Source organism: Berghia stephanieae, chromosome 7 (genome assembly GCF_034508935.2).
Source record: "Berghia stephanieae isolate SIO BIC M18660-M18661 chromosome 7, UCSD_Bste_1.3, whole genome shotgun sequence".
In the NCBI taxonomy this organism is placed as follows: domain Eukaryota; kingdom Metazoa; phylum Mollusca; class Gastropoda; order Nudibranchia; family Aeolidiidae; genus Berghia; species Berghia stephanieae.
In genome coordinates this window covers 52,367,399-52,439,487 of record NC_088366.1, presented here as the reverse complement: position 1 = coordinate 52,439,487, position 72,089 = coordinate 52,367,399, and the positions used below count along the sequence as shown (strand labels likewise).

At 36.9% G+C, this 72,089-nt stretch overlaps 4 protein-coding genes across 4 annotated transcripts in view; 2 read left to right on the top strand and 2 right to left on the bottom strand.

Annotated features, from left to right (window-relative positions):
• Nucleotides 1-11,992, top strand: part of LOC144977466 (uncharacterized) — a 28,536-nt gene extending 16,544 nt beyond the window's left edge. The window contains exons 13-16 of the mRNA XM_078922714.1: nucleotides 789-895; nucleotides 3,844-3,931; nucleotides 5,556-5,617; nucleotides 6,001-11,992. Coding sequence (XP_078778840.1) covers nucleotides 789-895; nucleotides 3,844-3,931; nucleotides 5,556-5,617; nucleotides 6,001-6,130 — 387 coding nt within the window. The 3' untranslated portion in view covers nucleotides 6,131-11,992. The remainder of the gene's footprint in view (nucleotides 1-788; nucleotides 896-3,843; nucleotides 3,932-5,555; nucleotides 5,618-6,000) is intronic.
• Nucleotides 11,993-18,647: 6,655 nt separating this feature from the next.
• LOC144977465 (peptidyl-prolyl cis-trans isomerase 6-like) lies at nucleotides 18,648-24,971 on the bottom strand. Its single transcript, XM_078922713.1, has 4 exons — nucleotides 24,665-24,971; nucleotides 22,787-22,979; nucleotides 22,117-22,236; nucleotides 18,648-21,028 (listed from the first exon to the last, which is right to left on the bottom strand). The coding sequence occupies exons 1-4, from the start codon at nucleotides 24,737-24,739 to the stop codon at nucleotides 20,808-20,810; spliced, it is 609 nt and encodes a 202-aa protein (XP_078778839.1). The 5' UTR covers nucleotides 24,740-24,971; the 3' UTR covers nucleotides 18,648-20,807.
• Nucleotides 24,972-29,107: 4,136 nt separating this feature from the next.
• Nucleotides 29,108-59,494, top strand: LOC144977464 (DNA replication licensing factor mcm4-A-like). Its single transcript, XM_078922712.1, has 17 exons — nucleotides 29,108-29,250; nucleotides 32,564-32,696; nucleotides 36,684-36,731; nucleotides 37,261-37,440; nucleotides 38,011-38,165; nucleotides 38,326-38,532; nucleotides 39,286-39,520; nucleotides 40,713-40,955; nucleotides 42,255-42,486; nucleotides 43,590-43,681; nucleotides 44,218-44,320; nucleotides 44,553-44,729; nucleotides 48,338-48,431; nucleotides 48,969-49,123; nucleotides 56,295-56,412; nucleotides 57,354-57,595; nucleotides 58,259-59,494. The coding sequence occupies exons 2-17, from the start codon at nucleotides 32,600-32,602 to the stop codon at nucleotides 58,566-58,568; spliced, it is 2,688 nt and encodes an 895-aa protein (XP_078778838.1). The 5' UTR covers nucleotides 29,108-29,250; nucleotides 32,564-32,599; the 3' UTR covers nucleotides 58,569-59,494.
• A 12,555-nt stretch (nucleotides 59,495-72,049) lies between these two features.
• Nucleotides 72,050-72,089, bottom strand: part of LOC144977463 (uncharacterized) — a 195,758-nt gene continuing 195,718 nt past the window's right edge. Inside the window, exon 25 of the mRNA XM_078922710.1 lies at nucleotides 72,050-72,089. This exon is cut by the window's right edge and continues 470 nt beyond it. The gene's annotated coding sequence lies outside the window, so the exon portion shown is untranslated.

Here is a 72,089-nt window from a genome sequence, read left to right as displayed (position 1 = left end):
CAAGATCATGCAGAGAGACCTACAATCTCTCCCAAAGGATAGAGACCAATGGAGGGAAATCGTCAATAGACTTAGAAAAGCCGCGGATGGCAATAAGTCATGTCAATAAACAAGATGTAGTCTTTCAAAGCCATTAGGCTCATGGAGCCGAAGTTTATCCGTGTTTCTGTAGCATAAAGCAATTGCTTTGTATCCTTTTTGGATAGGACACTGGTCTACTACAAAGTACTTTTCACCAGATCTAACAGACCCAGCTAACCAAATCACTGCTGGATAGACAGAAGGGTGGGGGGGGTGGTCAGAAAAAAATCTTGACCTCACCCAGGATCAATCTTGATCCCTTTACTTGTGAAGCAAGTGCTATACCAACTGAGCTATTGGACCCCCATAATGAAACGTCTTTGAATAATTCTAAACTGCTCAATGATTTTTATCCACACAGGGAGGGGGGATGGGAGGGGAGGGGAGAGATAGTCATTACTATTTTTTTCAGTTAATTTCCATTGTGATCTAAAGTTTTATGTTGAGAAGTACACAAGTCAAAGTGATACTAGGCTGCTAGAAGCTGTGGACTGTGAAAAGTAATAAACAAAGAATGAAAACAACAGCTTCAAAAAAGAACAAAATACCAAGCACAGAACGTTTCGGGCTAAAAACGCTTCTTCAGCCAACAATAAAGACATAAATACGTTGCTAAATTCCAGATAGACGACAGTGATCTCCAAACCTTTTTTTTTTTGTTTTTAAAGACCAGATGATATTTTGTTTTCCATCCATTGATCTCTCAGGACACTTTAGGATCTTGGCAGAAATGTGTCAAAGTCACCAAAGAGTCTCTAGTTAACTCCAGTGTGGTTGTGGATAACACAAATCTTAGTCCAGAGGAACGGCAAAGGTAAATAAAAATAAAAAAGATACATTAACTGACTCAACCCTAAAGATTTTTATATACTTTTCAAAATTGGAAAAAATGTATTAAAAATAAGCATGTACATAGATAGTTTTATTCAACTATCATTTACATGTAAAATCTTAAAACATTTGCTTTGATACTATGCCTATAATTTGTCTCAGAAAAATGTGATAAATAGGCATGAGGTAAAAGTAACCCGGGTAAACTACAGACATAGTCGGTATCAGGGTTGAGTGAGTTAATAAATATTTTTTTAATATTCACCCTTTTGTGCGGCATTGTGAGATGTATCGATGAGGCATTCCGGGAAGGAATCTAGATAATCCATCAAATAGGAATCACCATTGTTGTCCAAAGTGAGCAAATTGGGGGTTAATAATCTTGCCCATCCATTAAAAATGGAAGTGTCTGAAGAGGGGCTCGAACCTGGGACCCTCTGGTACACAATGCAATGTCTTAACCACTTGACTACCTCCCCCCACCAACTTCATTCATCCTAAGGAGAAATTTATCTCTTTGAGAGATGATATTTTTTCCCTGCAAATCGTCTCTCTGTTGTGTGCTTTTATGACGATCAGTATTTATACATGTAGTTTGTAAACATTTGAGTGTATCCTTCATGCTGAAATCCTTTGCTTGTGCCTGGATGGGACTATGAGGTAATGTCAACAATAGGCACATTGGTGGATTGGTTGTGAAATCTTCTGTTCCTTATATCATTGTTGTTATTATTTTTTGTCATTATTATTATTTAGACCTGTAAATTCTCAGTCAATTAACTGCAATCAGTCAATTTGTCAAATTCAAATATTTAAAAAAGGAAAGAAAGAAAGAAAGAAATAAAAAAAGAAAGAATTCACAAATCGTAGTCGAATGACCGTAAAATAATTAGGAGTGTTCCACAGCGCTACGCATAGCTCATGGGGACCGTTTATATTAACGATGTATATATTGCCAAGACAAAGCGATGCTTTTTATAAAAGGCGTGTCTGAACACTTCCCTGGGTATTTTCACACATCCTTCGTTAAATTATTTTTTCACTTTCCAATCCGTCGTGATCCCAACTGTAGCCAATTTTAACTGAGCCACCAAGCGATAAATTTCACTGTTTCATCTAAGCCAAAATTGACCACATTTACCCTTCGAGTCTCAAAACTATGATAAAGTAAATTGCGAAAGCCGAAAGTCCGTTATGTAGACATCTTCAAATCGAAAGTTAGGATAGATTGCTACAAGCACATTTCGATTGCCTCACGTTGTAAACAAACTGGTTGACCGTTTCTTCACTGATTGAGTACCTGATCATAAGGAACAATGGTAAGTAGCCTAATTAATTCCCGTGCAAATCAGGACGTTTTCTGGCATTGTTTTGCTCAAGCCCAAGCGAGCATGCTGTTTTGTGGTGATTTACCTTCATTTCGATTCTTTGAATTTTTCCGCTACGCCTGCCGAAGTTTCTTCTTGATAATTCACTTCTACTTAATAATTCAGTGTATTGGCCTGAAGTCATATTTATTTAAGTTTTTTTTCTCTGTCATTTACTGATTGAAAATCAAGTTTGCTCATTGCTACATTATTCTAATGTTCTCACAATGGCTGAGCTGTTCGTGGATCGCAATTCAGACTTGTCGAGCATCGATAAAGATGTGAGTCCCGTGAGGAATAAATTCAATTGGTCATGGCTAGAAGTTAAAGATGATAATGGTGATTATTTTTCTATGTCAAAAAAATTCCAGAGGCAGGAATATGACTTTGATGAAGTCATCTTTACCTATATGAATGACATGCTTATTTAGCATTCCTTCTACTTCTACATCAAATTATGACAGTCATACTTCCAGACTTCCAGTAAGAAATAACACCCACTATTTTGATATATTGTATTTATCACTCTCCTCTCCAATGATGCCCTTATTTTTAAAAAAAATAATTGAATCTTCAGTTTGTCGAAGAGTTTCAGTCAATTTTTATAGAGCTCATTTACAGGTCTAATTATTATTATTATTATTATTATTAATATTATTATTATTATTGTTATTGTTAATATTATTATCATTATTATTATTATTATTATTATTATTATTATTATTATTATTATTATTATTATTATTTGCTTTGATTTATTATTGATTTTACTTACTTTGATTTGTTGATTGGAAATATTATATTCATATACGAGTTATTTTGGCAGTTGCTAAAATTAAACGTGTGATTTATTTTGTGCTTTTTACTTCAGATCTACAAACTTGTCCCTTTTCATTTCTTCCTTTTCTGAGTGGTGTTCCCGACCTCCCATAGCGGGCACGGAGGCACTTACTGTGTCTTCTATCCCCTTAAATCTGTTTTCCAACATGCTTTCTGTCTTTTGTTTTGGAATGAGATTGCTTGTTGTTTTTTTTCCTGGCCCTGGCTGGGGGTGAAAGTCAAATGCATAGTTGTTGTTTTGGGAGATGATATTTTTTTTTTCCCTTGTAAATCATCTCTCTGTTATGTCATATTATATTTGTTATTTTGAATGTATATTGTAAGTATTTGAGTGCATTCCTATTTGTGCTTGTGTCGGGATGAGACTTATAGGTGAAACCAAACTAAGTACATTGGTGGTATGCTCTTGGAATCTACATCTGAGCCCTATTTGTTCCCAGTTCCCCTATGTCTTACTTTTTCTGAGGAGCTCTAATTGTAATTCTAGAATTTTTTACTATCCCCTTTTCTTCCCATTTTTACTGGCACTGATATAACCTAAATGTGTTGCAAGCGCCGTAAAACCCTTAAAAACAAACAAACAATTCCTTCCTTAGTAGTGCTGAAATGACCTTAACAGTGTTGCAAGTGTCGTAAAACTCCTAAAACCAAAAACATACAAAATCTCGAATAAACGAAATTGTTAATTGTTTTTAAAAGAACTTTCTTTTTCTTTTTTTTCAAGGTATGTGGATTGCGCCAAGGAGGCACAAGTGCCGTGCCGTTGTTTTCTCATGTCAACCACTTTTGAACATTGCAGACACAATGAGAAAGTAAGAGTCGTGTTGTTTCCATTACAATGATATTAACTCACTCAACCTGGAGATTTTTGCTACTTTTCAAAATTGGAAAAAAAATGTAATAAAAAGGAGCATGTACATATATGCTTTTATTCAACTATCATTAACATGTAAAAACTAAAAACATTAGTTTTGATACTACGCCTATAATTTGTCTCAGAAAAATGTTATAAATAGGCACAGGGTAAAAGTAACGCCGGGTAAACTACGGATATAGTCGGTGTTAGTGTTGAGTGACTTAATTTTTGTCATATAACATACGTCAATGCGATGTTAAGCTATACGGCTGTGTTGTCTAGTCGTATAACACTTGTCTTTGAATCAAAGGTCTAGGGTTTGAGTCCTGCTTTGAGCAGTGCACAGTTGTGGATTCCTTGGAAAAGGCTCTTTACTCACATTCTCTCACCATACTCTGTCGTAAAATGAGTACCTAGGAGTTAATAACGTTGTCCCTGTCCGAAATATTGTAATATCGCCTGACAGGCGTCATGTGTCTTCTTATATTATGTTTAGTTTTGTTGTTGGCTATGGACTGCTTGTAAAATGCTTTGAGCACGTTTCATGGATATTACACTATATAGATGCTCAAGTTATTTGTTTTTTGTTTTAAGCTGCAGACTGTAAAGGATTATGAACGTTAGTGCCGTCTGTCTGGAATTTAACTGATCTATTAACGTTTTTATTAGTTTTGTTATGAGCTGAAGAAGGGTTTTGAGCCTGAAACATTCCGTATTCAGTATTTTGTTCTTTTTACAAAGCTGTTCTGTTCATTTATGTTCATTCCTTCATATTAGATACACACAGTGTTCAGGACAAGCAGGTTATATTCATTCAGTTTTCCAGAGCTCATATGTATCTCAGAATCTCAAAACAGTACTATGTTGAGGTGAAGCTGATGTTACAATCTTAATTTTAAGTTTTAACTTAGGAAATTTTGAGTAAAGAAATAATTACAATTATGAATCTTATAGTGACCGTTCCTTTACCCACACTGAACCTCTTGTGTATAACGATATGCCCAGAAGGATAATAATAATAATAATAATAAATGGCATTTATTTAGCACTTTACCCCGTTGACACAGTCTCTAAGCGCTTTACAGTGATATAAAACAAAACATATAACAGTAAGACAAGTTTGATTGAAAAGTGATACGAATTCAATTTAACAACAACAAAATATGAAAATAGTATTGCAACATTATAAGGCATAAGAGAAGCAAACACCATTGATAGATTCAAATCATTGATAAATCACTACCTTTTTACTGTTACATTTTTATGATATTAATTTATTATGACATACTTTGCTGCTATTGATATCATTGTGGTATACGTTTTATATGTAAATTTTGTATATTTATTTGTAACGAGCATTGAGCATCACACAGTGATGAAAATGCGCGATATAAATGCCATGTTTTATTACTATTATTATTATTATTATTATTATTATTATTATTATTATTATTATTACTATTATTATTATTATTATTACTATTAATATAAATGCTTGCATCGCTAGTTTTTGTTTCTTGTGCTTGTCTTGTCTTTTATAACATAAACATAAATCTTGTTGTTTTCTTATATTTTACCAGTTCCGTGAAATGACAGACAGTTCTCACGCCAAGATCAACGAGATGATATTCAATCAAGCAAGGTATTAACCAGCTTTTTTATACAGTGGAACCCTGTCAGTTGTAAAAAAAATTTCTTTTTTAATTTTGAGCTTTTATATAGCGCAATATCCACTAAATGTGATCAAAGCGCTTTACAAAGGGTCCCTGGCCAACAGCAAGATTTAACATTTAGGACTGGACATGACGCCGCGTGTTAGGTGATATTACAATTTTTTAACATTAATATATTTATGTTTATTGTTGTTGGATGAAGAAGGATTTTGAGCCTGAAACGTTCCGTGTTTGGTATTTTGTTCTTTTTTTAAGCTGTCATATTCATTTTTGTTTATTACCAAGTACATGTTTGTATTTTTTATATGCAAGGTTTTCATATTGTTCTGTTTCTCTATACTATTACATCCAGGTCAAAGTTCAAAGAACCGTCCATGTCTGAAGGTTTTAGTGAGATAGTCAAGGTCAACTTTGTTCCCAAATTCTCATCATCGTCGTCGTCAATGGCTGCAGACTACAAGAAGTTTTTACTGGAAAAATAGAAATATCTCATTGCTCCATTAATCATTAATTATTTTCCTCTTCACTCACATTATCTACAAAAGTTTCTTGTTTTTAAACAGAAGTTTGTGGACAGTTGCTATAATTCTAATTTAAGTGAAGCTTGGGCACAGTCTGATAACCAAACACAATTATGAGCACGGGCTTGATTTAACATTGTTATCATGGACAATATTTTGTGTTGGTTTGAGAGTAATTTCCATTACGACAATGAGCCTATAACAATTTAGGTTATCAGACCTGCAATTAAGTATACGTCGAGTGAAGCCTATATAGATCTGAATCTGAATGTTACTCAAAGTCAACTCAATTCTGAGTATTTGCATTCGAGGGCGGAGAGAGTTGTTGAATGTGGCAGTGGCAGTCATTGTCGGAGTTTAGGCTGAGGAATATTGATAATCTTTGCTTGAAGGTGTCCAAATCTGTTGTGTTCACACATGATTCGGGAAGAGTGTTCCAGTCTTTGATAGTGCGGGGTGCAAATGAAATATTTGAAGATGTTTGAGTGTGCAGATTGGTGTTTTAGTGTTTTTGAGTGGGTTTTCCTTTGAATATGTGCATGCACACATGCATATTGATTTAACTCTGAAGCGAGTTCTTGTTTATTGAGCATGAGATATTAATGTGATAAACCTTTGATGTAAATTCCTCTCATCTTCAATTTTTCAAGACATATGTGTTATAAGCACTTTTAACTCACTCAATCCCTAGAGATTTTTGCTACTTTTCAAAATTGGAAAAAATGTGTTAAAAATGAGCATGTACATAGATAGTTTTATTCAACTATTATTAACATGTAAAATCTAAAGACATTAGCCTTGATACTACGCCTATAATTTGTCTCAGAAAAATGTAATAAATAGGCATGAGGTAAAAGTAACCCCAGTGAACTATGGATATAGTCGGTGTTAGGGTTGAGTGAGTTAAACTCTATTAAATGACACAAGAATAAAATGAGATATATTCCCCCTGTTTGAACTAACCGCTCAGCCCACCTTTGTCTTGTTTTTTGTTATGTGCTCGTGGTTTGCAAATTTTCACATCATTATTGTCACAAAATGGTTGTGTGAGTGTTGTAAGCATTGTTGTAAAAAACCCCATTATTGTCACAAAATGGTTGTGTGAGTGTTACAAGCATCGGCGTAAAACCCCCCATTATTGTCACATAATGTGTTGTGTGAATGTTGCAAGCATCGGCGTAAAAAAAACCCATTATTATCACAAAATGGTTATGTGAGTGTTGCAAGCATCGTTGTAAAACCCCCCATTATTGTCACAAAATGGTTATGTGAGTGTTGCAAGCATCGTTGTAAAACCCCTGACAACAAACATTCATGACAGTTTCCTCAGTCTCTAGCATCATGGAGAGAATTTTACAACAAAACCAAACATTACATCACTGGTTATCAAATACAAATCAACTCTTCCAATTTCATTCTGATTTTTTATATTATTTCTCCACACAAGAAAAAATATCATCATCATCATCATAATCCCAGATTTTCATAAGAATATTCCCAAACTGTGTAACTGAAACTTGGTAGGTCGTGAAATATTTCTATGTTGTATGTTCCAAAATCACATTATATGCACAGATCTTAGCTCTCTTGTATAAATTTGATTTTGATTTAATTATGACAATGTGATAATGAAAATGTTGCTGCTTGAAGCTCAAAGAAATAAATAGCAGGAGGAAATTGAATGGAAGATTCAATTTACTAAACGAAGGCAGAAAATGTGGGTGTTTCGGGTTGCCCCTTTATCAACAAAACACGATGAATGAAACACTGAAGATGAATCATTCGTCTTTAGTATTTCATTAATCGTGTTTTGTTGATAAAGGGGAAATCCAAAACGTCCACATCATCTGTCTTCATTTATTGTATTGGAGCTTACATTCAATTTCCTATTGTTATTTATGACTATGCAACAAAATTTATTCCCTGTCATACACTGTAGAATAGAACCATCACCATTTCCATTTATCACTATTTGTGACTCAAACTATATTTTTTCTTTGAGCATTGAAATGATTCCGTTTAATTTAAAAAGATTTTGGCCAGTTTGAAAAACCCATTTTGAAATAAATACAGTACTCGTTGGATTCTAGCATTGTAGCAGGCTGTCGGGTGAAGCCAAAAAGTGTGCAAGATTCTGAGCGTTGCGAAATCCAACGCTCATGGGAGGTAACGACTTATTATATAGATACAAGTCTGTCATCCAGTCCCAGTGTGCTGCTTTGTAGAGTGTACAGGACTGCCTGATAATCGTGTTTGGAGAGGGCACTGCGGATGCCTACATTTCGAGGATGGGTGGGGATCCTGAACTCCCATAGCGGGCAGGGAGGTATATACTGTGTCTTCTATCCCCTTATATCTTATCCAACAAGCTTTCTGTCTTTGTCTTGGAATGAGATAACTTGGTTTTTTCCTGGCCCTCGTCGGAGTCTTGGCTGAGAGGGAAATAGTCAAATGCATAATTATTGTTTTGGGAGATGATATTTTTTTCCTTGTAAATCATCTCTCTGTTATGTATTATTATATTTGTTATTTTTAATGTATAATGTAAGCATTTGAGTGCATTCCTCTTTGTTGGATTTTGTGCTTGTGTCCGGATGAGACAATGGTGATCTCAAACTAAGTACATTGGTGGTATGCTCTTGGAATCTACATCTGATCCCTATTTGTTCCCATTCCCTTTTGTCTTACTTTCTCTTGGGTGCTTTAATTGTAATTCTAGAACTTTTTACTATCCCATTATCGTCCTTTTTACTGGCGCTGATATAACCTAAATGTGTTGCAAGCCCGTAAAACCCTTTAAAACAAACTACATTTCGAGGATGGGTGGGGCCTTTGAAATTGACGTTGCTAGGTTTGTTTGATGTATTTCTCCTGCACAATAATCCTTTCTATCTTCTCTGCACTTTCATGTTTAATTTGTGCCTTGTACTATTATCTTTCCTAATGAGCTTATATTAGAATGCTAGTTTATCAAAAGTGACGATTTTATATAGACCTCACCTCAAAATTCAGTTTTCATTGTGAGTTCTAAAATTAAGTCGGCGTTCAAGAGATGCCCTGTTTGGTTATAGCAGATTTTTTCAAACCTTCCTGGCAGGCGTGGAGTGTGCTAGTATTCACTATGCTGGAATCCATACAGTTCTGTATGTATGTTTTTTACAAGTATGATATTTAAAAAAATTGTTCTACATGTTTAAATTATTACTGCAATGATTTTTTTATACTTTTATTTTTTTTTGTGTGTGTTTTTTTTTTTTTTCTGACTCAATCTATAATCTGTCGATAAATCATATATAGTATTATTGGGTGGGACTCATGACCTCCCATAGTGGGCTGGGAGGTACATACTGAGTCTTCTATCTGTTTTCCAACTTGCTTTCTGTCTTTGTCTTGGAATGAGATTACTTGATTTTGTCCTGACCCTGCGGGTGGTTGGATGGGAGCATCACCCTTGAATCGTATACCTATGATGTTCGCATAGGTGTACGATCCGATAGTGATGTCGCTTCTTCTTCTCTTTACTAGCCTATCCAGCTTCTTTGGTTTGTGATTGTATTTTTGACAGGGGATATTTTTTTTCTGTAAATCTTCTGCCTGTTTGTTCTTGGTTATTTATAATTTAGCTTATATCTTTAGGTTATGATTTTGATTTACATTTGTACTATTTTTGTTAGCTTGCTTGTTTTTTTGTTTCAGCGGTCTCTCATATAACCTCAATTGTGTTGGAAGAGACCTAAAGCAACAAACAAACAAAACAATTGTCCTGACCGTGGCTCGGACTCGGAGGGCAACATTCAAATGTATAGTGTTAGAGTTTTGGGAGTTGATATTTTTTGTCTTGTAAATCATCTCTCTGTTATGCAATGTATTATTTTTTTGTTTTACATATTTGTAAACATTTGAGTTTGTTCCTCTCATTGGGGACCTGTGCTTGTTGTCAGGATGAGACATTTACTTGATTTCAAACTAAGTACTTCGATGGTATGCTCTTGGAATCTACATCTGTTCCCTATTTTAACCATTTCCCCTTTGTCTTTTATTTTTTCTTGGGTACTTTAATTGTATTTCTAGAATTATTGACTATACCATTTTCTGCCTGTTTTACTGGCGCTGATATGACCTAAATGTGTCCTAAGCGCCGTAAAACCCTTAAAAACAGACAAAAAAAAACAAAACATATATAATGTATTTGTTGTGACTTAACTGAACTCTTTTGATTCGTATGAATTGAAACTCGGAACAAATTTGTACGATTTTCAATCATAGTGAACTCGAGAGAGTTAAAATAACAAAGAAGGAGAATCTGGTTGATTGGATGAACCAATTCGGCAGGGAATACAAGACTTTGTCAAAGTCGAACGAGCCATTCAACAACAAAACAGACAGCATCAATATTAGGTTATTCTGAAAAGCTTTAGAAAACTTTATTGATGATCTGTGTGTGTGTGTGTGTGTGTGTGTGCTTTGCATGTCATTGTTAAAGATATATGTTTGTACACCACATTTACATGAGTACATTTAAGTTGAAATACTATCTTTACCACGTGTATCATTATTGTAATTTTTAATCAATAGATTTAGCGGGTGGTTGGATGGGAGCATCACCCTTGAATCATATACCTATGATGTTCGCATGGGTGTACGATCCGATAGTGATGTCGTTTCTTCTTCTCTTTACTAGCCTATCCTGCTTCTTTGGTTTGTGATTGTATTTTTGACAGGGGATATTTTTTTTCCTGTAAATCCTCTGCCTGTTTGTTCTTGGTTATTTATCATTTAGCTTATGATATCTTTAGGTTATGATTTTGATTGACATTTGTACTATTTTTGTTAGATTGCTTGTTTTTTTGTTTCAGCGGTCTCTCATATAACCTCAATTGTGTTGGAAGAGACCTAAAGCAACAAACAAACAAATCAATAGATTTATGGCATTACTATTAATATTAAGGGCATTCAAGGGATTTTATCCTATTTTGCCCTATACCATATGTTATGTTATGTTATGTTATCTGAATTTATGAATTAGGACCATTTAGTAAAAGAAAAGCAGAAATAGCTTGTCCAAGGTTAAAAAAGATAGTGTTAAAAAATAAAAAGAAGTCCTTCAGAGCTACGAGGCCCATGGGAGTCGGAGGTTATCTCGGTTTATATTAGTGCCGCGCTGAAGACCGGTCTGGACCGCGGTCCGACGGTCTTTTAGCTGTGAACCGAAGACCGTCCCAGAGGGGAAGACCGGCGGCGGTCCTCACTTCTTATCACCTTTCAACTAGTGCGGGGCGGTCCTTGCAAGGACCACGGTCCTACGGTCTCGCGCCATAGCCTACTACTTCCCCAGCGATTCGTTGCTTCGGTTGCCTATCTTCCACCAATCACCACCCATCCCACTTAATTAATCGCACCCACCCCCCTTTGCCATACACTAAACGACACAGACGACCACCAACCTCCACTCCGCAAACCGCCCTTTCGTGTGTGAGATGGGGGAACAGGAGGCGCACGCCTTGGACGATTCCATTATACGGGTAAATTTAAAAATTTACTACACCATAATGATCGCAATGACAATGATCTATGGTGAAGGCATGACCCCTCTTCTCTAATGGGTTATTGTTTGAAATGTATGTGACTACAAAAGATGTGTGTGTTTGTGTGTGTGTGTGTGTGTGTGTGTGTGTGTGTGTGTGTGTCGAACCTAGCAAGTAGCAAATCCGTTTTTTTGTTTTCTTTTGTCCATCTCTTGTCACCACTCCTTTCTATCGCAGTGTTGTCATTTAAAATAATACAATAATATTAAAATTTCGTTTGGTGTTTTTACTAATCAAATAATATGAGTTTCATTAGTTTCTTCCTTCCAAAAAACCCAGTTATAAACGTCTGAATTTTAAAAAAGTCCAATAGAATATTTGGGGACCCCGATAGCTCAGTTGATAGAGCACTCTCTTTATACGCAAAGGGCCAGAGATCGATCCCGGGTGCAGTCGATTTTTTTCTGAATCCCTGTCTACTCGCAATGAATGGGTAGCTGAGTTTGTTAGATCTGGCGAAAAGTCACCATCGACCCCTCTTATCACCTCATCCACCCCCTCTTATTATAACTTCACGTCTCTCTCTTACTCTTCAATGCTCGCTGCCCTCTAATGTGTGTGTGTGTGTGTGTGGGTGGGGGGGGGGGGGGGGGGGGGTGGGGGTTGCGTGTGTGTATCAACGCCACGAACAACTCGATCAACGCCTTGGGCGATGCCATTATCTCCGTTAATGGGGATAAATTTCAAATTTTATTAAATTATCGAAGTAACAATGAAGTACGGTGAGCAAATAAAGAAGGCATCACCCCTCTTCTCTAATTAGGTTACAATTTGAAATGAGTGTGACTACTCCGTGTGTTTTACTCCTGTAGGCCACGGTTTTCATCGTGTAGCGGTCTTTAACGGTTCAAGAATGAACGATCCCACGCTCTAAAAGGTCAAACCGGTTTGAATTTCCAACAGTCTCTCAGGAATGTTCAATGTCGAAAAGGACCGGTCCTTGCGGTCTTCATTTCCCAAGGACCATAGGACCGTGGTCCTTAAGCTTGCCAAGGACCGCCCCGCACTAGTTTATATAGTGTGAAACAAACAATAGCAATTGCTTGCTACCCTTTGGGTAGGATACTAGTCTCTCTCTAAGTACATTCCACCAGTTCTAATAGACCCAGCCACCCATTCACTGCTGGGGGGAGAGGATCAGAAGAAAAAAATCTTGACTTCACATGAAGATTGAACTTGGTCCCTTTCCATGTGAAGCGAGCACTCTACCAACTGAGCTATCTCTGATCTCTGTTGTACCTGCCCCATTTGTCCTACTTTTGTCTCAGGCACTTGTCTTTTTTTAATTATTCCACCATCTTCCTTTTTTTACAGGCAGTGGTTTGCTCTAAAATTGTTGCAATTGCCGAAAAACCAATAAAAACTTTGTGGGAAAACAACTCACTTTTTATCGTTTAATATTTGGTGGAATGAAAAAGGAAAAAATGATAAAATTCCCTTGAATCATCCCAAAGGGGAAATTTGTCTTTATTGCCTGTTCCAAGGGAGGACTGGAATAACCCAGGTTTCAGCTACAGTACAGCACCGTAAACTGAGCGTGGGTGAGCATGTGACTACTTGCTCAAGGCCACACAGCACAGCAGGTATTTTAACTCAGTACCTTTCGGGTACGAAGCACAGACTGTACCGCTGAGTCACGTGTTTGGCTGTGAAAATCCATCCTCACTCCTCATTCTGTTTGTCACTCGCATTAAGTGGCTGGGTGGGGATCCTGACCTCCCATAGTGGGCAGGGAGGTCCATACTGCGTCTTCTATCCCCTTATATCTGTTTTCCAACATGCTTTCTGTCTTTGTCTTGAAATGAGGTTACTTGGTTTTTTCCTGGTCCTGGTTGGAGTCTTGGCTGGGAGGGAAACAGTCAAATGGATAGTTATTGTTTTGGGAGATGATATTTTTTTCCTTGTAAATCATCTCTCCGTTATGTATTATTATATTTGTTATTTTTAGTGTATAATGTAAGCATTTGAGTGTATTCCTCTCTGTGGGATTTTGTGCTTGTGTCCGGATGAGACTTATAGGTGACCTCAAAGTCCATTGGTGGTATACTCTTGGAATTTACAACTGATCCCTATTTGTTCCCAGTTCCCCTTTGTCTTACCTTTTCTTGGCTGCTTTAATAGTAATTCTAGAACATTTTACTATCCATTTTCTTCCTTTTTACTGGCGCTGATATAACCTAAATGTGTTGCAAGCGCCGTAAAACAAAAACAAACAAACAAGCATTAAGTGGACAATGCCGTCCTCTAACAAAACATTTTTCTAAATTGGACCAAACAATGGTTGTCGGCTTATGGAAAGAATCTTTATATTTAACTTGATACTTCAAATTCAAAGAAATTCGAATAATTTTATTTTAAACAATCAATATCCAAATACAAGCACAGCAGATGTTTTCTGACCAAAATTTATGCAAATGTATTTTGTAAGACTGTCATCTGCATTTTTTGCCAAATTGGGACCTAAAATTTGCCAAAATTTGCCAAAAGAAACCCCAAAATTTGCCAAGAAATTTGCCAAAAAGACCAAAATTTGCCAAAAAATTTGCCGAGGAGAACTAAGCGTTTAAGTAAAAATTAACATGCGATACAGAAAAAAATATATATAAAAGACAATTTATTACATTTAAGGAGGCTGCATTTATTAATTTAATGAAATGACTGTGAATAGCGTTGTTACAAAGATTTTAAAGGATCATTATCCATAGAGAGTAGCTTCCCTTGGTTTGGGCCCAGGCAAAGCTGCAACATTTCTCAAGTTTCGCACTTTTTTTTCGTAGTATTGTTTTCGTTTCTTTTTTTTTCCCCCAAAAATTGCCACGCGATTTGCCAATTTTCCCAAAATTTGCCACGATTTGCCAATTTTGGGAAATTTGCCAAAATTTGCGGATCGCCCTGATATTTGCGGCCGCAAAAAATGCAGATGACAGGTAAGAGAACAGAATAACGGCGAAGAGAGAGAGAGAGAGAGAAAGATGAGAAGAGTGCGGCTATGACACTCTCTTTCGGATCGGAAGGTCCTGGACTTCGAGCCTTGCTTGGCGCATAGTTGAGTCCTTGAAAAAGACTGTTTACTCACATTCTCTCACTGTACTCAGGTGTAAAATTATTACCTGGCCACTAACTCTTTTGGAAAATTGTAATAATTGCCTAACAGGCGCCATGTCTCGTTCTATATGTTAATTGTTACTATTTGTCTGAGACTCTTTGTAAAGTGCTTTGAGCACGTTTTGTGGATATTACGTATATAAATGCTCAAGCTCAAGTTAAAAATAGTGCAAATGTGTTTGTAAGAGGACAGAATAATGGCTGAGAAGAGAGAAGAGAAGGGAAGAGTACATGTGCGGTAACCGAAAGAAAGGAGAAAAGCTGGATAGGGTCTTTGACCTCCCATGGTGGGCAGGAGGTCACTTGCTGTGTCTTCTAAAATCTTTTTCAGAATTGTTATCTGTCTTTGTATTGGAATGGGATTATTTGGTTGTGTCCGGACCCTTTCTGGAGCCCTTGGCTGAGAGGGAAACTGTTAAAAGTATAGTGTTAGTTTTGGGACGTGATATTTTTTTCCTTGTAAATCATCTGTTTTATATATAAATTATAAAAGCCAAAACCATGAAATAATAGTGCTCAACTTTTTGGTAAAGGGAGCCATTTATATAATATTTCAGGTATAATTATGATCAACTTCTACAATATTGTTTCGAGCATTCACTCTCATCAGAAAGTGAAAATGAAAGTAGATTGTTGTGTTTATCATTTCATACTTTTTCGGCTTCACGGTTATGGTGGTTCGTAATTGGATTCAATAGTCTGATGTCAGCAACGGCGGCCATCGTTGTTCTAAACAAAACAAAAAATCGGTACTTTTTATTCTTCATGCTGGCCAGAACTTTTCATATGTCTTGTGATCAGAATTTGTAAAAGTCAAAACATCAGATTTATAATGTGTTTTTTTCCCCCTCTGGATACACTTTTACTTTTATGCTCATCGGAGGAATATTTCATAAGGGCATCCGCCATTGTTCCTATAGTTTAGAGCCAGTTATTAAGTTAGCATGCGTCATTACGAGGGAAGTGACGTTACGACTGTTGAAGAGTATTACATAAAAGGTGTTTAAGTGGTCTCAAACTAAGTGCACTGATACTCTGTTCTTGGAATATATCAAACTCTAGATGGTGACACCCTAGAATATAGAAAGGATGGCATATATTATAGGATTCCACTCTGAAAGGAACGAACTCAAATATTTCCAAAATGTTTTCAAAACAAAAACTATAAGTGTACACAACAGAGATGATTGAAAATGGAAAAAAAATACTTCGACTACTTCCATTTGAGTGTTTCAATGAAAAAGTAGTCCTTCGGAGCCATTGGGCTCATAGAGCCAGAGTCTATCCCGGTATCTATACCATGAAATGGACAATAGCAATCGCTTACTATCCTTTGGACACGACGCTAGTCTATCACAAAGTACTTTCCTCCAGATCTAACAGACCCAGCTACCCATTCCCTGCTGGGTAGACAGGGGGATCAGAAATAAATAATCTCAACTGCATCAGGGATCGATATCAGTTCATTTGCACGTGAAGCAAGTACTCTACCAACTGTACTAATACTACTACTATAAATTTGAGTGTTTCCATGGAAGAAACTTGAAAAAAAGGTTATTGTACAAGGGATAAGAGGAGTGACCTCCCCTGCTTCTGCCAGAAGTCAAAAGACCCCACCCAGAATGGAGTCGATCCCAGTGCCCGTCTCATGTCAAACAGACAATAGGAATTGAACAGAATGATGCTTTATCCAAAAGTACTTTCCAACAGATCAAAACAGACCCAATTACCCAATACTGGCAGGACAGGGTGAATCAGAAAAATATATCTCAACTGCAGTTGGGATCAATATCAGTCTTTTTGTTTATGAAGTTGTGAGGCTATGTGATCTAGTGGTATGACACTCGCCTACGGATTGGAAGGTCCTGGGTTCGAGTCTCACTCAGCACATAGTTGAGTCCTTGAAAAAGACTCTTTACTCACATTCCGTACACAGGTGTAAAATGAGTACATGGCCATCAACAGCGTTGTCTCTGTCTGAAAAAATGTAACATCGCCTAATATTAATAGGTGTCCTGTCTCGTTTTACATGTTACGTGTTGCTGTTAGTCAGAGATCCCGTGTTAAGCGTTCTGAGCACATTTAGTGGATATTGCGCTATAGAAAAGCTCTAATTTAATTTTTTTTTTTTTTAGTGGTATGCCACTCGCCTTCGGAGTGGAAGGTTCTTGGTTGGTTCAGGTTCAAGCCCTACTCTGAGCAATGCATTATTGAGTCCTCTTTACTTACATTCTCTCACAGTACTCGGGTGTAAAATGAGTACCTGGCTGCTAACAGCGTTGCCTCTGTCAGAAAAAAAATTGTACTATCGCCTAACAGGCTTCATGTCTCATCTTTTATGTTAAGTGTTGCTGTTGACCCCTTGTAAAGCGCTTGAACATATTTAATGGATATTGCTCTATATTAAAGCTCAAGTTTGAAGTGAGTGCTTTACCAACTGAGTCTCTGGACCCCCGTTAGTTCAAAATTTGAGTTATAAAGTACCAAGTAAATATTACGATTAATATTGATTAATATCATCTTTCAGTGATTTTTAATTTTTATTTTGAAATATAACCAAATTTATAAAATATTCTATTTTACAGAAAAAAATAAAATGATTGGCATTATAAAATGAGATATAAAATATAAGATTTTTTTTTAAAAAATCATTCAAAACATCCGACACAAAATATCATCATTGATGATAGAAGATATGGCTGATCACCGATATGCCCTCCTCAAATATTAACACAACATCAAGTTCAATGTTAAAAACTCCAGAATGTTTCTAATGATATTTTGCTGCTAGAAGCTGTGGACTATAAAAAGTAATAAACAAAAATGAATATACCAACAACAACAAAAAAAAACAATGAAAATATTCATAAATACAATACTGAAGAAGGGTTTTGAGTGCGAATTGTCCCGCGTTTGGTATTTCGTTCTTTTTTGAAGCTGTTATATTCATTTTTGTTTAGAATTTTTCAAATGCAATTATTTGAAGATTTCAAGCAGATAGTAGATCGTTCAGTTTTTAATTCTCACGAGTTATCAACAAATTTTGAACACCAAAGAAAAAAATTGTTTGTTTTTTTTTAAAGAGTTAGATCTAAGAGTTAGAGAATTTTAATGTTAATAAGCCATTGGAAATTAAAAATGAATGACCTGAATTTGAAAGGCTTGCTTGGCTTGTACAAAATTCCATTGAATTCTTTTGAGAATTCGTCCAATTTGGCAGCTCTGGTTTTCATTTGATTTGTCAGGGATGCCAAATGATTTTTGAAAGAAAATCTGAAAACGAGTGGAAGCGTCACATCTCAATCTCACCTAAAATGAACACAAAAATTCTCTCTCTTTTTTTTTCTAACTCTCCTTTTTCTTTGTAAGTGTATGGTGCCTTTGCTGCACCAATAATATAGGGAATGAGATTAGCGGAAGAGTAGCGTCCCTTGATTGGACGTCACCGATAGTCTGTAAAAGTTATTAGAGAGAGAACGTCATGTTGGTTGTGCGCGTGCGTCTCTCGTCCATGACGTTCTCTCTCTCTAATAACTTTTCCGCCGGTGACGTCACAGACTATGGGTGACGTCCAATCAAGGGACGCTACTCTTCCGCTAATCTCATTCCCTATTGCTTCTGTCTTGCAAAGACGGACCGCCAGTAGCTTTATCTTCCTTGAGAAGAAACGCTTTTAGGTGTGAACTGAGGTGTGAAAAAATACTGGGAAAACCGGACATTTGGCATCTCTGATCAGATTTCATTGACGGCTCTTTCGGCCAGGTTGTTTGAATTTGGTGTTGCGTTAATTTTTTTCTTTACCTTTTCTTACAAAGTCAATAATTTGCTAGTGATTTAAAAATTAAACAAATAATATTATTATTATTAAAAATTTATAGCACCATAATAAAAAGAATTGCACAAACAGTCAACAACAACAATTCAAAAGTAAATCACAGACAATTTAAATGTATATATAAAAGCACACAATGGAATGCCAAAATATATGAATTTAAATGGCTAAGATTTTAAATGACTGAAAGTCGAACTGAGAATCAATCATCTTATTTTTTTTGATCATATCTAGGTGAAAAAAAGAAAGAAAGAAAAATAGCGACACATTGTATGTAGATTTTCAACTGTCATAAAGCGGTCATGAAGTAGAGATAGAGGCAAAATGTATTTTTAAAATTCCAAGAAACAAATTAATAATATCATGTTATTATGTAATGTATTATAACTCGACAAAATTTATTTTTTTTAAATTCTAATTATATGTCAAGAAGAGAAATTTATTCTACCCAAACTTATTTTGCCATGGGTCATTTTTTTAGCCTCTTTGTAAAAAAATGTATCATATTTGCTAAAATTATTCACGATTTTCTGTCTTCTCAACACTCTGTTTTGAATTGAATAAATTTGTAATTTGTAATTATGATACAGACAAAGTCAAAGGCATCCTTTTCGCAGGTCAAAACCATTTTTAAAATACAATTTATCCTTCCTATCTATGTAAATGCTTTATATGGAGTTCCGTATTTTACTCTTTACGTCTTCTCCACTGAAGGATGAAAAAATTAGATTGAATCAGAGAGTGGAAAATTCACTGGCCTATGCTTTATCTAGTAATTCAGTGATGGGGTCAGTGGCGTGGCATGCTTACATTATTAGGTGGTGCCAGAATCAGAAGAGAATGATATAAATCATGCTATATTTGTAAATACAAAAGAGAGAAAAAAATATACAAAAAAGACTTACTCAATTAAGTAAGAGGCGGTATATACTATTTCTCAGTTTCACTTTTTTTTTTAAATGCTGTAATCCATTTTTAAAAGATGGATTCGGTGCCAGGCACCAAATCAACCAATATAGCCACGCCATTAGATGGGGTGGCGTTTAATAAGCATTGATTGGTCTTGATTGCAAAGAAAGGTCACAAGGTCTCTAAAAAGTGCCAGCTTGATTATCATTATTCAGAAAAAAATCACATATTCATGAAGTAAAACGATGTGTGACCGAAACAAATATATATCTTCTTAAAAACTCAATATGTAAACGTTTTCAATTGTTCTTAGAATTGATTTCACAAAAAGTCACCAGCGTCTCTCATCCTATTCTGTTGTCAAATCTGATATGATGGCAGGATGAAACTTAGGGGAGAAAAATTGAGCTTAGTTAACCCTTTCTTTGCACTCCAAAAATCGTCCCATTTTTATACAGTCATCTTTCTTATTCAGATTACTTTTGCTCGTCCAAAAAAAAAAAAAAAAAAAGTTTACGTAGTAAATTCAGGGAAATAATCATTGCAACTTGTCTGTATTAATGTAATTATGTCCCTTTATGTACTTGGCGCTCTTTTAGGTGTGTGTATTTTTTGGATGTTATTTCCGATTTCCTGAAGAAAAAAACATGAGCTGGAAACGTAAGTCATGAACAAGAATTCGCCAGATTGAGATAATTCTAGTGTAGTCTTGATGCATGAAATTAATGGATAAAATTTGAGAAAAAAATAAATGCCTATATTGAGAAGAAGAGATTTGCTTTGTAGACCTTACCGGTTAGCTGTCGAGCTCTGGAAATACTTGTATTTAAAAATTTGGCCAGAAAATTCATCCTTCAAATATTAACGATTTACATGTCCCCTATCTTGGCAAAAACTCTCAAACCTGGGACTTTAAGGAAGACCTCGCAAGTACCTAGATTTGAAAGGTTTTGCCAAGATGAGGGTCATTTAAATCGATCGATATTTGTTTGATGAGTTTTCTAGCCAAATTTCAAAATACTTGTCTAACCAGAATACGGCACTTAACTGGTTAATAATAAATATTACAGCTTCCTAAATCTCTCCATTTTCTTCATCTACTTCCTTCAAACCAACATAATACCAGATAGATAAAGTAGGTCAAAATTTAGGATTGATGTTGATGCGTCTTGATGACTGTGGCTGTCATAGTAACGGCGGCAACTGGTCACTCCACATCTACATAGAGCTCCTCTGTGACGGGTTCAGACGATGACTTGACAATGACCACATCGGACAGTGGTGCGTCCAAATCATTGGTCTCCGTCACACTAATCTTTCTGACCAAATCCATACCACGAAGAACTTTCCCGAAGACAACATGGCGTCCGTCCAGCCAAGGGGTGTCAGTCAAAGTGATGAAGAACTGGCAGCCATTTGTATTTTTACCTGAAATGAATAAGAATAATAGAGAGGGTGGATTTCAAAACGTGGTAAGTCACATCCAGATAGAAATCGAGTTAACAATCTCATGCAGTAGGGAAGAAAAATTGTGACGTCACAAACTCTGCTTTTCCAGTTCTAAAATCCTTGGAAGTATTATGTAACCAGTCGTTTGGAGGACTGACAATGAAATGTTACTTACTCAACCATAAGGTGCTTATTAAACGCCACACCATCACTGGTGGGACGCTAGTCTTTGGCAAAGTACTTTCTACCAGATTTAACAGAATCAGCTACCCAAATCACTGCTGGGTGGTCGGGGAAAAAATCTCGACTTCACCCAGAATCGATCGTGGTCCCTTTGCGTGTGAAACGAAAAGCTCTACCAACTGAGATATCGGGGCCCCTGTTATCAATGTAATTTTTGTTTATGTTCCTATTAATCCTTTTATTGTTGTTGGTGTTTCGGCAGCCGCTGCCTTAGGGGGGCAGCGTCGCTCGGCGGTACGATCTTTGCTTCGTACCCAAAAGGTACCGAGTTCAACTACCCGCCTCGTTGTTTGGCCTTGAGCAAGTCACCTCGCCCTAGCTCATTTTGCGGCGCTGCACTGCGGCTGACGCCTGGATTATTCCAGTCTTCCCTTGGAATAGACCCTAAAGACAAATTTCCCCTTTGGGATGAATAACGGGAATTTTTTTTTTTTGGGGGGGGGGGGGGGGGGGTTGGGTTTTTTTTGTTTTTTTTTTTGATGATTGTGACTGTTATTGTTCATGCTCTTTTCATACAATTTTATCCCATTATGTTGTCACTATTAGTTATGCTGACATATATGTCGGGATGACTTGGGTGAAAAAAAAATTGAATTTATTGACAAAAACATGAAACTTGGGGTTTGTTTCGATTTGCTATGTTACAGAATGAAGACAATTTCTCACAATGCAAAAGCTAAAAAAATTGGTATTTACTATCAATGTAATTCTAAAGTCACTTTTCGGGGTCCAATTCATTCCGACATAATACCGTTTCGAGACGAGGGGTCACATATTTACGACTGTATTTACATTAAGTAGACAAAAGCTCACTAGCCACCTACCTGCATTGGCCATGCTCAGCCACCCTGGTCCATAGTGCTGAAGAGTAAAGTTTTCATCATCGAAGTATCCACCGTAGATACTCTTGAACCCTGATCCGTCTTTTTGGTCGTAATCACCTCCTTAAAAAGGATAACATAATAATAATACCAATAACAACAATATTGATGATGATAATAATAATAATAATAATAATAATAATAATAATAATGGTAATACTGTAATAATAATAATGATGATCATCATCATCATCAAATAATAATGACGACAACACGATAAGATATGATGATGATGAATGATGATGATGATGATGATGATGATGATATGATGATGATGATAAATGATGATATATGATGATAATAATAATAATAATAATGATGATGATGATGAGATGATGATGAGATGATGATGATGAGTGATGATGATGATGATAAAATAATAATAATAATAATAATAATAATAATAATAATAATAATAATAATAATAATAATAATATATAATAATAATAATAATAATAATAATAATGAGTTTTGGAGGAACCGTGATCACCCCACCACCACCCTAACCCGCAAATAAATTGATTAATTACTTAACAAATAAGAAAATAAATGAATAAGCCAAATCTATACACAAAGTTAAAGAATTAAACTTAAAGTTTATTGTAAGTCCCACCTTGAATCATAAAATCTTTGATGACACGATGAAACTTGCTGCCTTCGTACCCATAGCCATTTTCACCAGATGCCAACTCGACGAAATTCTTGACTGTCTTTGGAGTGATGTCACCAAAAACCCCTATGACAATGGACCCGATTGGTTGACCTCCAATCGTGATGTCAAAGGTCACTTTGTTGGTAACTTTTGGCTGGAATAAAATTGTATTTTTAAATTGTATTAATATTATTACAAATGAAGGGTGAAAAGTGTGAACTTAAAAATATTTTGGAGTATTTAAATTAAAAACTTGACTTTAGGCCAACGATTACAACAACAATGCTAAATGAAGCCCATAATTGCATTCGGGATTCCCTTTCATCGGGCTTTCCCCCTTTATGAACACTGAACACAGACGATAGATGAGACAAAATTAATAGGAATTAAAAACCATTTCTTTCAAAAATGTATGTGGCCCTGTTCATTCATTAATTCATTCATTCATTTATATATCCACACATTCTATTGTAGATGTAGACTCCACCCGGTCTTTGTCACGACGTGTACATATTTGCAGGCCTGATAACCGAACTCAATAATGGGCTTCATTTAACATTGTTGTAATGGACAATATTTGGTTTGAGAGTATTTTCATTACAACAATGAGCCCAAAACAATTTGGGTTACCAATCCTGAAACTTAGTATACGTCAGTTTGTCACGATATAATGTGAAGAAGCATAAAGATGTGGATGATTTTATTGTGTGTTGTTTTTGTTTGTTTCTTTGGTTGTTTGTTTGTTTTTATTGTTATTTTTTGTTGTTGTAGTTTGTTTGGTTGATTTTTTTTGGTTTTTTTTTTTTTTTTTTGTTTTTTGAAGGGGGGGGGGGGGGGGTTCTTTTTATTATTTTGTTGGGGGTTTTTTTGGACTTTTTTTTTGGTTCGTTTTTATTTTTTTTTTGTTTTGTTTGGGGTTTGTTTGTTTTGTTTTGTTTTTACATTTGGGGGGGGGGGGGGGGGGGGGGTGTGGTGGGGAGGAGGGAGTTGTGTTTTTTTTTTTTTAAGTTTTTTTTTTTTTTTAAATTTTCGTTTTTCAAGTGGCCATGAAAAATACGTTTTAAAGTTTCCAAATCTTCAAGACTAGAATATCCTTTATCCAAAGGGAGGAGAGAATTGCCTTCAAATACTCCTGAGACAACCGTAATATCTATATAAAACTGACAAAGAAAACTTAAGATTCTATATAGCGTCATATCTACTAAACTTACTCAAGCGCCTTAGAAGGGGTACTAAGCCAACAGCAACATAAAAAATATGTGGGCCGAAACATGAATAACAATAATAATAATAATAATAATAATAATAATAATAATAATAATAATAATAATAATAATAATAATAATAAGGGTCTAATAATAATGTATTTCTATAGCGCCTAAGCATCCCCTTAAAAGTGCTCTGAAGCGCTTTACGATTAATTCAAACGCACAACCCCCCCCCCCTCACCCACACACACACACACACACACACACACACACACACATATATATATATATATATATATATATATATATATACATACACTCACACACGCACACACACACACACACACACACACACAAACACACAAAGGCCCACACACATGTAAAAAAAAAAAAAAACAATCGTACAATGCCCTGTAAAATAATGTAGGCCCTACAAGTTCTGATTTTACACCTGAGTACAGTGAGAAAATGCGAGAAAAAGGCCTTTTCCGAGACTCAACTTTGCACCGCTCAGAGACATAGCGATCCAAAGACGAATGCCAATAGGATTATTATTCAAATATAACCATCATCATCATCATTTTTAAATACATATTTATTTTTTGGGGAACTTTATTTTTGTTACTCTCACCCTATTGAACCCGTCATCACCAGCGATGAATCCGAACAAGAAACACAAAACTGTGGTCAACATTGACGATTTCATTTTTGGAGCTGTTCACTTTAGACGATCTTTTCCTAACTTTAACAACGGATATCTTATTTATATAAAACTTTGCAACACAACTCAGACTAACTCTTCTTTATCTTATTTTAAAGCACTCAATAATTTACTCTCATTCTATCACACACGTATTGCCTACTACTGCTAGTCTATAATATAATTCCACGGCGCATTCGTTACCAGTGATAATGCTAGGCTAGTAGAGACAAAGAGAGGAACGCTGACTGGATAGAAGAGAACTTTTCCCTCAAAGTTCATATTACTACATAGATCCACGTACACACAGACATGCCAACGAAAACGAAAAAAAACCCGTAAAAATTATTATTATTATTATTATTATTATTATTATTATTATTATTATTATTATTATTATTATTATTATTATTATTATTATTAATTAATTAATTAATTAATTAATTAATTAATTTCCTTATTTATTTACTTATTTATTTATCTATTTATGTTTTTTTGGCGGGGCTCTAATGACAAATTCCATACAGGCATCTTTAGTTAAGTATAACTTATTGTAAAGAAAAGTTATGCACCCCCCACATTTCTGGAATTTACTTCCATTAAATTTAAGAAGTAAGATATTTTCGTCTAAAGTGACATTTTTTAAAAAACACATTAAAACACACCATATGCATGCTTCTTTGACCTAATAATTTTACGAATAGAGCTATCAACTCTCTTGAGTTCATATGAATGAAAAATGGAACAAATTTGTTCATGATGAATTGGAAAGTTTAAACATGTTTTTCCTCTCTTCTCAATCTGCGCCTCGAGTTGGAGCGTTATAGATAGTTCGAAGATGACGTCACTCGGGTCTTTGTTATTGTTTTTTGCCATCCACGTTTATGAGTAATGCTCACTGAACTGTATTAACCCGACTATAAACGTTCATGGATACACACAGTTTTGTGTGTTGGTCCGTTATACCTCCGGATGGCAATGTTATGAGCTTCTTAGCCAAGTGCATACTATCTATACAGATATAATATATTGTACGAATGAACAATATTATTATATTATTAGGTGGCTCGACAAACATGGCTTTGATAAGTTATATTAACCAACTGAACTCAAATTTGAAAGTAAAAAGGTTAAATTTAAGAAACACTATTTTTGATCTGATAACAACGGATTTTCAGACTACCAGCTTGGCAGCTTTGCATGCAGTAGCGTGGGTAGTCATCATCTGTGGTGGCCATTTACTGTACTCGTGGCATTTCTCAGACGAAGCGGCAAGTCGGTTTACAAACGTACTACTTTTTGTCTCTAATAGCTTCCTTATTATGTATGAGTTGTAAGCACAAATTCTGTGAGCCTCTCACTTACCGCTCATCCTCCGGGTTTCTTTCGTGTACACGTAGAAAACTGTAGGGGGTGCCTGAAGCCTGTGATCCCGAAAATACTAACCAACGAAAGAGTGAAAATGGAGAGGCTTCGTGTACACGTGTTGGAACGATACAGACAATGGACGATTCGGGTACAAACCCTTCGTCAGCACAACAATACACACATTAACGTGGAACACAAATTATGAGTAAAGACGATACAAGTCATTTTGCATTTTATTTTATTTCATTTTATTTTATTTGTTTTCCACGTTAATTTGTGTAGTGCTGTGCTGACGAAGGGTTTGTACCCGAAACGTCCATTGTCTGTCACGTTCCTATAGATAGTATAAAGTGGACGTCACTCGGGCCTTTGTTGTTGTTTTTTGCCATCAACATTTATGATTAATTCTCACTAAACTGTATTAACCAGGCTATAAAAGTTCAAGTTCATGTTTACACAGAATTTTGTGTGTTGGTCTGTTATACTTCCGGATGGCAATGTTGTGAGTTTCTTAGCCAAGCGCATACTATCTATAGTCTTTATAGATAGAATGCTCTTGGCCAAGGAGTTCACAACATTGCCATCCGGAAGTATAACGGACCAACACACAAACTCTGTGTAACCATGAACTTTTATAGTCTGATTAATACAGTTTAGTGAGAACAACTCACAAACGCGGATGGCAAAAACAATAACAAAGGCCTAAGTGACGTCATCTGCATACTATCTATAGATAGAATGCGCTTGGCCAAGGAGTTCACAACATTGCCATCCGGAAGTATAACGGACCAACACACAAACTCTGTGTAACCATGAACTTTTATAGTCTGGTTAATACAGTTTAGTGAGAACAACTCACAAACGCGGATGGCAAAAACAATAACAAAGGCCTGAGTGACGTCATCTGCATACTATCTATAAGTTGTCTTGCTCAACAGGTGGTCGCGGATTATGTCTTTGTGAAAGGCATTTCTCCTCGCCCTATTGAAGACGGGTGTAAAAATTCCGAGACCCCCCCCCCCCTCTTTTTTTTTCATCAATGTCATTGTCAAAAAAACAAAACAAAACAAAACAAGATATATATATTACATGTCCATCAGGGAAGAGATAAAATATAAACGCTGTGAGCTTTTTTTCAAGCCCTGTTAAGTACTATATAACTATTTTACACTATTTGAAACAGTCCAAAATTATTTGCAAAGCGCTTTGTTGTGACTATTTTCCCCACGAGAAAGAGAATCAATACACCATTTCTGTAAGTATTTTAAAGTTTGAGTTATATTTTATTGCAAACGATGAAAAGATCAAAGGGATTCGCCATTGTGAAAAAACGGTTTGGTCTATCACTATCAGTATTCAAAATTCGTAATGTCACTTAAATATAAGCCCTAATGAAAAAAAAAAATGAAAAAAACAAAAAAAAAAAAAAAAAAAAAAAAAAAAAAAAAAAAAAAAAACACAAAACAAACAAAAAAAAAAAACAAAAAAAAAAAACAAAACAAAAAAAAAAAAAAACAAAAAACAAAAAACAGAAACAAAACAAAACAAAACAAAATATAATTAAAAAATCACAGCACCACATTTCGTAACTTTGGAGGAATTTGCGATATTCCGCGGGCACGGGACTTGAAATGGACGATAATCGCCAGACTGGTGGTCCACAGACAATAAAGAGCTGAGTAAATATCATTGATGATACATGATAGGCTATAGATAGTATGCAGATGACGTCACTCAGGCCTCTGTTATTGTTTTTGCCATCCGCGTTTGTGAGTTGTTCTCACTAAACTGTATTAACAAGACTATAAAAGTAGATGGTTACACAGAGTTTGTGTGTTGGTCCGTTATACTTCCGGATGGCAATGTTGTGAACTCCTTGGCCAAGCGCATTCTATCTATACATATCAAGCTGTAGCGTGTAACTGTCGTGAATAATGGCATGCCCTTCCGTAGCATCAGGCTATGAGTTTACGAAGGCTACGGGCGACGTGCACATATTTAATGCAGGTCAGACATCCGAATCCACTTAATGGCCTAGTTTAACATGGTTGTAATGAACGAGAGAGAGAGAGAGAGAGAGAGAGAGAGAGAGAGAGAGAGAGAGAGAGAGAGAGAGAGAGAGAGAGAGAGGAGGAGAGAGAGGGAATAAGTAGGAGTGAAATATCTGTTCAATTTTATAGTTATCATATAACATTATAACAAGTGTAACTAAATGACAAATTGCCATATTTATGGACAATAAAGATCTATTATTATTATTATTATTATTATTATTATTATTATTATTATTATTATTATTATTATTATTATTATTATTATTATTATTATTATTATCATTATTATTATTATTATTATTGTATATTTTGCGTCATTTTTTAAAGATTTTCATTACAACAATGAGCCTGAAAAGAATTGGGTTATCAGACCTGCAAATAAGTACACGTCGGATACGGCCGAATGGATGAATGCTATTAATCCCTTGACGGAGAAACAGAATCTCTCTCTCTCTCTCTCTCTCTCTCTCTCTCTCTCTCTCTCTCTCTCTCTCTCTCTAAACGTTTGTCTCGTTGCTAATGTAACTACTTACTCTTACTTTTTAATATGGTTTCGCGCGGCTTCTTGTGACCCGTAATTGCCAAGTTGGCGTTTTAATTCAACCGTATTATTTTTCATCTGTAGGTTGTTGGAGTGTACTGAATTTTCTTGATGATTGAAAGAAATTTTACATTATTTTGATCATATATTTGGAAAAAAGGAGTATTAAAGGGCTTGTATTTATTTATGCGAGAAATACGTGTGTGCATAACATACCTAACACTAACAATAATATAATCTATTTCAATTGATGCATTCAATCAATAATCAGAAAAAAGTAAATCATGATAATAATATGACATTATATAGATGGTTATTTGGTCAATAGAATCATTATGAGATTTGATATATGAAAAATCAAATAATAAAATATTATAATATATGAATCAGTTAATTTCATGTGTACCTGGCATTTTCAGCAGACCTCGATCATCAATACCGCGGGAAATCAAGATCAGGAGTTTGCATAGAGCTGCATCAATTGTTTTTGTTTATATTACCTATAACACTAGATCCATCTGAAAATAATATAAACGTTGGAAAAATAACACAAAGTAAGTAGAGATTGGTGTTTCTATAACTTTGCGTGTTTTTACCGGACCGGATTGTTGGTCCAGTGTAAAACCTCAATGTCCAGTGCCCAAACCCCTGCCCCTATCCCGTAGCCGTAGTGTCTAGGATCATCCAGGATGATTGTTCCAAGATTCACTCCTAGTCAAGTCCGAGACGAGTAGCCTTCCTGTCTTATTAAGCTCACGAGCCTGTTATGCTGAGATATATGTGACTCACCGTCTCTAAACGGTATTATGTCGGGATGACGGGTGCAAAAAATTGAATTTATTGACAAAAGCACAAAACTTGGGGTTTGTTTCGATTTGCTATGTTACAGAATGAAGACAATTTCTCACAATGCAAAAGCCCATGGTTTTACATTAGAGTATCCTTCTCCTAGAAAAGTTGCCTTCCTCAGCTCTTGAGTCTTGTCCGCGCATGGTTTTACATCAGTCATCAGTCAAGAGTAAGAGTGTCATCGACTAGAAAGTTAGAAAGGTTGCCTTTCTCAAGTCCCAAGCCTTACTTTCACTTCTATCCAAGAGCTTGTCCTGTCTTCTGCACCTCTAAGAGGAAGATGTCCCACCTACTCCCTAACCCGGTTAGAGTTATACCGCCAGGGACTCGGAGTTAACGGTGATAGTAGTTGTAGTTTCTGATTTAGTAGTCCTTTGTAAATTGAATTTGAATCGGAATAACAGTCGACTATGACTAAACTCAAACTCAAAAGCTCAACAAATGAGCACTGCTTGGCATACAACCAGTGTTTATGATCAACAAAAGCATTATATTCACTGTAAAAGTATTTGTAGAAAGTCTGGAATATTATTATTATTAGTAGGCAGTTTAGTAAGCAGCAGCAGTGGCAGTCAAATTTTGACCCAACTCGCCCATAGGAAAGTTGTGACCGAAAATTGCCGTTCGCGTTTTGGGGGGTTCAATTAAAGATGCATAACTTCGTTGTAAAGAGGAATATCGCAGATATTTTGATATCATTATTTTCGTCATTCAATTTCCTTTTAAATGGTGCCAATTAAGGAAAAATCCATTAATAATTCCAGAAGTTATATGAAGTTAAAATTTGGCAATTTTCAAATGCATATATTTTTTTATTTACCGCGTGTGTTTTTAAAATTTAAACGCTTGTTTTTAGAATAACATCTAAACTTTATTCATGCCAAATTTCAGGGCTCTATATCGATGCGCAGACACCTTTTAACTCTGCGCCGAAATGCCTTGTTTACATTATCTTCTCATCATGGCTGCCGGACGATATCGATATTCATATCGATATTTTAAATTTAGTTATGTATTATGTTAAATTTAGTCCATAATATTTTCAGTACTATTATTTGCTATGTTTTTATTTTGAATACATACTTTCCAACTTTATTTATAGGCATTTTATAGTTTTTGTTTTAAAAGTTCGTATATTTCTTCTCTTTGTGAAATCCGATATTAATAATATCGATATTTTAAAAATACCAATTACTTTAATTTTTTTTTATTTTACTTTGCCATCAAGTCATCAAGTTTCTTTCCCATATGTTTAGATATGTTTATCATTTGTATCCATATTCTAAAGGCCTTAGCCTTAATGATTATTATGGTAAGAAGTTCTATTAGTTTTGACCACCCCATACATTGAGAGAGAAGGGGGGAGGGGGTGGGGGGATAAAATTATATTAATTGTCAGTTCAAATGATGTAATAGCAATAAACCCAAAGTGGTTCAGCAGAATTTTTTAAAGTATTAAAAGCCAGAATTTTCCTTCTAATTAGGTATAATAGGGAATCTGTTTCAATTTATTTGAACTTTTTCAATCTACCATTTTATTTATATACAATTAAATTACCATAGGTAAATATAAACTCATTATGTCATTACACAACATGTTTATATCTTTTCATTTAAATACTCTCAAACCCTTTTTTATTCTCTATGTATTAATTAGAAGAGGGGATTATTTTCAATTGTTTCAGTGAGATATTGGGGATAAATCCAAACGTGATAGAGCAAATTGTTTCTTACGTCTAGCCGAGTTTTTGATTATGTAACATTTGCGTCATATTATGTAATAATGTGTTAATTTGAAATGTTTATCTTCCTCTTTATTAGTGTAAATGCATTGTCCTCGATAAGACGAACATTTTGGTATACAATATATGATAAGAACTCCATATTGACTGTTTTAACCATTTTTTATTAACATCACGCGATTTCGGTCACAACTTTGCAATGGTAATTTTGGGGTAAAAATCGGTCTGAAATTTCAGACTTTGAACTGCCGTAACTACATTTCTAATCAAGATACAAACAAAATTCAAACTGTTTTGTAATCTGTGTTGCCAGCTCTTTCACATGACATTGGTTTCAAGTGTGTGAGGTACATTTAGAATTTCTATTAAACTCCCTATTATTAGGGAGGACAAGTTTCACAGCACTTTTACTTTTATTGAATTATGAGAGCCCTTTGACATTAATATTACTATTACTTAATCTTTTAGAGACACTTTGGTAAAAAATTTAAATTGGATTGAGCTATATCATTATAAAGTGCTTTTCAACACGATTCTAATATCAAAATTGTAAAAATCAGATAAGCAGAAGAAAAGTTATGTTCGTTTAAAGGCCGAAAAATGGTCTTCTATTTGCCTTTGTTATTTACTGATGGACTTTGACTTTGTGACACCTGAAACTGTTTCATTCCGTTTAGTAACCACCATTGGGATTGGCCTAAAATGCCACTAAGATTTGAGTAAGGATTTTTCTGGAACGAACTTCATGAATGCGGTGTATACAGGTTTGCCCTGAATTTAATTTTATCAAAAAGTTAAGATGTTAAATCACGTGCCGTCACTCATTTTTTAATTATCCAACACTAAATTATACCCTATTTTATCCACGATCAAAAGATATACTAAATTGGCATTGATTTAAAAATAAACACCAAACGATAGTGTAATTCCTCCTGAAGAAAATAAGACATAAATAATTAAAATCCTTCCATAAACAAAAAGATTATGCAACTTTTTCTGAGATCCATCACTCAATAGTAAAAAAAACAATTTGATGAGTTGGTTGTCGTTTATGACTCAGGCCGACGTCATAATTACTTACTGTGTTTCCCATCAATTTCGATATTGCAAGTGATGGCAAACATTGTTATTGAGGCCTGCCCATCCAGATGAAAAAAAGGGAGGGAGGGGGGGGGGGGGGGGTCTCTCTCAATTTTTTAGATACAAGTCTTTCCTCAGAGTACCGCAGTGTTAGTTAAACATTCATTATTTTTTCTTCTTTATCTGATTTCACCAGTTATAAAGCATTGTCCTAAGACCAGACAATTTTAGGATGTCTTCTCCATCAACACCATCAACTCCCCGCAGGAGCAAGAGGTCAAGGGAGGGGGCGGATGCAACCAGCCCAGAGAGCGAAGCAGCAACCACACGTAAGTAACTGGAGAACCATAACGGGAGTATGGTTAAAATTAAAGGACAGAAATTGAAATTGTGAATTTATTAAATTAACCCTTTATAGACGGGCTTTAGTTTTTACTCTTTCTTCTTCTAGGTTCCATGCCTGGTCCAGGCTTCGGATACTGCATGAATTATCTCTCTCCATTCCTCCCTGTCTCTTGCCTTTTCAAACAGCTCTTGGATTGTTAGGCTGGTGAAGCCCTCAGTTGGTCTATGAGTGTTTTTCTTTGTCTCCCCGGGCGCGTTTACCAGGTATTTTTCCACAACTTGCCAGGTATTCATTCTTATCTTTCCTTACTATGTGTCCGAAAAAGGATAGTTGTCGATCCACTATTAAGGGCATTAGTTTCCTTTGTTGGTATGTTTGTTTTAGCACTTCTTCGTTCGTTTTGTGTGCAGTATACGATATTCTCTGCATCCTTCTCAAGCACCACATTTCAAAAGCTTCAATGTTCTTTTGTGTTTCTGCATTTGTAGTCCAGCTTTCGCATCCGTATAACAAGATTGGCCACACGTACACGAGAGATAGTTGCCATCCTGAAGCCAGGGAAGCCGGCGAAGGAGGCAGACAGTTACAGACCCATATCGCTGCTGAGCTGTCTTTACAAATTGTTGGAGCGTGTTCTATTAAACCGATGGGGGCCGGTCCTAGACGCTGCCCTGCCACCCGAGCAGGCAGGCTTCAGGGAAGGGAGGTGCACCACGGAGCAGGTCATTGCCCTTACAGAGCATATTGAGCACGGGTTCGAGAGAAAACAGCAAACAGGTGCTGTGTTTATAGACCTATCAGCGGCGTACGATACGGTCTGGTGCGATGGGTTAATGCTCAAACTTGCAAAAATCATAAGGTGCAAAAAGACCTTGAAGTTGTTCTCTTCGATCTTAGGGGAAAGGCAATTCCACGTCGCGCTGGGAGACGTCACGAGCAAAGTTAGAAAATTGAAGAATGGGGTCCCTCAGGGGTCGGTACTTGCGCCAATGTTGTTTAACGTTTACATTGGCGATATGCCGAACACTTCCTCCCTGAGGCTGGGATACGCAGACGACTGGGCACTCGTTACTCAGAGTAAAGTGTGGACCCGTCTCGAGAGCGTACTCAGCGAGGGCGTCACCAGACTCAAATCCTACTTTGACAAGTGGTACCTGAAGATGAACACTTCAAAAACCGTGGCCACTGCATTTCACTTATGCAGTGGTTGGCACACCCGTAAACTGAATGTCCTAGTCGGGGACCAGCCACTCCCATATGAGCCGCGTCCAAAATACTTAGGGGTGACGTTGGATCGCAGCCTTACCTATCGGGTTCATCTCGAAGGGGTTGCCCGGAAGATAGAGAAGCGGAATAGTCTTCTGAGGAAGCTGGCGGGATCGACTTGGGGCGCTAGCCAAGCGCTCCTGAGAACATCCGCCCTGGCACTATGCTATTCCACCGCGGAGTATTGCGCTCCAGTGTGGGGTAGAAGCAGAAACGTTGAGAAGGTGGATGTAAAACTTCGCAAGTCGATGCACATAGTGTCGGGAACGCTAACAACAACCCCTAGAGAATGGGGCCCGGTGATGGCAGCGATCCAGCCCCCGATGTCCGGAGGGAGACCATTACGGGAAACTGGCTGAGTAAGATCAAAGAGAGAGGGAATGGGGATACCCCTCTCACGCGCATAATGAACGGTGCCCCGTTTCGAGCCGAAATAAGTCCCGGCAACCCTTGTACGCAGAATCCCTGACTACGGACAGAGCTGCACATACGAGATGGAAGTCGGTTTGGACGAATTCAATCCCTCGTGGGGGCGGGGACCTACACTCCTCTAAGCTTGGTGAGAAGTTGCCAGGCTTTGATACCAGTAAGAGGAGACACTGGGTAGCTGCGAATCGGCTTCGGTCGAGGAGCTGCCTAACGGCCGGTGCGTTACATCAGTGGGGTCTAACTTCCTGTCCTTTATGTCCACGCTGTGGGCAAGAACCCGAAACGGCAGAGCATCTAGTCGAAAGGTGTGTTGTGACGATGCTACCAGGCGGGTTCGCGACGGTGCACGAATGCGGACCGGACTTTGCTGATTGGGTCGATCGTCATAACATAATAGTGTGAACCATAAGAAGCTGCTGCCACACGTAGCACTTCAAGACTCGGAATCTAATCCCGAACGACATCTGTTTGTTTTTCAAAATGTTTCCCAGGTCCATGAAGGCCTGTTTGGCTTGAGTTATTCTTGCTCGTATGTCTCGGTTACATCTTCCATCTGTTGTCACTATTGAACCTAGGTATTTAAAACTTTCTACGTTGGTAAGTTGCTCGCCGTGAATCGTTATATTGCAGGTGTTGTTGTTTTCGGGGTTTTTCTGTATTACCATGCATTCCGTTTTGGTGATATTCACTTCCATTCCCTTGGCTTCACTATCTACTACCACTTTGTCAACAATCTTTTGAAGTTGGATTTCTGATGTTGCAATGAGTACCGTATCGTCTGCGTATCTTATATTATTTATGTTGTGACCTCCCACTTTTATTCCCTCCATATTATTTATGCCCCTCATGATTGTTTCTTGGTATAGATTAAACAGATCTGGTGAGGCAACACACCCTTGACGGACTCCTTTCTTAATAGGAATGGAATTTCCTGTAGAGTTTCCGATTTTGATAGATGCCTGCTGGGTGTAGTATAATGTTTGCATGAGTCTGAGGTCTTTCTCATCAGCGCCAATGGAGTGCAGTTGTTTTAGTATTTCTTCGTGGCGTACTCTATCAAAAGCTTTTTTGTAGTCGACAAAACAGAGGTATAGTGGGGTCTGAACCTGTATAGCTCTTTCACTTAAAACACGGAGAAGGTATATTGCGTTCCTTGTCCCTCTGTCAGGTTGGAATCCATATTGTTCTTCTGCGATTTCGGGGTTAATCTTATTCCTTAGCCTGTTGATAATTATACGCAACAGTATTTTGTTGATGTGGCTTATTAAACTTATAGTTCTAAAATTTTCGCATCTGACTGCACCTGCTTTCTTTGGTATTGCTATGAAAATAGAGTTACAGAGATCTTCTGGAATTTTCCCAGTATTGTATATATTGTTGAATAATATGTGAAGTTCATCAATTGCTAGATCTCCTAGGCTTTTTAATACCTCTACAGATATTTCATCAGGGCCTGTTGCTTTACCATCCCTCATTCGTTCCATGGCATGTTCAATTTCACTTTTGGTGATGTTTGGTCCGCTTAATGGTTCTTTGAATTTCAGTGGTGGTTCATTTCTATTTGGATCATTTTACTCTTTTAACTTTTTACAAATAGAACGTGGGCAGTGATGTAATACATGCCTCAACAACATGATTCCTCCCTTCCTTGAAGATTACTGGGTAATGTAGACGGTGCTGCTCGAAGCTCGAAGAAATAAATAACAGTGTGAAATTGAATGTAAATGCTTTTATCAGATTAATGGTAAAAATTGCAATTTTGAAAAAGAATGTCTTGGCAGGATTGAGCTTACAGCTCAGTTAAATTATACACAACCTGTGAAAAGGACTACAAGTTTTTAATATTATTTCTATTTAAAGTTTAAAACATGTTATTGTTGTTCGGTATGTTTTATATTTCAATAAAATCAAGTAGGTTAAAAAATATATTCTTTTAAATAGGCTGGAAACTTTTTTGCGATAGCTCCTTGAATTTTGCTGGTACTATTAACATTGTGGTTTACTCAGTGGTATTCTTCTGACTTAAGAAAAGAAGCACATATAAGGAAGATATGAGCTATACGTAATTCATTCCTCGATCCTCAGTTGGTACGATGTAACTTTGGAGTTCAGCACACATGCAATGATTGTAGGGCAGGTTTCAATTTGGTCAAATTCTTCTGAAAGGCGTATGAATTAAAAATTATTCCACATGACTCTAAGAATTGAAAACTCTTGAGCCCTTATTCGTGTCTCGATAGTTTTTAAAGATTGAGCTTCTCCATTTAATCCACAGCATCAAGACGATCAACCAGATCTGCTCAGTCGACCCCAACAAGAACCCGTGAGTACCTTGCAATGTGACGTTAGGGTAGATGAGTTTCTAATTCGAGTATTGATAGATGAAAATTTATCTACAAAAAGCTTATATTTAATTCAAATGGTAGCAAGCTGGTATTATTTTTATAGGGCTCTCAGATAATTTTTTTGTTGTTGAAAGATTTTGGGAATGACAATCAAGAATTTGAAATTTTTTGACCTAAATTTCTCGAATATGCTGATTTAAAAAAAGATTTTGTTTCAAAATCAGTGACATAGTAAAAAAAAAGCCGATCAAGAAATGAAATAAAAGTGTTCAAAATATGCAACTACATTGTCCATTTCTGACTAATGACATCATTTTGAAATGGAAAAGTGCAAGTTGCAACATTGACGGGAATTTTTTTTACAGTTTAGAAGTGTTTCATTTTAATAGATACATGTATTTTGTATTTATTTCTTTTTACTTGGTGGTCGTCAGCAACACCTGAAAAGTGATTATTTTTTAGTAAGCTATTGAAAAAAGTTTCTAAATATTTGACCTGAAATTTCAGCAACAAGAAGAGGAAAGAAATCTCAAGATGATAACACCAGTGAGTTGTCATCCCCACCATCTCAAAAGAAACGCAAAGAGGCTTCCTCTCCTGGAGATCTGGGACCTCTTGACTCTTCTCCTTTGGGAGCAATTCATGCTGCTGGGACAGATGATTCTTTGCTAACAAGCCCCAGGGGAAGTAAGTGTGCTCTGTTAATGCATATGTACATGACAACTGCTTTTGGTTTTATACCCAAAGCTTGGGTAACTTTTTCAGTGTTATATTTTTATTCAATGTTAACATGTCCTGCTTTGGTGCCAGAATCATAAAATGTGCTGGCAAAAATTATCTTTATTTTTCTGTTTTGAAGTTTAAATTTTGTAACAGTAAGAAGATATTGGTGAGAATTTTGTTTCCCAATCAATTTTTCTATTTGACCTACAATTAATGCTAAGCTACTTGCTTGAGACTTTGATATGAGTCAGAATTTTTTTCCCCCAGAAAATGCAGAGTATTTGTTTGTAATAAAAGAAGTGAAAATTTGATAGCTTCTTAGTTTTGCTTTTGTTTTCTTTTCTCTATATTCCTTTCTCTTTTCTCTCATTGATTTTTTGGTTCGCTCATTCTCATTTCTTTTCCTTTTTCTTTTCCTTTCCATTTTTTTTTTTTCCTTTTTATTTTTATTTTTTTCCCCTAGATATGGGATAATTAATTTTGAAAAAAAGAAAAGATGATCAAATGTTGTAAAACTGTTTCTTTTGGTTTCAGCGCCAGGCATGGATATAGACTTAAGCTCTCCCATGGTTTATGGGACTCCTAGCTCCCATAGTGGAACTGGTGCAACTCCTATCAGACACCGGCCAGACGTGAGAAGTGACAGAAGGTTGAGGCAGGTGGCCATTGGAGGATCTGACCCTCCGTCGGTATGCAAATTTTTATGATTATAATGAATTTACAATGAACATAATTATCTCATCGGTAGATGGTACTTAACCCAATGAGAGAGAGAGAGAGAGAGACTTAGACTTGAAAACAACCCATTATACTTTTAAAGAATAAATCTACATTTTTACTATTTTTCAGGAAACTGGTGATATAAGTGAAGCCGTGAGTGAGGCAAACCCCCCTGGACCACAGCTGGTCATTTGGGGAACTGATGTGGTTGTCAGCCACTGCAAGGAGAAATTCCGTAGCTTTGTGTCTCGCTATGTTGACAGAGATTTAGCTGCTGATGAGAGATCTGAAGGCATGGATATTGACCAGCCATACTACTTGCAACGACTTGATGAGGTATTCAGCTTTTGAGTGTTTACAAATATTTTATTGTTTGCAGTTTTAAAATTGAGTACTTATCTAGTGCTATATCCACTAATTGTCCTCAAAGCGCTTTACAAAGGGTCCCTCGCCATCAACATTATTTTACATGTAGATAGAGACATGAAGAATGTTAGGTGATATTACCATTTTTTTTCTGACAGAGACGATGCCGTTAAAGGTCAGGTACTCATTTTACACCTGAGCACAGTGAGAAAATGTAAGCAAAGAGCTTTTTTCCAGGACTCAACTATGCACCGGTCAGACACAGTGGGACTCGAACCCTGGACTTTCCAATGGGAAGGCTAGTGTCATACAGCCGAACTTTTATTAAAGGATTATATAGTAATGCTCTTCAACTAATTTTAATTTGTTTCGCATACAATGATATTCATTCGACATGTAGCTCCATTCAACCGAGTATCCCAATTTTCGACTAGCATTTTTCCATGCCCCCTCCATTGTTTTGTTCATCAATTGACGAGATTAATAGTTGTATTTATTATCATTATTTATTTATTTTTCAGTATCATGAGTCATGTAATTTATTCCTTTTATTGAATGATATGTGATGTCATCTACTTTTACTGTCCAACTTATTGTTAAAGTGTTTTGAGTCTAAGCTGAAAGAAATAGATTTACCACTATTACTAAACTATTAAGCATTCAGATTTTCCTGCTTAATTTGTTTTGTTAGGTACAGAAACTTAATTATTGCCATTCTTACAGATAAATCTCATTGGTGAGCCATTCCTAAATGTTAACTGCAAACATTTGCAAGACTTTGATGCCGACCTGTATCGCCAGTTGGTAAATTACCCACAAGAGGTGATTCCTACATTTGACATGGCCGTCAATGAAATGTTCTTTGAGCGTTTCACTGATGCAACTTTGGAGCATCAAATTCAGGTGCGGCCCTACAATGCTGATAGAACCAAAGATATGAGATCTCTCAACCCAGAAGGTAAGAAAACCCATTTGGATAGCTATATCTTTTTCCGCACTCAATATCCAGAGCTTCCAGTTCATTCCTGACCTCCCATATAACAGACCTTCCTACTACTACAAACATTTAGTAGAACTTCGAATTTCAGATCCTAATTGTCGATTATATAAAGATCTTTAATTCAATTAACTTCTTAAAAACAAAGTTTTATTGCCAGAGCTAGTATTGTGTATACAGGAGTTTATGGCATTAATTTAATGTATTTTAACACAAATTTGTGACTTTTATATGTTATAATGCCTAATGTGTTATCACCGTTGAAAACTACGAATCTTTCCAATTTCAAGTCTGCATATTGGGCAGGAAGGTCACTGTGTCTTCTAAACTCATAGATATATCTGTTTTACAACTTGCTTTTTGTCTTTGTCTTGGATTGAGATTACTTGTTTTTTTTCCTTTTCATAGTCAGAGTCCTTGGCGTGGAGGCGTGGAGGGAACAGTCAAATGTATAGTTAAAGTTTTGATAGATGATTTTTTTTTTTCTTGGGAATCATCTCTCTATGTATTGTTATATTTGTTGTTTTGAACGTATAATGGAAGCATTTGAGTGTGTTCTTACTGGGATCCTGTGCTTGTTGCTAGATGAGATTTTTAGGTTATCCAAACTGAGCACAATGATAGTATGTTCTTGGAATCTACATCTGTTCCCTATTTTATATCATTCCCCGTTGTCTTACTTTTCTTGTATACTTTTAATTGTAAATCTTGAATTTTTACTATCCCATTTTCTCCCTTTATTTATCCTTGCGATTAAATGACCTCAATTGTCACAAGTGCTGTAAAACCCTTTAAACAAAATAAACTTCCAGTTCATAATGTCAGTGAATCAGGATTGTGCTGTTAAAAAATTTCAGAATTCTCCCATAAAGCTAAGATCATGCATATACAACCACCTTGCTGCATACATTTTCATTGTTTTTGGGGATTTTGATTTGTGTGTGTGTGTGTGTGGGTTTTTTTTTTTTTGTCTCTTTATAATTCTTAACTAATCTATTTAGCCAAAAAGATCCAAAAATGTCCCCCATAAAAAATCCTGGGGCAATTGATGGCGACTCAGAATATCACTTAACATTGATGATGATTATGAATAACGAGATTTTCTAGAGCTGTTTCTTTTAATGCCAACGTGTGATTCCTGTTTCTGTTTCAGACATTGATCAACTCATCACCATCAATGGAATGGTCATCAGGTCGTCAACTCTCATACCAGAAATGAGGGAGGCATTCTTCCAGTGTCACGTCTGCCAAAACACCACCACTGTGGAGATTGACAGAGGTCGAATTGCAGAGCCAACTCTTTGCACTCATTGCAATACCAAGTTTTCCTACCACATGATTCACAACAGGTCCCAATTTTCAGATAAACAGATGGTGAAGCTGCAAGAATCCCCAGGTGGGTGGGTGTGGTTTGACACTGCATGTGCGGCTATGTGGTCTTGTATGTCACTCGCTTTTTTGGGTCGGAAGATCCTGGGTTTGAACCTACTCGGTGCATAGTTGAGTCCTTGGAAAAGGCTCTTTACTCACATTCTCTCACTGTACTCGGGTGTAAAATGAGTACCTGGTCATTAACATTGTTGTCCAAAAAAATTGTAATATTAGCGTCATGTCACTTGTTGCTGTTGACCAGGATTTCCTTGTAAAGCGCTTTGAGCTCATTAAGTGGATATTGCGCTATTAAAATGCTCAAGATTTTTTTTTTTTAATCTTGTTGTGATGTGTATGGGTCATTCTTAGTTTCATTATGAACTTTTATTTGAATCACATCTTTCACATTGTCCATATAAAAATGTCATGTGACCATATTCCCGATACAGCTGTACTCAGCCATTTCATTTCATTTAGGTCAATCAATCAGCATCTATAGGATTTTAAATCCTGAGCACTGAGCAGACGTCAAATTTTTTTTAATTTTTAAAATTAAAAAATATTTTTAGAGTTTTGTCTTGTACTTGATGTTTCGTCATTTTTTCGTTGTTCTATGTCCAAGAAACACACTGCTTATTATTATTATTATTATTATTGTTATTATTATTATTATTATTATTATTATTATTATTATTATTATTATTATTATTATTATTAGTATTACCACTATTATTATTATTATTATTAGTAGTAGTAGTAGTAGTAGTAGTAGTAGTAGTAGTAGTAGTAGTAGTAGTAGTAGTAGTAGTAGTAGTAACAGCAGCAGCACTTGTAATGTAAGTAGCATAATTAATTTATTGTTGATATGCGGTTAGCTAAAATGTTCACCATTTCAGCCCACCAAATTGATTGTAACAACACAAAATTGTCTGTAAACTTTACATTTATAATAGGGGTCCTGGTAGCTTAGTTAGTAGAGCACCCGCTTCACACACAAAGGGACCAAAATCGATCCTGAGTGCAGTTGAGATTTTTTTTTTTCTGACTTGTCCACCCAGCAGTAATTGGGTAGCTGGGTCAATTTGGTCTGTCAAAAAGCACTTTATAGACTAGTGTCCTATCCAAAGGACAGCTACCAATTGCTATTGTCCGACTGTAGAAACCGGAATAAACTCCGGCTCCATGGGCCTAATAGTTCTGAAGGACTATTTAAATTCATAATTTCTCGGAAAGGTTCTTGTGTAGTCTTGAAAACAGAAACAAAGAGCTGTGTGACGTCAATTTTGTTCTTTCTATACTGATCTTTTTTTTTTGTTTGTTTCAGAGGACATGCCCCAAGGTCAAACTCCTCATACAATTGTCTTGTATGCTCACAATGACCTTGTGGATAAAGTCCAACCAGGAGACAGGATCACAGTAACTGGAATTTATAGAGCTGTGCCACTCCGTGTCAACCCCAGACAGAGGAATGTCAAGTCTGTATACAAGACGCACATTGATGTCGTTCACTACAGGAAGTTAGACTCCAAGAGACTTGCAGAGGAAGTGGATGAAGGGTAGGTTTGCACTTCAAAAGGGATAGATCCTACATGCACATATTTGCAGGTCCGATACCTGAACTGAACGCAATTATGGGGCTTGTTTTAACATTGTTGTAATAGACATTATTTTGCATTGGTTTCAGAGTTTTTCCATTACAACAATGAGACAATAACAATGTAGGCTATCAGACCTGCAAATAGAGCAGAAGTTATTCACTTGCTCATGCTCTCATTTTGATTAAAAAGAGGAGAGTATCAGCTCCTGAAACGATTTTCATTGCTTTTTTTTCTTTTGTCGCAATTCTGTGAGATAGTTGACATAGCCAGTTTTTCTTGATACAAAGTGTTAATTGTTGTTTTTATGACATGATCCAAAATGATGATTTTAATATCACTTTTAAGATGAGTGTCAAAACAGAAGAAATTCGCCAATATGATTTACAAACTCTTCAAACTTTAAGACAAGATTTTATTTGTTTTTTAGATTTCGCATGTGCACCATCTTTCAAAACTGTCTTCATGCAATATTCCATTTTTGTATGCATTTGCAAGAAGAAAAAAAAAAATCTTTTATAAGATGTTGTAATATAGTGTGTCCTTTATTATAGGTTAAAACTAATTCTGGGTCCAAATTATACTTCTTATTATTATAATGCATTTATATAATAATGTAGTATTCCCTCCTTGAGTTGTATTGTAGGATAATGAGGCAATATGGAAAAAAAATACTTGTGATTATCTTTCTTCCTCTAACGGACTCACACGGTCCCGATAGCTCATTTGGTAGAGCACTCGCTTCACACACAAAGGGACAGAGATTGATTCTGGCTGAAAGCGAGATTATTTTTTTTTAACCCCCCTGTCCTCCTGCTAGATCTGATGGAAAGTACTTTGTGGTGGACAAACATCCTATCTAAAGGATAGCAAGCAATTGACATGGTTTCATGCTATAGAAACCGGGATAAACTCTGGGTCCAATGGCTCTGTAGGACTACTTTCTAAGGGGCTCAAAGTCGGGAGTTACAATTTTTTTTTTTTTTTCTTTCTTAAAATTTTGATGTTGAGTAACTGCAAATATTCTGTCAGTATTATCTTTATATGTTTATCATTATCCATAGGAAACCAGTTTATATGAGTGAAGAAAGGATTGCAATGGTGAAAAACTTAGCCAAGAAATCAGATATTTATGAAAGACTTGCTAGAGCTATTGGTGAGTATACTACACTTTTATTTATGTGAAATACCTATCATGCTCTCCTTCATCGTTTTTTGACGGTGTGCTCTTGGAATCTACATCTGTTCCCTATTTGAACGAGTTTCCCTTTGTCTTACCTTTTCTTTTGTGTTTTAATTGTAATTCTAGAACTTTTTACTATCCCATTTTCTTCCTTTTTACTGGCGCTGATATGACCTTAATGTGTTGCAAGCGCAGTAAAACCCTTAAAAACAAACAAAAACAAACAATTGCTAAGAAGTGGGTTCCCTATTTGGGTTACCTCTCCCTTATGACTGAATAGGTTCCTGAAAAGATGAATTCCTCATTTTACTCATCTCTTGCCCTCTTTCATATTGATTTCTGGAATAAGATCTTTTTCAAAATTGTTAACAGTATGCCATTTTCCTGAGAAAACTTGTAATTATTGTTGATACCCAGTATCACTTTCTTTAAATTTTTCTCTTTGATTTTCATGTTTTTCTGTCTTTGAAATAAATTTAAATAATGACAACTATAACTTTATTCAACAGCTCCAAGCATTTATGAGAACGAAGACATTAAAAAAGGAATATTGCTGCAGTTGTTCGGGGGGAACAGAAAAGATTTCTCAAATGCAGGAAGAGGGAAATTTAGGTGGGTTGTTTTAATCACTTCCAACACTCAAGCAAATATCGACAATACTAGTTATGTATTTCAATTTACAAAAAAAAAAAAAAACCTGGTATGCAACACTCTTGATTCCGAAAGATAACTGCCAATTGCAAGGCTGAAAAAGTGAGAAAATATGAACTAATCAGTAATATAAAAATGGGAGTGATTTTGTTTTTGTCATCTGAGAAAACGTCTTGGAATTTTTTTTTTACAGATCAGAGATGAATATTTTGCTGTGTGGTGATCCTGGTACCAGCAAGTCCCAACTACTTCAGTACGTTCATCAGCTTGTGCCCAGAGGACAGTATACGTCTGGCAAAGGTTCCAGTGCTGTTGGGTTGACGGCATACGTCACTAAAGATCCGGAAACAAGACAGTTGGTTTTACAAACGTAAGTTAATATATAGTTGCTGATAGGTTTTTGAAAGATCAATGTATTGAGTATATGGACATTTTTATCTAATACGTCTAGGAAGGAAGAATCAAATGGGGCTTGTAATGTTTTTCCTCAGACAAGGGTCTGTTCATTCTTTATAAATTGATTTGACCAAAGTTAGAATTTACAACATTGATCATCTGTCCCTGGCTAAAAAAAAAGTTTACTAAATAAAATATCCAAACTGAATTACTGATAATCAAAGTAGTCTATGAACCCTTTTTATTTTTAAAATCCCCAAATTGATGGATCTCTTTTTAATAAAATTGGTTGACAGTTGCTAATTATGATGAATTGTCATTACTAATTTTTTAAATCCCAAAAATGCGGATTACTGAAATCAGTTTATTGTATATTTTTGTTTTGTTAAACGGCCTCATATTGGGTGGGGATCCTGACCTCCCATAGAGGGCAGGGAAGTACAAAGTGTGTCTTCTATCCCCCGATACCCGTTTTCCAATTGTTTCCTGTCGTTGTCTTGGAATGAGATTACTTGGTTTTGTCCTGACTCTGGCTGGAATTCCTTGGCTGGGAGGGAAACAGTCGAATGTATAGTTCAGGGATGTAAATCTTTCAGAATTATTAGGATTTCCTATTTTTCACACATTTTCTAGCTTCCCCAAACTATTTAAATATTTCTCAATACCTCACTACCAACAACTCTGTACAATAGAGAATTTGTAGTGAATATCCATTTTCAATGTACTGAAACACTTAATTAACACTACTGTTGTGTCAGTTATGATTATACGTGTATTTAACCATTCAACTTATTTCCACGACAGCTTCCGAATTTTATTTTAATTCGGAAGTACTAAGGATTGATAGCGTTCGAATTTCCGAATTTTCCTAATTTTAATTCGGAACTAGATTCACATCTGTTGTGTAAACAAGGAGGGTTATTTTTAGTTTACCGGAAGCAAAACATGAGCTGCAGAATCGAAAGTAGAAGATGGTGGATACATATCGAGTATTCATGACTGAGTGCTGAGTTGTTGTTACACTTCCTTCCTAAGGCTCAGTTGGAATGTATTTCTGTTTCAGTAAGTAATTCCTGTGTGTTGCAATTCATTTCAGTCATGATGAGTCTGAAGATACATTTCCCTTAGCCTTGGTCTTTATGAGAAATTTCTATGGGGTCTCATTTCTGGTTGAGACTGCCACGAACCTTTGACTCTGGTGGGGGGAAAAATCAAATTTGTTTGTTCTCATTGAAAGCTACACCAATAAAGTAAAGGGCTTTTAACACGATTCAAAACCTTATGTAGTATTTTAATTGCAATGTACTTCTAATTGCCTTTGTTATTAGCAGAAGGGTTTGGGGCCTGAGAAAATGATAAATATCGGGAAGTGACCATCTTTCCAATCTCAAAATTGGCCTTAGTAGTAATATTATGGCTGTTGAAATTTGAGTACGAGTTTTTATTATTGTCAGATTCATTTAGTAATTGGGGGTAATATTTTGACCTGAATATAATTTTGATATAAACGTTAAGGTGTTGGATTACGTGCGGTGAAAATAAGTTAAGAATTCCAAAATTCTGATTTTTTCATTACCCCAAACTAATTTAACCCTGTTTAATAAAGATAAAGATAGTACTAAATGGGCACTGATTTAAGCATGACCAACACCAAATAATGGTATTTCCTCCTGACAAAAAGGAGACATAAATCATTAAAATCCATCCGTAAACAAAATAATTTAGATTTTATTCTGAGACTTATCACTCAAAAGTCCTAAAAATGTTGTCACAATCAGAAGGCCATTTATCACCTCATTCCTGGAGTGTCACTTGGAGTTTAGACTATTGAAATGAGCTCGCAGAATTTCAGATTTTTTTTCAACTTTGCATTTACATCCCTGATAGTTGTAGTTTTGGGAGATGATATTTCTTTTAGACCTGTAAATTCTCAGTCAATTAACTGAAATCAATCAATTTGTCAAATTCAAATATTTAAAAAAGGAAAGAAAGAAAGAAAGAAATAAAAAAAGAAAGAATTCACAAATCGTAGTCGAATGACCGTAAAATAATTAGGAGTGTTCCACAGCGCTACGCATAGCTCATGGGGACCGTTTATTTTAACGATGTATATATTGCCAAGACTAAGAGACGCTTTTTATAAAAGGCGTGTCTGAACACTCCCTGGGTATTTTCACACATCCTTCGTTAAATTATTTTTTCACTTTCCAAACCGTCGTGATCCCAACTGTAGCCAATTTTAACTGAGCCACTGAGCGATAAATTTCACTGTTTCATCTAAGCCAAAATTGACCACATTTACCTGGGGAGTCTCAAAACTATGATAAAGTAAATTGCGAATGCCGCAAGTCCATTATGTAGACATCTTCAAATCGAAAGTTAGGATAGATTGCTAAAAGCACATTTCGATTGCCTCATGTTGTAAACAAACTGGTTGACCGTTTCTTCACTGATTGAGTACCTGATCATAAGGAACAATGGTAAGTAGCCTAATTAATTCCCGTGCAAATCATGACGTTTTCTGGCATTGTTTTGCTCAAGCCCAAGCGAGCTTGCTGTTTTGTGGCGATTTACCTTCATTTCGATTCTTTGAATTTTTCCGCTACCGCTACGCCTGCCGAAGTTTCTTCTTGATAATTCACTTCTACTTAATAATTCAGTGTATTGGCCTGAAGTCATATTTAAGTTTTTTTTTCTCTGTCATTTACTGATTGAAAATCAAGTTTGCTCATTGCTACATTATGCTAATGTTCTCACAATGGCTGAGCTGTTCGTGGATCGCAATTCAGACTTGTCGAGCATCGATAAAGATGTGAGTCCCGTGAGGAATAAATTCAATTGGTCATGGCTAGAAGTTAAAGATGATAATGGTGATTATTTTTCTATGTCAAAAAAATTCCAGATGCAGGAATATGACTTTGATGAGGTCATCTTTACCTATATGAATGACCTGCTTATTTAGCATTCCTTCTACATCAAATTATGGCAGTCATACTTCCAGTAAGAAATAACACCCACTATTTTGATATATTGTATTTATCACTCTCCTCTCCAATGATGCCTTATTTAAAAAAAAATAATTGAATCTTCAGTTTGTCGAAGAGTTTCAGTCAATTTTTATAGAGCTCATTTACAGGTCTATTTTTTCCTTGTAAATCATCTCTGTTATGCATTGTATTATGTTTAGTTTACATATTATATTATATGATTGGTAAACATTTGAATGTATTCCTCTTAGTTGGGACCTGTGCTTGTGTCTGGATGAGACTTTTAGGTATCTCAAACTAAGTACTTTGACGGTGTGCTCTTGGAATCTACATCTGTTCCCTATTTGAACCAATTCCCCTTTGTCTTACCTTTTCTTTTGTGCTTTAATTGTAATTTTAGAACTTTTTACTATCCCATTTTCTTCCTTTTTACTGGCGCTGATATGACCTTAATGTGTTGCAAGCGCCGTAAAACCCTTAAAAACATAAAAACAAAACAAACGGTATCATATATATGATAAAACTATTTATCCTTTTTTTTTCCCCCGTTGACCAATTTAAAATTTCGTATTTCGATTTTCCTTTTTTCCAATAGTGGTGCATTGGTTCTCAGTGACAACGGTGTTTGTTGTATTGACGAGTTTGACAAAATGTCTGATAGTGCTCGCTCCGTTTTGCATGAAGTCATGGTAAGTAAAGCAGTGACAGCCAATCAATAACAACTGGAGTGCCAATTGCTATAAAATTTTATCTAGATTACCTGAAATCGTTTAAGAAAAAGATAAAAGCTTTTTTGTTTTTAGGGAACATCCTTGACCTTATTGAAAATGTCTTCAAATTTAGTCAAAGTGATACTAAGTTAGTAGAAGATGTTGTTGGCTGAAGTAGGGTTTTAAGCCAAAAACATTTTATATTTGGTATTTTTTTATTTTTCGAAGCTGTTCTATTTTTTTCATTACTTTTTTCCAAAATTAGTTTAAATTTTCTGAATCTCGTATTTCTTATAGATCCAAAAGAAATTTCCCCCTTAGGGATGAATAAAGGGAATTTTTTAAATTTATTATTTATTATTCTTCTCTTTTTTGTTCTTTTGTTTGGAGATTTGATTTTTAATTTACTTCTGGTGTTGCCCAGCAGAGAAAGTCCCGTGTTCATTAAAAAAATTATATCTGTTGAATTTAAGTTGAATTATTTATTGTTTTTTTTTTCAAAATGTTTCATGACAGGAGCAGCAGACCCTTTCCATCGCCAAGGCTGGTATCATTTGTTCTCTCAACGCCAGGACGTCCATCTTGGCTGCCGCCAATCCTGTGGAATCTCAATGGAATAAAACTAGAACGATTACAGAGAACATTCAACTGCCACACACGCTACTATCTAGGTAACCATTTCATTGCATGTTTAAATCTACAATTTCTGGGTGGGGTTCTCGACCTCCCACAGTGGGCATGGAGGTACTTGCTGTGTCTTCTATTCCCCTGTGTTTGTTTTCCAATTGCTTTCTTTCTTTGTCTTGGATGAGATTACTTGGTTTTGTCCTGACCATGGCCGGAGTCCTTGGCTTGGAGGGAAACAGTCAAATGTATAGTTATAGTTTTGGGAGATGATATTTTTTTCCTTGTAAATCATCGCCCTGTTATGTAGTGTTTTTTGTTTGTCTTATTTTTATTTTTAACATATGGTTTCTAAATATTTGAGTGTATTCCTCTTAGTTGGATCTTGTGCTTTTGTCTGGTTGAGACTTTTAGGTGATTTCAAACTAAGTACACTGATACAGAAAAGTGAGTGGAGCAGGCACTTATGTTGGTAACAACAAGATATGAAGTGAGTAGAAAAATGCCAGAAGACAATAGAGAATAAAAAATTTTTTCGCGGCGGTGGTGGGGTTTGAACCTGCGACCTTATTGGTACGACAACTCCGCCTGGCAGGTGAGAGCGTGGCTCTACCGTGTGAGCTATCCACGAACACAAAAATATTCGTTTCAAACCCAAAGTCATTTCTAGATCCCTCTCTCACCCACTTCTTGAGATCGCCGATTCGTTCACCACCATCGCGAAGTAATTTTGACCAGCAGTTAAGCTTAATAGCCAATATTCTCATCACAAACATATAACATAGAAACGATTGAGACATTGAGTATGCTCCGGTGTATGGGGTGAATTTTTAATTCAGAAAAGTGAGTGGAGCAGGCACTTATGTTGGTAACAACAAGATATGAAGTGAGTAGAAAAGTGCCAGAAGACAATAGAGAATAAAAAATTTTTTCGCGGCGGTGGTGGGGTTTGAACCTGCGACCTTATTGGTACGACAACTCCGCCTGGCAGGTGAGAGCGTGGCTCTACCGTGTGAGCTATCCACGAACACAAAAATATTCGTTTCAAACCCAAAGTCATTTCTAGATCCCTCTCTCACCCACTTCTTGAGATCGCCGATTCGTTCACCACCATCGCGAAGTAATTTTGACCAGCAGTTAAGCTTAATAGCCAATATTCTCATCACAAACATATAACATAGAGACGATTGAGACATTGAGTATGCTCCGGTGTATGGGGTGAATTTTTAATTCAGAAAAGTGAGTGGAGCAGGCACTTATGTTGGTAACAACAAGATATGAAGTGAGTAGAAAAGTGCCAGAAGACAATAGAGAATAAAAAATTTTTTCGCGGCGGTGGTGGGGTTTGAACCTGCGACCTTATTGGTACGACAACTCCGCCTGGCAGGTGAGAGCGTGGCTCTACCGTGTGAGCTATCCACGAACACAAAAATATTCGTTTCAAACCCAAAGTCATTTCTAGATCCCTCTCTCACCCACTTCTTGAGATCGCCGATTCGTTCACCACCATCGCGAAGTAATTTTGACCAGCAGTTAAGCTTAATAGCCAATATTCTCATCACAAACATATAACATAGAAACGATTGAGACATTGAGTATGCTCCGGTGTATGGGTGAATTTTTAATTCAGAAAAGTGAGTGGAGCAGGCACTTATGTTGGTAACAACAAGATATGAAGTGAGTAGAAAAGTGCCAGAAGACAATAGAGAATAAAAATTTTTTCGCGGCGGTGGTGGGGTTTGAACCTGCGACCTTATTGGTACGACAACTCCGCCTGGCAGGTGAGAGCGTGGCTCTACCGTGTGAGCTATCCACGAACACAAAAATATTCGTTTCAAACCCAAAGTCATTTCTAGATCCCTCTCTCACCCACTTCTTGAGATCGCCGATTCGTTCACCACCATCGCGAAGTAATTTTGACCAGCAGTTAAGCTTAATAGCCAATATTCTCATCACAAACATATAACATAGAAACGATTGAGACATTGAGTATGCTCCGGTGTATGGGGTGAATTTTTAATTCAGAAAAGTGAGTGGAGCAGGCACTTATGTTGGTAACAACAAGATATGAAGTGAGTAGAAAAGTGTCAGAAGACAATAGAGAAAAAAAAATTTTTTCGCGGCGGTGGTGGGGTTTGAACCTGCGACCTTATTGGTAACACAACTCCGCCTGGCAGGTGAGAGCGTGGCTCTACCATGTGAGCTATCCACGAACACAAAAATATTCGTTTCAAACCCAAAGTCATTTCTAGATCCCTCTCTCACCCACTTCTTGAGATCGCCGATTCGTTCACCACCATCGCGAAGTAATTTTGACCAGCAGTTAAGCTTAATAGCCAATATTCTCATCACAAACATATAACATAGAAACGATTGAGACATTGAGTATGCTCCGGTGTATGGGGTGAATTTTTAATTCAGAAAAGTGAGTGGAGCAGGCACTTATGTTGGTAACAACAAGATATGAAGTGAGTAGAAAAGTGCCAGAAGACAATAGAGAATAAAAATTTTTTTCGCGGCTGTGGTGGGGTTTGAACCTGCGACCTTATTGGTACGACAACTCCGCCTGGCAGTGAGAGCGTGGCTCTACCGTGTGAGCTATCCACGAACACAAAAATATTCGTTTCAAACCCAAAGTCATTTCTAGATCCCTCTCTCACCCACTTCTTGAGATCGCCGATTCGTTCACCACCATCGCGAAGTAATTTTGACCAGCAGTTAAGCTTAATAGCCAATATTCTCATCACAAACATATAACATAGAAACGATTGAGACATTGAGTATGCTCCGGTGTATGGGGTGAATTTTTAATTCAGAAAAGTGAGTGGAGCAGGCACTTATGTTGGTAACAACAAGATATGAAGTGAGTAGAAAAGTGCCAGAAGACAATAGAGAATAAAAATTTTTTTCGCGGCGTGATGGGGTTTGAACCTGCGACCTTATGGTACATACAACTTCCGCCTGGCGTTGAGAGCGTGCTCTAACGTGTGAGCTATCCACGAACACAAAATATTCGTTTCAAACACCCAAAGTCATTTCTAGATCCCTCTCTCACCCACTTCTTGAGATCGCCGATCGTTCACTCACCATTACGCGAAGTAATTTTGACCAGCAGTTAAGCTTAATACCAATATTCTCATCACAAACATATAATAGAAACGATTGAGACATTGAGTATGCTCCGGTGTATGGGTGGAATTTTTAATTCAGAAAAGTGAGTGGAGCAGGCACTATGTTGGTAACAACAAGAATGAAGTGAGTAGAATATGCCAGAAGACAAAGAGAAAAAATTTTTTTTCGCGGCGGGTGGGGTTTGAACCTGCGACCTTATTGGTACGACAACTCCGCCTGGCAGTTGAGAGCGTGGCTCTACCGTGTGAGCTATCCACGAACACAAAAATATCGTTTCAAACCCAAAGTCATTTTCTAGATCCCTCTCTCACCCACTTCTTGAGATCGCCGATTCGTTCACCACCATCGCGAAGTAATTTTGACCAGCAGTTAAGCTTAATAGCCAATATTCTCATCACAAACATATAACATAGAAACGATTGAGACATTGAGTATGCTCCGGTGTATGGGGTGAATTTTTAATTCAGAAAAGTGAGTGGAGCAGGCACTTATGTTGGTAACAACAAGATATGAAGTGAGTAGTAAAGTGCCAGAAGACAATAGAGAATAAAAATTTTTATTCTCTATTGTCTTCTGGCACTTTTCTACTCACTTCATATCTTGTTGTTACCAACATAAGTGCCTGCTCCACTCACTTTTCTGAATTAAAAATTCACCCATACACCGGAGCATACTCAATGTCTCAATCGTTTCTATGTTATATGTTTGTGATGAGAATATTGGCTATTAAGCTTAACTGCTGGTCAAAATTACTTCGCGATGGTGGTGAACGAATCGGCGATCTCAAGAAGTGGGTGAGAGAGGGATCTAGAAATGACTTTGGGTTTGAAACGAATATTTTTGTGTCGTGATAGCTCACACGGTAGAGCCACGCTCTCACCTGCCAGGCGGAGTTGTCGTACCAATAAGGTCGCAGGTTCAAACCCCACCACCGCCGCGAAAAAAATTTTTATTCTCTATTGTCTTCTGGCACTTTTCTACTCACTTCATATCTTGTTGTTACCAACATAAGTCCTGCTCCACTCACTTTTCTGAATTAAAAATTCACCCATACACCGGAGCATACTCAATGTCTCAATCGTTTCTATGTTATATGTTTGTGATGAGAATATTGGCTATTAAGCTTAACTGCTGGTCAAAATTACTTCGCGATGTGGTGAACGAATCGCGATCTCAAGAAGTGGGTGAGAGAGGGATCTAGAAATGACTTTGGGTTGAAACGAATATTTTTGTGTTCGTGGATAGCTCACACGGTAGAGCCACGCTCTCACCTGCCAGGCGGAGTTGTCGTACCAATAAGGTCGCAGGTTCAAACCCACCACCGCCCGAAAAAAATTTTTATTCTCTATTGTCTTCTGGCACTTTTCTACTCCTTCATATCTTGTTGTTACCAACATAAGTGCCTGCTCCATCACTTTTCTGAATTAAAATTCACCCATACACCGGAGCATACTCAATGTCTCAATCGTTTCTAGTATATGTTTGTGATAGAATATTGGCTATTAAGCTTAACTGCTGGTCAAATTACTTCGCGATGGTGGTGAACGAATCGGCGATCTCAAGAAGTGGTGAGAGAGGGATCTAGAAATGACTTTGGTTTGAAACGAATATTTTTGTGTTCGTGGATAGCTCACACGGTAGAGCCACGCTCTCACCTGCCAGCGAGTTGTCGTACCAATAAGGTCGCAGGTTTCAAACCCACCACCGCCGCGAAAAAAATTTTTATTCTCTATTGTCTTCTGGCACTTTTCTACTCACTATATCTGTTGTTACCAACATAAGTGCCTGCTCCACTCACTTTTCTGATTAAAAATTCACCCCATACACCGGAGCATACTCAATGTCTCAATCGTTTCTATGTTATATGTTGTGATGAGAAATTGGCTATTAAGCTTAACTGCTGGTCAAATTACTTCGCGATGGTGGTGAACGAATCGCGATCTCAAGAAGTGGTGAGAGAGGGATCTAGAAATGACTTTGGGTTTGAAACGAATATTTTTGTGTTCGTGGATAGCTCACACGGTAGAGCCACGCTCTCACATGCCAGGCGGAGTTGTCGTACCAATAAGGTCGCAGGTTCAAACCCCACCACCGCCGCGAAAAAAATTTTTATTCTCTATTGTCTTCTGGCACTTTTCTACTCACTTCATATCTTGTTGTTACCAACATAAGTGCCTGCTCCACTCACTTTTCTGAATTAAAAATTCACCCCATACACCGGAGCATACTCAATGTCTCAATCGTTTCTATGTTATATGTTTGTGATGAGAATATTGGCTATTAAGCTTAACTGCTGGTCAAAATTACTTCGCGATGGTGGTGAACGAATCGGCGATCTCAAGAAGTGGGTGAGAGAGGGATCTAGAAATGACTTTGGATTTGAAACGAATATTTTTGTGTTCGTGGATAGCTCACACGGTAGAGCCACGCTCTCACCTGCCAGGCGGAGTTGTCGTACCAATAAGGTCGCAGGTTCAAACCCCACCACCGCCTCGAAAAAATTTTTTATTCTCTATTGTCTTCTGGCACTTTTCTACTCACTTCATATCTTGTTGTTACCAACATAAGTGCCTGCTCCACTCACTTTTCTGAATTAAAAATTCACCCCATACACCGGAGCATACTCAATGTCTCAATCGTTTCTATGTTATATGTTTGTGATGAGAATATTGGCTATTAAGCTTAACTGCTGGTCAAAATTACTTCGCGATGGTGGTGAACGAATCGGCGATCTCAAGAAGTGGGTGAGAGAGGGATCTAGAAATGACTTTGGGTTTGAAACGAATATTTTTGTGTTCGTGGATAGCTCACACGGTAGAGCCACGCTCTCACCTGCCAGGCGGAGTTGTCGTACCAATAAGGTCGCAGGTTCAAACCCCACCACCGCCGCGAAAAAATTTTTTATTCTCTATTGTCTTCTGGCACTTTTCTACTCACTTCATATCTTGTTGTTACCAACATAAGTGCCTGCTCCACTCACTTTTCTGAATTAAAAATTCACCCCATACACCGGAGCATACTCAATGTCTCAATCGTTTCTATGTTATATGTTTGTGATGAGAATATTGGCTATTAAGCTTAACTGCTGGTCAAAATTACTTCGCGATGGTGGTGAACGAATCGGCGATCTCAAGAAGTGGGTGAGAGAGGGATCTAGAAATGACTATGGGTTTGAAACGAATATTTTTGTGTTCGTGGATAGCTCACACGGTAGAGCCACGCTCTCACCTGCCAGGCGGAGTTGTCGTACCAATAAGGTCGCAGGTTCAAACCCCACCACCGCCGCGAAAAAATTTTTTATTCTCTATTGTCTTCTGGCACTTTTCTACTCACTTCATATCTTGTTGTTAAGTACACTGATTCTATTCTCTTGAAATCTAAATCTGTTCTCTATTTGAATAATTCCCCTTTGTTTTACTTTTTCTTCAAGTCCTTTTAATTGTACATAAAGAATATCTTTACTATCCACTTTTCTTCCTTTTTACTGGCACTGATATGACCTAAATGTGTTGCAAGCACTGTAAAACATTTAAAAGCAAAACAAATCTACAATTTTTGTTCAAAATAACCCCCCAAAATTTCAATAGTTATTTCAATACCGAATCAAGCTCTTCAATCTTGTGCCAAAATTTGTAGCTTTCCCTGTGACTGTGTGTGTGTTACTGATACCTGGATTTGGATGCAATAAAACAACAAATTAAAATGGGATGAAAAATCATCCTAGAAAGTTACCCTGCATTGATTTAGGGATCGCACCTCAGACCTCCTGATTTCTGGTCAGACAAGTTATCATTCCACTACAGAGATTATCCAGTTGAGGAAGGCTAATGTTTTGGGATGATTTGATTCTTGTATTTTTCTCTCTGCTTCGTCTGGCTTTTTCCACATCTTTTCAGATTTTTATTGTACGCTCATGTTTGTGTCTGCCTCCAAAACTATATATATATTCACTTTATTTTATCAGAGCATGTTTTTGGTCTTAATTCTAGTTCTAGTGTTTTAGATGGTTTGGTTTCCATAGATAGGAGCCCTTGTTATATTTTTGTTTTTATATATTCCCTCCCTCCCTCTCTTCCCCCATACTAGATTTGACCTCATTTTCCTGATCCTTGACCCCCAAGATGAGACGTACGACAGACGACTGGCAAGTCACTTGGTATCCCTTTATTTCAAAGGCATGGACGAAGAGGAAGAACAGAATCTGGTATATATGGCTTAATATTCTATGTTACTCTTTTATTTATGGGTGCTGATGGTTTTCCGTGGAAATCCGCAATTTTGAACTCAAAAGGAGTCGGAGGAAGAATTTCTTCCTTAAAAAAAAAAAAAAAGAAAACACATTTCCCCTTATCAAATGTACTGACAGTGAGAGACTTGATGTGTTGTAACTAATAGATACATGCAGTTTCTCACTCTCCAGAAGTAAGATAGAGTATCAATGATAGTTTTATCATCTCAATTGCTCTCAAAGGGAGGGATAATGCAGTAAAAATAGGGCTAAAAGGCAATCGTTCAAAATTTTCCTTCTTTTTCACTTTTTTCACTAATTTTCATAGTGAAAGGTTTAAATTGTGTCTAAGCTTAACTTTGATGCAGGCTGTTCTCGAATATGAAATTTATTTGGCCTTATTTACGATTAATGGAACCGATCTCTATTCAGGTTTTTTTCCAAGTCATTGATCACATGACTTGTTGCTGTCCAACGTTTGGATATTTCTTTGTAAACACGCAGCTTTGTTTGTGAAAGTTGTATACATATCCAAGGTCAAGCTTAGCAAAATGATCTGTTGTATGTTGGATATTTCGAAAACTGAACACTATTTATATGTTAAAAATAAAAAAAATTGACATTTATTATAAACTGAATTAAGGTCACTAAAAAATAATTAAGAACAGACATTTTAGGCAAATCAGCACCAAGGAATCGAGCTGGGATTGGCACTAATAATACCTAAATGTGTCGCAAGTGCCGTAAAACCCTTAAATAGTTGGGGGAAAGTTGCTTGGTTTTGTCTTTTTTTTTACTTTGCTTATCCTGGACTTATGGGCCTTTGACTTTTTTCAACAGCTATTAAATAGTGTCAGTTTTTATAAAAACATTTTCAAAATTTAAAAAAAGCTTTCTTTTATTTTTACACTTGACAGGACATGGGTATCTTGAAAGATTATGTCATGTACGCCAAGTCGTACGTCCATCCTAAAATCAGCGAGGAGGCCGGACAAGCTTTTATCCAGGCCTACGTCGAGATGAGGAAAGTTGGCAGTTCAAGAGGTCAAGTGTCAGCTTATCCAAGGCAGCTAGAATCTTTGATCCGATTGGCTGAGGCTCATGCCAGAATGAGGCTGTCCGATTCTGTAGATGTCCCAGATGTGGAGGAAGCCAGAAGGTGGGGACCATTTCCTGTCAATAACGGGCCTGCCTACTATTATGAAAAATTCGTAAAATTACAAAATTTTGGTTCCAATTTTAGACATTTTTAAGCATCTCAAAGTCATTAAGACAGTGAAAATATAAGTTTGGTACCAGACAACATAATATATAGGTTTTGAAGTGTAATTTAATCCTCATGAAGGTAAATTGTTGAGCTATAAAGTGGAACTATATAGCAACTACTATTTTTATTTCTTAAAAACTACGAGTTTTTACATTTTCAAGTTGGCAGGTCTGCAATAATAGCACTAGAAGGCAGGATTTACAATGTATTTTTTAAAAAATCTTTTTAGGAAATTGCGGTTGTTTTCTTCTTTTTTTGTTGTGTGTGAGAAAAGTGTGGCCTCTGTCATTTTGTATGTTTTTACATTAAGGCTGACTTTAAGGGAAAAAAAAAAACCAAACAAACCTAGTCTGGATTACTCTCATTGTGGTCTTGAGCTTTTTTGTTTGTCCCTGTTGTCTTTCACTTTCCTGAAATACTACTTTGTTTTAGCAACAACAAAAGTTTGAATTGCAAACTGAATAATATTTAAATGTAAGTGTGAATAATTCTGTATGTGTAGATAGTATTTCATTGTTGTATCAATTATTTTCCAATTTTATAAATTCCTCCCAGATTGTACAAAGAAGCTCTAAAACAGGCAGCGGTGGATCCGTCAACAGGGAAGATTGACGTCACAATCTTGACGACAGGAATGAGTGGAGCTGCCAGAAAGAAGAAGGCTGAAGTGGCGGCAGCTTTGAAGAAATTGATTCAGGCCAAGGGCAAAGTTCCAACCTTGAAGCACCAAAAGTTGTATGACGACTTCAGGGAGACTTCGGATTATCCCATCACAAAAGAAATGTTTGATGACGCCCTTCGTGAGCTGCAAGATGAGGATTTCTTGATTGTAACCAACAAGGTTATCCGTTTGTGTTCTTTGTAAACAGATTTGGTCTGGAAAATAATGATTATATAGCTGGGTCAAGTTTTTCAGGGTATTTTTTTGTTCTTGTTGGTTTGATTTGATATATTGAGGTTAAATTTGTTTTTCTCTACATGTTCAATATAAATCAACTTTTGTACAAGACAACAAAGTCATAAAAATTGCTCCTCAGCACCCAGACATTTAATTAACAGAGGACTGAAGATTATCATGTGCTTTACTATCACAGCACACATTTTCAAGTATGACAGTGCACATTATTTTTCTTTAGATTATTACTTTTGTGGGGGCTGACAGTAGCTCAGTTGGTGGAGCACTTGCTTCACATGCAAAGGAACTGAGATTGATCTCAGACGTGGTAGTCAAGATTTTTTTCTGACTCCCCCTCCTGTTCACCCAGCAATGAATGGGTAGGTGGTTCTGTTAGATCTGATGATCAAAGGATAGCAATCAATTGCCATTTTCTGTTTCATGCTATAGAAACTGAGATAGACTCCAGCTTCATGGGGCTAATGGCACCGACTACTTTTTTTCTGTTTTTTTTTATTTTTTTATTAGTTTTGTAAACACAGGCCTTGTACAATTTGCCCCTAAACTGTTCTTTTCCATTTTCACATTTGTTATGATATATTTTTTTTAAACATAAAGATACTAATGAAAATGATTATGATATTGAGTTGAAGATAAGTCCAACTCCGCTTCTAAAGAGTTAACAGATGTGTTAATTATTATTTTTAAATGTGGTAATGTATATGAAACGGTAACAGTAAACAACAAATATGAAATGAAAATGATAGCTGTTGTTATCATGACATGTATTATGATTTTTGATTTTGATGTCATTTATATCTTCATGTCTTTATGACTGGAGGCGAAATGACATATCATTTAATCATTGAATAAATTCTAATTTCCCTTCACAATTAGTTTGTGTCTTCAAGCATTTTATTTTGAGCTATCCCTTTATCAATGCTTATTCTAGTGCTTATCAGAGCTCCCCCCCCCCCCCCTTTTGTGTATTCTGTGTGTTATAGAAATCAATTATTATATATTACATAATAAAGAGGGGAGTGGGAACATTAACCCTCCTGACTCCCAGGTCTGACCTCCCATAGTGGGCAGGGAGGCACTTACCGTCTTCTATCCCCTTTTATCTGTCTTCCAACTCACTCTCTGTCTTTGTCTTGGAATGAGATTACTTGGTTTTGTCCTGGCCCTGGCCGGATACTCTATGTATAGTTAGAGTTTTGGGAAATTATATTATTTTCCTTGTAATTCATCTCTCTGTTATGTAATGTTATTTTTTAAAATTTTAAACATGATTTGTAAACATTTGAATGTATTCCTCTTAGTGGGATCTTGTGCTGGTATCTGGGTGAAACATTTAGATAATCTCAAACTAAGTTAACTTTTTCCTCTTGAATTGGCAACCCTGGTTACTGTCGTGTTTTCTGTTATAATTATTAGTTTTCAATACTGTAGATTGTATATTGTACTTTGTAAACATTTGAGCGTCCTGGCACAAGACTGAAGGGCTAGTGTTCAGGTGGTTGCTTCTACGGATAAGTAAGTTAACATTTGAGTGTCCTTCATAGCGGATTCTTTGCTTGTGATGGATGGGACTTTTAGGTCATGTCCAAATTTGCACATCGATGGCTTGCTTGTGGAGTCTTCCGTTCCCTATTTGATCCAGTCTCCTTGGGTCTTTTGTTTTCTTCGGGGATTTTTAACTTCATGTCTACAACTTTCTATCATCTTCCTTTTTACTGGCGCTGAAATGACCTAAGCGTCGTCGCAAGGGCCACAACACCCCTATAAATAGAAACAAACAAACAGAATTGTGAAGTGAAAGGAGATTTTTATTTGTATAAAACTATCATTGGAATGGTATAACATTTGGGAATAACTTCAAGCTGCAAGAGTGATGACGTCATTTAGAAATAAGGGGGGATAAAGCTATGTATATTTATTTAAGTCTAATAGCCCGAGTTGTCATGGTTACATAATACTAATAGCCCAAGTTGTCATGGTTACATTGTTGTAATAAATAATGAAAAAGTAGAATTGAAGCTTTAATTTCATTCACAATCACAAAGACATTTTGGGGTTTCCCCTTTGTCAACAAGAAAAAAAAGACCCTGAGCATTATTTATATAGCGCATATCCACTATATTTGCTCAAAGCGCTCACTTAGCGGTCCCTAGCCAACAGCAAAACATGTACGACAAAACAAGATGCCAGATAGGCGATATTACATTTTTTTTTTCTGACACTGACAGAGACAACACCTAACAGCCAGGTGTTGCACCTGAAGTACAATGAGAGAATGCGAATAAAGAGCCGTAACCAAGGTCTCGGCTTTGCACTGTTCTGTGTATGACTCGAACTCGAACCCTGGACCTTCTGATCCGAAGGTGAGTGTCGTACCACTAGACCACATAGATGAAATAAAAATAAAAGGAAGAATAACCGTAAGAACCCATGGACATATGTTAAAGCTTCTATTGTATTTTTCCACTTTTTAATTTTTTTTTTATTACTTCTTCGATCTCCAAGTTGTACCATTTGCATTGTTGTAATGGGAATACCGCCAAACCAACGTTTATATCAAGACTTGTAAACATTAATAAACAGAAATTAATAATATAACAGCTTCATAAAAGAACAAAACACCAAAACTGGAAATGTTTCGGGCTCAAAACCCTTCTTCAGCCAACAATGAAAACATTAATAGATTACTAAAACAAAATAAAAATACAATCAACGATCCGGTTTTTTAGTAATGTATTTATGCTTTCATTGTTTTTTTGTTGTTGGCTGAAGAAGGGATTTTTGAGTTCGAAACGTTCCTTGTTTGTTTTTTTGTTTTTTGGGAAGCTGTTTTATTAATTTTTGTTGATTACTTTTTACAGTCCAGAGCTCGTGGCAGCAGCTTTGTATCTCTAAGACTGGTGAATATGGATTGCATTTTGGGGGGTATCGAAATGAATGGGGAAATACATGTGTCAATTCAAAAAATTGGGAGGGAGAAGGGAGTTGTGGTGGTGTTGGGGGGGGGGGGGGCTGCACTCATATACAGGGTGTTTGATAAAAATGTGGAATTATAAACGATCAGCGGATCAAAATTCTGAAATTTACAGAGGAGCTTTGCGCACCATGTTTTATTTCATTTTAGGCGCATCAGAACTCTTACTTATGACATCAAATTAAATAAAACATGGTGCGCAAAGCTGGTAGGTAGACTTGCGGTGAGATACTGCCTTTCCAAGGACTCAATTATGCGCTGAGCGAGGCTCGAACCCAGGACCTTCCGATCCAAAAGCGAGTGTCATACCAATAGACCACATAGCCGCACATTTTTTGCAATGATTTATCATTAAGTTGTAATCCCACACATTTTTATCAAACATACTGTATTTTTATAAAATTCACCTATTTAAAACTATAAACAACCAATATGTCAGAACTTAAAATAAAAGGAAAATAAAAAGTCTAAACCATCTCTATGTCTTTAGTCCTTGTCAATTTAACTACGGTGTAAAACCCTTAAAAACAAACTTTAAAAAATGACCAAACACAACGTGTACTTATTTGCAGGTCTGATAACCGAACCCTTTAACATTGTTGTAATGGACACTTTTATTACAACAATGGGACCACAACAATTTGGGTTACTAGACCTGAAAAGAAATACACGTGGACCAAACATAATTTAACTTTATTGCTTTCTCTGGAAACAGCTTGTGTAATCTGGTGTAGTCTAGAGATTACGGCACAGCCAGCACTGCCGTACTCTGGAAAAACCCATATTAAAAAAATTGCCCAGAAAACTCGTCCTTCAAATATAGATATAAATTTAAATGACCCTCATCTTGACAAAAACTCTCAAACCTGGGACTTCTCGAAGTGTGTGGCCTTGAGCAAGTCACCTCGCCCTAGATCATGTTAATGCTCTATACCGCGGCTGACGCCTGGATTATTCCAGTTTTCCCTTGGAATAGACCCTAGAGACAAATTTCCCCTACTACTGGATGGATAAAAGGAATTTTATTTTATTATTTATTTTCAAAGTCCTCTTCCAAAGCTGTTTCTTCGCGTTGGAGGAATGGATGCAAACACTATAAACTATAAGGGGAAATCAAGGGATAAATAAAGGTTATCAGGGAAGAACTGAACAACCAAACTGAGATATAAATATAAAACTAAAACATCATAATAAAAGGCCAATCAAAATCCCGTTTCCTCCCCCCCCCCCCCCCTCCTTCCCGTTGCCTTCCCTTCACCCCGCTCCCCACACTTCCAAACCCCCTCATTCCCAATCAACCCCCCCCCCCCCCCCCTCCGATCTCACACTTTCACGTCTCACGTGGAATACGATTTTTAAAAAATCAAAATACCTACGTAGGCTTTTCAAATCACAAAATGTCTGTGTGCCCCACCATGTCTATCTGGTACTAATGTTGGAATTAAATCAACTACAGAAAAGGTGACAATTGCCAATGGAAAGGCTTCGCATAGGGACAGTACGGACAATGGACATGTCGGGTACAAACCCTTCGTCAGCACAACAATAAAATGAAATCAACCAGATAATGCACATAAATAACAACGTGACATTGAATGCGAGCTCCAATTTAATGAATGAAAACATAATTTGGACGTTTCGGGTTTCCCCTTTATCAATAAAATGATGAATGAAATACTACAGACGAATGAGGTTAGTGAGAATAGCGTTGTTAAGGTAAATCAACTTAACGCCATTCTCATATATCTCCTTTTTTCTGTGGTGTTTCATTCATCGCGTTTCATTAACAAAACAGAACAAGAACAAAAACAAAAACAATAAAGAACAAAACACAAAAGCAAACAAACAAACAAACAAAAAAAAGCAAAAGTTAAATAACCCAAACAAAACAAACAAGAAAAAAAACACCCCAAAACCCAGAAAAACACCAGAAAACCCAAATTTCCCATTTCTAAAGATTTTGACTTTCGATTTAATTTGATGGTGCCTGGTCCATTCTTACTTAATACCAGATAGACGTGATGAGTCACAATTAATACGCATGTCATAACAATAGGTATAATACAGTGGTCTCCGTTTAGAAGCACAGTCCTCGGGGAATCAAGCAGAGCGTGCTGATAGTTATAATATAACCGGATTTCCCTTGTAGCCGGAGTGCTTTTGAATGGAAACCACTGTGGTGATAATTTTACGATTGGAATTAAAAAATACAAAAAACAAAAGAAGATAAAATCATTCTCTGCATAGTTTGATGAATAATAAATCATTTTCAAAGGCAATGAAGAAATAGATCACATAATGAAACGGATGTCATAACAAAACTGGCGTTATTCAACACAACAAATCCAATAGCATCTAGACCGATGTGAACATAATATAATATATGCAGGCCTGACATTCGAACCCAACTATGGGCCTAGTTGTAATATTGTTGTAGTGTACAAAAATAGGACACACATTGAGGAAACCAAAATACAATATCACAAGGACAGATAGTCCTGCTATGGAATCCATCCAGAAATAGGAAAAAATGAAGACGAAGGTCAACCTGGAGGAGAGACCTTCTGGTAGAGCTGGAGAGGTCTGGGATGTGCTGGCAGGAGATGAAAAGACTGGCGGCCAACGACCGAAGAGGATGGAAACGTTTCATCGGTGGTCCATACCCACTGTGGGACGAGGACTGGCCAACGACAGAAGAGGATGGAAAAGTTTCATCGGTGGCCCATACCCACTGTGGGATGAGGACTGGCCAACGACAGAAGAGGATGGAAAAGTTTCATCGGTGGTCCATACCCACTGTGGGATGCGGACTGGCCAACGACAGAAGAGGATGGAAAAGTTTCATCGGTGATCCTTACCCACTGTGGGATGAGGACTGGCCAACGACAGAAGAGGATGGAAAAGTTTTATCGGTGGTCCATACCCACTGTGGGACGAGGACTGGCCAACGACAGAAGAGGATGGAAAAGTTTCATCGGTGGTCCATACCTACTGTGGGACGAGGACTGGCCAACGACAGAAGAGGATGGAAAAGTTTCATCGGTGGTCCATACCCACTGTGGGATGAGGACTGGCCAACGACAGAAGAGGATGGAAAAGTTTCATCGGTGGTCCATACCCACTGTGGGATGAGGACTGGCCAACGATAGAAGAGGATGGAAAAGTTTCATCGGTGGTCCATACCCACTGTGGGACGAGAACTGGCCAACGACAGAAGAGGATGGAAAAGTTTCATCGGTGGTCCATACCCACTGTGGGATGAGGACTGGCCAACGACAGAAGAGGATGGAAACGTTTTATCGGTGGTCTATACCCACTGTGGGATGAGGACTGGCCAACGACAGAAGAGGATGGAAAAGTTTCATTGGTGGTCCATACCTACTGTGGGATGAGGACTGGCCAACGACAGAAGAGGAAGGAAAAGTTTCATCGGTGGTCCATACCCACTGTGGGATGAGGACTGGCCAACGACAGAAGAGGATGGAAACGTTTCATCGGTGGTCCATACCCACTGTGGGATGAGGACTGGCCAACGACAGAAGAGGATGGAAAAGTTTCATCGGTGGTCCTTACCCACTGCGGGATGAGGACTGAAGATTTCTAACGTAACAATGAGCCCATAATGAATTGTGTAATCAGTCAGACCTGCAAATAAGCGCACGTCGATATAGACTCATAAACTCATTTCTTATTACAAAATATATTTTCCACTCTTCCGAATAATTGTTTATATTACATACATAAACTCGAAATATTCATCATGCATCCTTCAAACTGTGGATTCAGAAAGCCTATTGTTATTATAGGATTTTTTTTACCAATATCTAGCATTATCTTGACACAAGAGCCGAAATACCAAGTCTACGAGATTTTGTCTCAAGGTCAATAAGCCGTCAATAAGCTAACAACAACAAAAAAAATCGTTATTATAACACCTTATTCTTATATCGAATACAAAATAATATAATGGACCATAATATAACGCCATAAATTATCTATCTGCGCACCAAATCAACAACGGTCAGATATATATCACTATTTTATTCTGATCCGTATTCTAATAGGAACAAAGAAGAACGGGGGTGTTATAATAATATACAAATGTAATAATATATTTGCTACTCGCTATTTGTATATTCATGAACACTATTCAACAGGAATCCTTCAGAATGTGGGCTCATTCATAAAGTCAGTTGAAATAACGTAGGTAAAATGTACGGACATTATTCTCTCCTGTTCCTTATTTTGTTATAGCCGTTTAAGTGTGTATGTTGATTCAAAACATCCTTCGAGGCATTCAAAACATCCTTCGAGGCATTCAAAACATCCTTCGAGGCATTCAAAACATCATTCGAGACATTCAAAACATCCTTCGAGGCATTCAAAACATCCTTCGAGGCGTTCAAAACATCCTTCGAGGCATTCAAAACATCCTTCGAGGCGTTCAAAACATCATACAACATGTGTAGGTTAAATATAAGGAAGACTGGAACAAAAACAGCGTATCTAGAATTTAAATCAAACTTTTCCAAACTTAAAACCAAACAAAACCAAAGAAAATAAAAAGGACGTCAACCATTTATCCCAGTTCTATTTACATTACTGGCGTACTTAAAAAAAAAAGACGTATTCAGAATTATGGCCAGAAAACTCGTCCTTCAAATATCGATCGATTAATTAATGTGAAGTTCATCTTGTCAAACCTGGGACTTGCGAAGTCTTTCCTGAAGTCCCAGGTTTGAGAGTTTTTGACAAGATGATGATCATTTTAATCAATCGATATTTAAAGGACGAGTTTTCTGGCAAACATTTTAAATACGACTTTTTTTCATAGTATGTCAGATCAGGCATGTGTGTGTATGTGTGTGTATGTGTGTGTGTGTGTGTGTGTGTGTGTGTGTGTGTGACTTTTTGTAAAAATATATAAGTTTTATATTAAATGTGTTTTACGTGACAACCCAACCTTGTATAAGTAGTCCTTCAGAGCCATTCGGCCCATGGAGCCGGAGTTTATCCCGGTTTCTATAGCGTGAAACGGACAATAGCAATTGCTTGCTATCCTTTGGATAGGACGCTAGTCTATCGCAAAGTACTTTCCGCCAAAATCTTACAGACTCAGCTACCCATTCACTGCTGGGTGGACAGAGGGGGTCAGAAAAAATCTCGACTGCACTCGGGATCGATCTCGGTCCCTTTGCGTGAGAAGCGAGTGCTCTACCAACTGAGCTGTCGGGACCCCCTTTACGTGACAAATGCTTAGGTAAAAGTCTAAAAACTTATATTATTAAGGTTGTTTTTATGTTTTTAAGGGTTTTACGGCGCTTGCAACACATAAAGGTCATATCAGCGCCAGTAAAAAGGAAGAAAATGGGTTAGTAAAAAGTTATAGAATTACAATTAGAGCACCCAAGAAAAGGTAAGACAAAGAGGAATTGGTTCAAATAGGAAATAGATGTAAATTCCAAGAGCACACTATCAAAGTACCTAGTTTGAGATCATCTAAAAGTCCATCCAGACACAAGCAGAGGTCCTCACTAAGAGGAATACACTCAAATGTAACAAATCATATATAATAAAAAGAAAACACAATAGAGTGCATAACAGAGGGATGATTTACAAGGGAAAAAATATCATCTCCCAAAACTATACATTTGACTGTTTCCCTCCCAGCCAGGATACCCGGCCAGTGCCAGGACAAAGCCAAGTAATCTCATTCCAAGACAAAGATAGAAAGCTAGTTGGAAAACAGATATAGGGGGATAGAAGACACAGTAAGTACCTCCCTGCCCACTATGGGAGGTCAGGAACCCAATCCAGAAATTATTAAGGTCTCATTGAGATAAAGGAATAACTCTAAAACCAAAGCACCATAAAACTCCATTACAACAATGTAAAAATAAGATAAGCCCATAATTACTTTAGGCATTAGGTTATCAGACCTGGAAATGATATTACGTTGGTTGTGGTGCTGTTGCAAAGGCAACATGATTTCCTTTGGTCTGAGAGTACACTTCCGGTAAAACAACGAGCCCATAACAGTTTGGGTAATCAGGATTAATTTTAAAGAAGCTGTACAGCACTTGCAACTCATTTTAAATCCTATCAAAGCTACAAAGAGGAAAACAATGGGACAGTCAAAGTGTATTGTCCTCGCAGATCCTCACAGGCGGCGATTGCAAGCGTCAAAAACAAATGTGAGAAAAAGCTGCCTTATTCCATCCAGATCGATGACAGAGCGAGCGTCGCAAGCAATTGACAGACAAAAGGTAACACGTTATTCAAAACGCTCCAACATAAAACGCTTTTGAGATATTCAAACCACTCGAGATATTACCCTTTTGTGATATTCAAACCACTCGAGATATTACCCTTTTGAGATATTCAAACCACTCGAGATATTACCCTTTTGAGGTATTCAACCCCTCGAGATATTACCCTTTTGAAATATTCAAACCATTCGAGATATTACCCTTTTGAAATATTCAAACCACTCGAGATATTACCCTTTTGAGGTATTCAAACCACTCGAGATATTTCCCTTTTGAGGTATTCAAACCACTCGAGATATTTCCCTTTTGAGGTATTCAAACCACTCGAGACATTCCCTTTTCGTGGCATTCAAAATACTTGAGATATTAGCCTTTTGAAGTATTCAAAATGAAATGAAATTGAAACACCAATTTAAAAATTAAATGTTGTCGCTTGAAACTCGAAAACGCTTTTAAAAAAAAGAAAATAAAAAAAATGAAAATAAAAAACCCCAAAAAATATTTAAAAAGAAAAAAAAAAAGAAAAGAAAACAACAACAAAACAACAACGTAACAACAACAAAAAGGGTATTCCAAAACGCCAAGATAGCCCATGTCTTACTCGCCTTTTGACCGGTAGGTCCAGGGTTCGAGTTCTGCTCTGAGCGGTACAAAGTTGGGTCATTGGGAAAATGCTCTTTACTCACATTCTGTCCCCGTACTCAGGTGTTAAATGAGTACCTGGCCATTTAAAAAGGGTTGTCTCTGTCGGAGAAAAATAAAATCACGTCTCGTTTTACATGTCAAGTGTTGCTTCTGGCTTTAGACTCCACGTGAAGCACTTTGCGCAGGTTAAATGGATATTGCGTTATATCGATGCTGGAGTTTCTTTGTTTTTTAATGTTAAGAATCAAGTTTCTGTTATAGTGACTATGACTAGTAAAGGTTTTAACAGTGTTCATTTTTATATCAATTTGTCCAAGCAGGAGAAAGACACACCTGATTTATTTGTAATTGGCTTTAACAGTCATGACGTCACTTCCCTCGTAATGACGCATACTAACTTAGTAACTGGCTCTAAACTATCGGAACAATGGCGGACGCTCTTATGAAATATTCCTCCGACAAGCATAAAAGTGTATCCAGAGGAGAAAAACATTATGAAAATGATCATGTTTTGACTTTTATACATTCTGATCATATGACATATGAACAGTTCTAGCAAGCATGAAGAATAACATTTTCTTTGTTTAGACCCACGCTGCTCGCCGTTGCTACGCGACGTGACATCAGACTATTGAATCCAACTGGTTTATAATCAAATGAAAACAATGGATTTGTTGATGTTTTGTCATCTGAAACTGTTGTCTTAGATACAAACGCAGAAAAAATTTAGAATTAAACAAATATTAACTTGTGTAAATATTACTCCGTCTCTCTCTCTCTCTCTCTCTCTCTCTCTCTCTCTCTCTTCTCTCCTCTCTCTCTCTCTCTCTCTCTTCTTTCTTCTCTCTCTTTCTCTCTCTCTCTCTCTCTCTCTCTCTCTCTCTTCTTCTCTATCTATCTATCTATCTATCTATCTATCTATCTATCTATCTATCTATCTATCTATCTATCTATCTATCTATCTATCTATCTATCTATCTATCTATCTATCTATCTATCTATCTATCTATCTATCTATCTCTAACTTTCTCTCTCTCACACACTTTCTCCCTCCCTCCCCCTCCCCCCCCCCCTCTCTCTCTCTCTCTCTCTCTCTCCCTCTCTCTCTCTCTCACACACACACACACACACACACGCATACACATTCTTTCTAATTCTTTCTCCCTCCACCAAAGGAAGCAAACAATTGATAAAGGAATGATAACATGTGACCTAACGCCCGACAACGGTGTTATCTCGGTGTGAACCAGATGACAAAATAAAAAATAAAATGAATATTAAAACGACTGGGACCGTGACGATGTAGATATTAAAATATTGTATTAAAAATGAGCGCGTGTACATAGATAGTTTTATTCAACTATCATTTAAAAAAAAAATTGAGCTTTTATATAGCGCAATATCCACTAAACGTGCTCAAAGCGCTTTACAATGGGTCCCTGGCCAACAGCACACACATAACATGTAGGAAGAAACATGACTCCTGTCAGGCGATATTACAAATTTTGGGACAGAGACAACGCTGTTAACGGCCAGGTACTCATTTTACACCTGAGTACGGTGAGAGAATGTGAGTAAAGAGCCTTCTCCAAGGACTCAACTATGCGCCGAGCGAGGCTCGAACCCAGGACCTTCCGATCCGAAAGCGAGTGTCATACCACTAGACCACATAGCCGCACATTAACATACAAAAACTAAAAAACATTAGCTTTGATACTACGCCTATAATTTGTCTCAGAAAAATGTAATAAATAGGCATGGGCTAAAAGTAACTAGGGTAAACTACGGATATAGTCGGAGTTAGGGTTGGGTGAGTTAAAGAAATCCTAGCCATTATCCTAAAAAAAAAGGGGCCCAGATAGCTCAGTTGATAGAGCACTCGCTTCACATGTAAAGGTACTGAGATTAATCCCTGGTGAAGTCGAGATTTTTTTCTGGTTTCCCCCCCCCCCCCCTGTCCACCCCGCAAGAATTGGGTTATTGGATCTGTAAGATCTGGCAGAAAGAACTTTGCGATATACTAGCATCCTATCCAAAGGATAGCAAAAAAATATGCCTTTGTCCATTTCATGCTTTAGAAACCGGGATAAACTCCGGCTCCACGGGCCTATTGTTGGCTATAAAGGACTCCTTATTTTATCATTAAAAAAACAACAACCCAAGAATATACAAACATTATCGAAGTCTTGTATTTAAAAACAAAAACAACAAAACTATAATATTCAAGTTTCAGCATTTGAATCAACAGTCCACTACAGTACACATTGTATAGATAGTATGCGCTTGGCTAAGACACTCACAACATTGCCATCCGGAAGTATAACGGACCAACACACAAAACTGTGTGTTACCTTAAACGTTTATAGTCTGGTTAATATAGTTTAGTGAGAATTACTCATAAACGTGGATGGCAAAAAACAATAACAAAGACCAGTTGACGTCAACTTCATTCTATCTATTCTACTAATAGATAATAGAGCACCGACAAGGTGCGATGCTATTGACGTTTAGGTAAATTACTCACAACATCCGCCAGCCGGATTTAACGAACCAACACACAAAACCATGTGTGAAATTAAACGTTTATAGCTTGCTTTGATAGAATTTAGTGAGAACTACTCATTATAATGGCTGTCTAAGAACAATAACAAAGGGCTGAGTGACGCCATTTCGTTCAATCTATAGATACTCGTAGTTCGAAGTTGACGTCACTCATGTCTTTGTTATTGTTTTTTTATGCCATCCGCGTTTATGAGTAATTCTCACTAAACTGTATTAACCTGACTATATACGTTCATGGTTACACAGTTTTGTGTGTTGGTCCGTTATACTTCCGGATGGCAATGTTGTGAGATTCTTAGCCAAGCGCATACTATCTATAGATGCTGTGTGCTTGGCTAAGAAACTCAGAACATTGCCATTGGGAAATATAACGGACCACCACACAAAAACTCTGTAACCTTGAACGTTTATAGTCTGGTTAATACAGTTTAGTGAGAACTACTCATAACAAAGGCTGTCTAAAAATAGTAACAAAGATCCAAGTGACGTCAATTTCGTTCTATCTATAGACACAATACTATTCAACACTCGTGACGTCACTTCTCTCGTAATGACGCATGGTAACTTAGTAACTGGCTCTATCTAAACTATCGGGACAATGGCGGACGCCCTTACGAGCATAAAAGTGTATCTCGAGGAGAAAAAACATAACTATGATCGTGTTTTGACTTTTATACATTCTGATCACATGACATGTGAAAAAGTTCTAGCCAGCATGAAGAATAAAAAGTACCGATTATTTTTGTTTAGAACCAAGCTGCTGGCCATTGCGACGTGACATCAGACTACTATTGAATCCAATCAAGTGGTTTGTTAATTTACCGCCGACATGGCATAGATTGTACAAAGGGATATAACTATTAATTAATTAACTACCGTCTTTACTATTATTACGATTACTTCCCTTGCATTTTGTTGCCGTCGCCGCCCCCCCCCCCCCCCAAAAAAAAAAAAAAAAAAAAAAAAAAAACCCTGTTTGTTGTCGTTTGCCGTGTTTAGCTTCTGAAATGAAAGGATTTT

Coding starts and splice junctions, on each gene's coding strand:
- LOC144977465 (XM_078922713.1), bottom strand. CDS start 24,739: ATGAAATCGTCAATGTTGACCACAGTTTTGTGTTTCTTGTTCGGATTC. Junction 22,980..24,664: donor GTGATGACGGGTTCAATAGG/GTGAGAGTAACA, acceptor ATTTTATTCCAG/CCAAAAGTTACCAACAAAGT. Junction 21,029..22,116: donor GCTGAGCATGGCCAATGCAG/GTAGGTGGCTAG, acceptor TATTCATTTCAG/GTAAAAATACAAATGGCTGC.
- LOC144977464 (XM_078922712.1), top strand. CDS start 32,600: ATGTCTTCTCCATCAACACCATCAACTCCCCGCAGGAGCAAGAGGTCA. Junction 37,441..38,010: donor GCTAACAAGCCCCAGGGGAA/GTAAGTGTGCTC, acceptor TTTTGGTTTCAG/CGCCAGGCATGGATATAGAC. Junction 39,521..40,712: donor GAGATCTCTCAACCCAGAAG/GTAAGAAAACCC, acceptor TTTCTGTTTCAG/ACATTGATCAACTCATCACC.